A 72,089-nucleotide genomic window follows, 5' to 3' on the forward strand; every position below is an offset into this window, starting at 1 on the left:
ACAACCAGATATTCCGGTACATGCCTTCTTCTACATCATTCCTAAAGCCTAGAAAGACCTGCCCCTGCACACCAGAGTCTCCTCCTCTGTTTTTGAATTCCGCAAGAAATGAAAGACTTTGCTCCTCACCTGGGCCCAACTTTGGCATGGCATATACAGCTCTTGTTTAAGCACCAGGATGCCGTCAGCGCCTCCAGACCCCACGGGTGTGTAGTACGCTTTACAAACGCCTGATCGATTGATTGACAAGTGAGTTGGGCGCTATACAATACACGTAACACAACATAGCATAAAACATAACATAACTGTTGGAAATCAGGACCTGTTTGCAGTGTCCCCCCCACATTTTCCCCCATCTGAGACCCCTGGATGCTGGTTTTCCTGACTCTGAGAGTGCCCTGGTCTCAGTTCTGGGCATGCCCAGGGTCAATGTTATGATGAAAACACCCACTGCTATATTGAACACTCAGTGAAAACACACACATGCATTAGAGAACACTATATGTTAAGGTACACCTATAATTGTGATGACATACCCTATAAATCCATAGTAGATATTAGGGCAGGGGGATAAAACTGCCTTTAAGTCAATAGTATATAATAGGGCATGGCAGTTTAGAGGCCAGCAGCCTTTGTTACACCTGCATGTGTGCACTGGTAAGAGCCTGAGGTCCTTTTAAAAGCAGCCCTGTGTTGCAGCACTGCTTTTAAATGTAAATTGTGCCCAAACTCGACTTTGATGGTAGAGGCACTTAAAAAAAGTAGTAATCTATAATATTCTTGCTTGTGCAATAACCCCAGGGTCCTCCCTTGTTGTCCTGGGGTGGGGGATTTATGTGATTATGAGGAGGGTCCTTATAAAAGATGTTTTATATGCCCTGGGGGATAGATAAATCACACATTTCACTTCCCTCATTGTAGTAAAGTACTTCCCAAAATAGACTTTGGTGCTAGGAGCTCTGTGAAGTGAGGATCTATACTATTTAGGCATATTCAGGACCCCTAAAGTCTCCCCTTGGTGGGGGTGTCTATAACTATAAGCAGGGCCTGTATAAAAAATGTTTTATATGTCCTGGTGATGGACAATTTGTACATTTCATGTTCCCCATTGTAGATACCAAGCCCCATTAGATAACATTGCAATAGTTTATAAATGCAGAATTATCACAAGGATTTAGGAGAATGGTATTGATAAATCCAGAAATCTGCTATCGCTGAATGTATCCATAATTGTACAGAAAAAAAGTTATAGGACTTTCTTGTCTGTAGGCCAAAATTCAGCCTTCCCTCAGTCCACCCTGATTGGTCAAAGTTGTCGGGATTAGCCAGGCTGCTTTCATGAAGTGATAAGTAGCTCACCCAGGGAGAGGCTATCATTTGCAGAAAGCTCTGCCACACAAGAATGTCAGAGCAGATGGGAGGGGTCGCAAAGCATGAAGCTGCACAGGAGGAATAGGACTTACAGGAAATGGTAGGTCCATCGTCCCACCATCCCTTCTGGTCCAGTCAGATGGTAGGCTTAAGGCAGGAATTTGCAGATGGTAGGCAAGTGCGGAGTGCATTAGGTCGTGCCGGCTGCTCACACTGATTTTTAGCGCTGGGTGTTTCTCCCGCATTGGAAAATCAGTGAGAACAGCACCATGCGCAGCACAAGAGGGCACAGCTTCTTTCTGCCGTTCGAGTAGATGTTCTACTTGAGCAGCAGCTTCCTTAACACAAACGGAAGGTTTCTCAACACGATAGGTAGCGGCTATCCACGACTGCCCGCTTTGAGAAATTTTGCCAAGAGGTGGTCTGGACTAAGATTTTCCAGAACTCCGCACGCTACACAGAGCGTGAAGGGTGAAAAATTCTGCAACCTCTGAGAGCGGAGCAAAATTTCTCACCCAGGCCTAATCTTCACACTGTCCCACACACAAAGAGCTTGTTGCGTCAATTAAAATAAACGCATTGCCCATTTCACTAGTTAGTCGCCAGTAAAAACATGCTTTAGTTGGAAAGGTGACGATTCATTCGGAATGGTGACGCTCAAGTAGGAAAGGTGACATTTCAGGAAATGAGGCGCTTGAGTAGTAAAGGTGATGCTTGAGTAGGAAAGGTGACACTCAGTAGGAAAGGTGAGCCCTTAGGAAACAAGACACTTGAGTAGTAAAGGTGATTCTTGTGAAGAAAAAGTAAAGTTTAGGCGGACAAATGGCACGCAAGTAGGAAAGGTGACCCTTTAGGAAATAGAATGCTTGAGTAGCAAAATGAGACGCTTGAGTAGGAATGGTGAAGCTTTATTAGGAAAGATGATGCTCAAGTAGGAAAAGTGACCCTTTAGGAAATGAGACACTTGAGTAGTAAAGGTGACACTTGAGTAGGAAAGGTGACGCTTTAGTCAGAAAGGTGACACTCAAGTAGGAGAGGTAACCCTTTAGGAAACAAGACGGTAGAGTAGTAAAGGTAACGCTTGGTTAGGAAAGGTGGAGCTTTGGTAAGAAATCACTGCTTTAGTAGGAAATGTGCCACTTTAGTTGCAAAAGTACACTCTAGCTGGAAACTTGCAACTTTAGTAGGGAAAGTGACTCTCTAATCAGAAGACTTGATGCATCCATGCAGGTTGACTTTATGTGGCATTGTAAATATGGACAAGCCCATTGGACCACCAGTGCATCATAAAACGTGACAACCCATCGAAGCAATGGGTGTGTAACTAAGCCCCAGTATGTTTTCCAAAGTCCAAATCTGCCTTGGACACATGTTTGGTTGGAGTGTAACACAAATCCCATACAATTCTACCAATTGTCAACAGCACATCTAATGTTGACATGTGCACAGTGAACAGCTATCCAAATATATTTGTCCTCCTGTTGTGTGGTCACATCATACCATGCACATGCCTGTAGAGTAAGTTCCTCCACCCTACCAAAATTTGTACTGTATAAATATTTGAAGGCATGTCAGATATCAATGCCAATCAAACAGCAAATTGTTCTGGGATCCGTACATGTATCTGTCGTTCAGCATGTATCCAAAGTTTGGACTCCAATGAAGGAACACATGCTGTTGTTGTATTTGCATTAGGTGAACTATGTCAAAGTGTTCCAGGTATATCCATTTGTCATTCTTGGAGAATTATTCAATAGGTCTGTTGAATCAGAGGTAGCTAGCCACACTCTGTCTATTTTTCAACTAACAGACACAGAGTCAATCTATGCTGCTATGTGTGGGGCCTTATGTATATGCCTTTACAATGAAGAATTGCTGAGGCACATCCTCGACTCCTCCCTCTGCATGAACCGCCAGATCAACGCCGACGCCTCCACCAATTTCAACTACAACGCATCCTCTACAAGATTTTCAAATGGATCCCCCCGACTACAGAAGAACCGTCACCCACGCACTCATAACCAGCAGATTGGACTACGGCAACGCCCTATACGCCGGTATCAACGGAACCCTTCTACACAAACTCCAAACCATCCAGAACGCCACAGCCAGACTCATCCTTGGGACACCGCATCACAAACACATGACCCAACACCTACGAGATCTCCACTGGCTCCCCGTCGAGAAGAGGGTCACTTTCAAACTCCTTACCCAGGACTAGAAATCACTCAACAACATCAGACCCAAATACCTCAAAGATAGATTATCCTTCCACGCACCGAAGAGGAACCGCCGATTCACCGACCTCGCCCTGGCAGAGATCCCCCGCATCCGCAGAAACAGAACAGGCGGGAGAGCCTTCTCACACATTGCAGCCAAGACCTGGAACAAGCTCCCTGTCAACACCAGATGCTCCCTGCACACATTCAGGAAGGACCTTAAGACCTGGCTCTTCAACTGATCCGGAGCTTCCACCCCCCCCCAGCACCTTGCGACCCTCACGGGTGAGTAGCGCGCTATATAAAACCCTGATTGATTGATTGACTGATTGACAATATGTGCACTTGCTACACATCACTCATTTCACATAGGTGATTGGCCATAGAATTTACAATCTTGCATGTTGTGTGACAATCCCCAGGGAATACTTAGATGGACCATTTTTACCATTCCATGTGCACACAACATGATTATTTCCTCTACCTACGAGGACAAGACCTCAGTAACTTAGCTTTGTAATTTTAGGGGAGGTACATGCTTCCCATGATGGTTGGTCATCATTCATTCCATAGTTGTAATTTTCAGGCTGGACATGCCACTTGTACTGCTAATAGTAATTCATGCATGTACTTCTTGTTAATTTGGCCGATCCAGCTTGGTCTAATACATATGTCTTTCCTCTCCAACAGACAATATGACCCCATATCAGGGAAAAGCCTATTGGATCTGCCTGGAGAGGCCTTAAGGTACATGGGGCACATGTTTGAGAAATCAATGGCAACAGGGACCTGAAAGTCACCACCTCGGGACAGAAAGCAATGGACAGAGCAAGCACCAGGCGACAAGTGGCAGATTCCCATGGTGGTGGTCTGGGGCCAGTTTCGGGACCCTCCACAGACTCACCAGCAGAGGCACCACTTGAGGTCACTAGTAACACTCATCAGCCAACAGAGGCTGAGAAGCAGTTGCTTAAGGCACAGCAAGAGACACATTGTAAGCTGGCAACACTGCAACTGCAGGTGGCAACCCTAATGCAAATGGTGCACAGTTTACAGCAGACTGTGGACTGTATTGACCATCAGATTTAGGTCCTCCCTCAAAGGTTCTGGCTCTCCTCATATAATAGTTGTTGGTGTAATTGTTTAAACTTTAGCATAGGTTAGGATAGGTTTTAGCAAAATTATAAGTTATGTTAGTTTTAGTGCTTTTAATATGTGTCTGTTTTTAGGTGGGGACATGGGTGGGTAGGTTGTTGAGTAGGTGGGAGGTTAATGTTTAATATGTGTTATAAAATAAAAAAAATTAAAAATTAAAAAAATGCAAATAAATATATATTTGTTTAGGTTAAATGTTCAGTTAGTGTGTGTGTGTGTATGTAAGTGTAGTTCATGTTAGTCTCATGTGCAAATGTGATTTAAAGGGGTTGGGGTTGACGTTTAACCTGCCTGTTGTGTTATATGTGTAGAGTATGGTAAGTGAAGGTTAGGTAGGTAAGGTTAGTTTTAAGTATGAATAGTGTAGGTAAGTTAGTATAGGTTAGTTTAGTCAACGTTTAGATAGATATAGTTAGTGTAGGTTATAGATTTGTAGTTTTTCAGATTTTGATGGTGTGTTAAATATATAATCTTTGCACTTTCACAACTGCCTACTTGTTTACTGCATCACAGTTGTCACATCTGCGTAGGTTGGGTTAAGCACATGCTGTAGGCCTTCCTGCCAGTGTTTGTATATATGTGCTAGCAGGTGTAGATCATCTCAAATTTGCAATGGAGTCACTTAAGTGTCTTCAAATGCTGTGAATGGACACACATCCCAAAACTGGTATTAACCTACTATTTCACTGTGTGTGTACATGATGCTGCATGTTTTTTATGGATGAATAAGTCAACCCACTGTGACTAATCTAGGATGTCTTTGGTGTCACACCGATGACAGCAATTTACACCCTCTCCCTAGCACCATTTTATTGTCACATCACTGCTGATTGCTGCCTAGTCTGCATGGAAGTATCACCCACCTCGGCAGAAATGCCATTCAGTCTTACCAATGACTAATTGGCCAATGGCAATAGGCTCACCAGGAAGATCTATACAAACGCTGGATCAAAACAAGGGTGTGTCTTGGCCCCACACCTGTTTAATCTTTTCATCACCGATCTCTCCCCAAAGCTAGATGAGGTGAATTCACATCCACCACGTCTAGGCATTCTGCCCATCACCCATCTATCTTATGCAGATGATATAGTGCTACTAAGCCACACAGGTATAGTCCACCAAAGGGCAATCAATGAACTGGGGCAGTTTGCCAAGGAAAACCTGATGGAAATCAATATTTCAAAAACAAAAGCCATGATTATAAGTCGTTGTGCTCAGAAACATCTGGCTTTCAAAATCAGCAATACAGACTTGGAAGAGTTTAGCACCTACAAGTATCTGGGAGTGCTCATGGATAATCGACTTGCTTTTCGAAAACATAATGAGACCCAAACCAAAAAAGGAAACGGGCTAATATTTGCCATCTGCTCAATGGCAAGCAACCTGAAAGGTCCATCGTTCACCCCACTGTTAGCAGTTATTAAGGCTAAACTCCTGCCCACAGTGGCATACGCAAGTGAAATACAGCATTGGTAAGACGCGGCAACTCTGGACGCCTTACAAACAAAAGCGTACAAGATAGTATTCTCTCTACCCGCAATTCCTCACCGGCTCAGGTGAGGTTAGAATTTGGGTTGCAGCAGCAGCACATGCAAAGATGATACATAACAATAAAAACATGGTACAAAATTTGGTCCAATCGGCAAAATTCAATCAATAATGTGCTATGGAGATGATGATCCCTAGTCTGCCACAACTAAGTACCTACGATCATCCTCAAAACTCACAAATACTACAGGTCTTTGGCAAATGAATCTTCCATTTTCTTCCTTTCAACTAATGCTAAAGAAAGCGGCCATAAAGCACTCACTAATGGAGGACAAATCAAGTGAAAGTAAGCGATCCCACACATGGATGGTCCTGGAATCATATGCCAAACTGCAATCAGCAATGTATTTAGGTCAGAAGTATGCCCCACATTTAAAGAAAGTTCTTAGCACTCATTTGCATCTGCCCTATCTTAAAACCATATTGCCTTCTGTTATTGAAAAAACATTTTAATATAAGAGGTATTTCCACTTGTAGAGCAGCAATATTAAAAAGTATTGACCCAAATGATCCACAGCTTATTTGTAACTTGGTGAAATTTTTAACTTTGTATGAAAAATTAGTAAAGTCCAGTCTGAGGGGAGTTACAGAATAGCAATTTAGAGGGCACATGTTTCACAATGGTGCTCTTCCAGGCCTGATTAGTTTTTATGGTTTTACATCAATATGCTAAAAAGCCCAATGAATTGAGGCAGTAACCTTATTAGTCCCCTTTGAGACTGTGCTTCACAAACCAGACTATTTTGTTCCATATTCTGATTTTATTGTATTTTTTTACGTTTAAATGAGCCTTGTAACCAATGCACTATGAATCAATCGATGTTTTAAAATGTGTATACGATTCTTTTAAATTTAGTATAACTATCTACAGCGTAATGTTATGGTTTTAACTAACTAAAACAATAAAGAAGTTTTGATTTGTGTTGTATTGAAATAATTGCTAATTGTAGTACTTCATGCATATGGCCTTGGGTAACTACTTGCTATTTCAGATGCACATAGGTATCACATAGACTATTTCGCATAGCCTGTGCAAATTTATCCTTGGGTCGATAAAACACAATTTCCTTTGCATGTTAGGTAGGGTCAGCACAACTAGCAGAGCCTACTTAGTCCAATAATGACCAGAAATACTTTTTCCAGTACGTGGTTTTATTCACATGTGAACCTAGGAGCATGGAGCAAGTGGCAGGCCTTGGGGCAGCAATCCCAACATAGTTTGTGAACCATAGGATGTCCAGACATTGCCATTAGGGAAGATAGGACACATAGACAGTCCCCAAATGGGTGAGATCAATAAGGTGGGAAAGCAAAGGGAGTACAGTACAAGTTGTGAAGTACACTAACATTGTCATACGCTCAGCTCAATAGGGAAACTGGCCATGTGGCACAGAGAAATGCTACTGGCCAGTTTTTCAGTGGAAAGAGGGGAAGTACTCATCTTCATCTTGTGATGTGTGTGCTACCTCCCATGAGGGGCGTGTTGTTGGTGCTGGAGGCGATGAAGGCATACACACATCAGGGGCAGAAGATTTGGATCTCCTGTCCCCAGGAAAATTTTGATGCACTAATAAGTAATGCAGTACAGCACTAAGAAGGTCTTGCTGGTTTGCCAGCAAGGCCACAATGTCTCAGTGTAAGGTACCCATTTTTGCTATGTAGGATGCCTGATTTATCTCCATAGACTTGAGGATGCTACAAATGGCCCCCAGCTGGTTGGCAACTTCACTGGGGCCACTTCAGCAGGGCAGTTGTTCAGGCCACCGCCTGATGACAACAGCGATGTCAGCCAGGGACTCTTCCAAGCCATGTAGCAAAGGGTAGGTGCCTCTTATGACCTCCGAGATGTCCTTATTGGGACTGAGGCACCTATGGACTCCCTCTAGGGTACCTGCCAAAGTCTCAATCTCCCCCCACATGCCACACCCAGCTTCTGCTGGATTGCTACCGCACAACATTGGAATTCAACTTGGAGGTCCAAGGAGTCCAGAACTGGGGAGGGCTGGCTGGTGGGTGTTTGTTGGGTGATAGGCGGATACTCTGGAAATGGCACAACACTATTGGCCCTTCTTGTGACTGGAGATGGTATATGAATGAAGTACAAGATTTCCTGGAGGGTGCCTTGGTCGAGGGTTGGCAGGCTATCATCATCAGCAGGATCCTCATCCGGGACATGCAGATGGTCAGGAGTTGTTGGTATATCCCCTGCAAAGAAACAGAAATTTGTTGTGGTTACTCTATGAGTAATCTGGTTGACATTCAAACTTCCTCGCAATTGCATGTCAGATCAACATTGATGTTTAGGACATCTATTCCTCATTGGTTTAGAGGGCAAATTGATGTGTAGTTGCCTTTCAGCTGGTAGTATCTCTGTATGGTTTAACAATCACTGTGTGGCAGAGCTGACCTGTTGTGTCATGCCATATGTTGCGAAACAGTGACACAGATCGCTGGCGCTGCCATTCCTGCACGTGTGATATGAGGTACAGCCCACCTCTGCCTCGTTGATAAGTTTTCCTTTAAATGATGCCTACACTGATTGTGTGTTGATGTGTTACACTACTACGGTGAACATTGCACCTAGGCCCCAGGGTGCCTGCATTCCCGGTGACCAATACTCAGCCCACAGCTCCTATGAATGTGAAGTGAGATTGCTCAAGAATTAGTTATCATCTTGCAGTCTGCCTTTCCCACAGTACACTACAGCACTCTGCATTGTTGTGCTGTCTTGCATGTAAATTGTGCTTTCATGTGGCCACAGTTTCAGTTTTTCACACATCTCCTTCTCTCCTCTTCCCAGCTTTCAACCGTCCTACAATGCAGGAATGTGTGAGGACATGTACTTACCTTGTGTTTTCTATTTGTTTATACTCATGTGATTTCCTAGCACACACAGTTGGTTCCATATTTGTGGACAGTGGGCAATGTGTAGCAACTCTGAGGGGCTATGCCCAGTCAAAACTAGGTAGATTACTAACACTAACACTCAGCCCATTTAATCATTGACAGAGTAGGTCATCTGCAGAGCTTTAGACACGTTTTTACTCAGACCCCCTAACTTGTACATGGATATGACTCCTCTGGCAATCCTGATTTTGGGCCAGGCACTTAACATACTGTCGTACACAGATGGAACCGAGATAATACATTGACTTACATGTGCCTACTGCACCAACAATATGCGTGACCATATCCAATGGACTGACAGCCCATACGGGATGGGCTGTAGTCCACATGGTAGTAGTGCTGGACTTGGTGACATGTACATAGCTAGGTTTGGCACACAACTAGGTCCATCCACCTCAGTCTCCAAACATCCTTGACTCCTGTCATTTGTGGTGGCAGACTAGTTCATCCTATACCTTGACAGATCCATGTTTCACATCCCCGACTTTGACATATGTGGCAAGGTGAGACATTTTACCTTCAGACCCACTCCTGAGACATGCAACATCTTCACCCAGGGCCACATCACATGTAGGATGTGGGTCCACATTGGTCTCTTTTCTATCATCCCTTCCCAGCTGTGACACAAGTGTGAGACTGTCAGAAACAGCAGTGCATGTGTCTTGCTCAGGCTATCTTGTAGTACACATATCCCTTCTCACCTCATTGCTATTTTATGTCTCACCATTCAAACACAGTGGCAGTTCAACAAGGTCAGGCATCGCCTACAATGTACTGCACTACCAGTGGCTCACCAGAGCCACACACCATCTTTTGTTTCAATACAGATGGTCCTCTGGTTTTCATAACTTGCATTCACCCCCACACCCGGTCTGATTTAGTTAATGACAGGAGTTTGGCAGGTCCTTACTATGGGAGCAGACACCTATGTGTTCTCGCCTAGAATGTTGGGACAAGCAGCGTGAGATGTAGTTTCATGCAGTTTACTATAAATATGACTCTTGGCATGTTCCTATGTTTAAATCCTTCACATGCCACATGTATGACCCCCCGTCAGGTGTGCAGTTTCTACTCTGACAAGCCCATTCCATTCCATTTCTTTAGAGTTTAGAGTTGTGAGCGACCCTTGACCCCACCAGGTAGGTTTTTCCTCCTCCGCACAGCACCGCCTGTGTGTCCCTGCCCCATCTGCCGCTGCTGCTGAGGAAGTTCGAGTCCCTCCACCACCCGCAGGCTACCACCTGCACCTCATCCCTGGTGGCCAGTGGTAGGCCATAGGTTTGTTCATCTTGCGCTTTATTGTTTTATTGTATTGCCTGTATTTCAGTGTTGTGTCTGTGACTGATGTTGTTCTGTCTTCCCCCGCTGCCTGTTCGTGGTCCGTGCCCATTTTCCTCCCTCTGTTTCCCCCGCTGTCCCCATGTCTCTGCCTGTTTTTTCTTCTGTACCCCTCTCTGCCCCCGTGTCTCTGCCCGTTTTTTTCTTCTGTACCCCTCACTGCACCCGTGTCTCTGCCCGGTTTTTTCTTCTGTACCCCTCGCTGCCCACGTGCCTCTCCGCCCATTTTTGCCTTCTGTTTCTCAGTTGCCCCTGTATTTCTCTGCCCTTTTTGCCTTCTGTGCCAATCGTTTTTCCTGTATTTCTCTGCCCTTTTTGCCTTCTGTGCCACTCGTTTTTCCTGTATTTCTCTGCCCTTTTTGCCTTCTGTGCCACTCGTTTTTCCTGTATTTCTGTGCCCTCTTGCCCTCTGTGACACTCGTTTTCTCTCGTTTTTTGTGCCCTTTTGCCTTCTGTTCCCTTCATTGTCCCTCACCGCCCCTGCTGCTGCGTCCCCTGCGGCCCCACCCCCTGACTGCCCACTGCCCATTCGCTGCTCCCGCCTCCCAGGTGCTCCTCCCTCCCATCTCCCCATATATGCTGGGCACTGCGTGGCCGCGCCGCTGGCGTGCCAGCGGCACGCCTAAGGCAAGCCCATCTCTGCCCGTCCGCCCCTGGACCGCTCCTAGGGCCAGAACCCCTGGCCCCCGCACCCGACACGACGACCGCCACCACTACAACGCCAGCACTCTGCACGCTCTCAACTCCGGACGGACCCATACCTGCTACAAGGCCGCCTCGAAACGCACACATGGTCCCTTCATCTGCCGGAACTGCAGCTACACCAGCCTCAGAGCCAACGAACCACCCACCAAGAAAGACCCCAACCACCTCCGATGCATACTACTGAACACCCTCTCGGCATGCAAACATGCCGTCGAGCTCTGGGATCTGCTCAACACAACATCCCCAGACGTCGCCTTTCTGACAGAGACCTGGCTGAACGACTCCTCGGCACCCGACATCACCATAGCCATCCCAGACGGCTAAAAGATCACCCGCAGAGACCGCACCAACTGAGCCAGAGGAGTAATCGCCATCGTCCACAAGAACAGCATCAGGGTCTCGACTAGCACCGACGACGAGCTCAGCACCGCCGAACACATACACTTCCAGATCCACAAAGACCCTAACTCCACCCTCAGAGGCACCCTCGTCTACCTACCACCCAGACCCCGTCCCCAGTTCAGCTACTCCATCGCTGACTTCATCAGCACGCATGCCCTGACCTCCACCGATTACATCCTTCTTGGAGACCTGAACTTTCACCTTGAGAACAACAACGACAACAACTCCACAACCCTGAGCGATAACCTCACCAACCTCGGACTGAAGCAACTCGTCACAACGCCCAACCATTCCGCCAGCCACACGTCTTCTCCTCAAGCCCGCACGTCTCCGTCAGCCACACCACCGAACTCCTCTGGACCGACCAACGCTGCATCCACTTCGCCCTCCAGAAACCCACCACACACCACGCACCCAACATATCCCCCGCCACTGCTGGAGCAAAATCACCGAAGACCAACTACATGCAAACCTCACTCTCAGCCCACCCACCGAACCCTCCAACGCCGACGAAGCTACCCACAGCCTCAGATGCTGGATCGAGGACTGTGCCATCACCCTTGCCCCACTGAAGAAACCCCCCCACAGAGACACCAGCAAGAGGGCCAGCTGGTTCACCCCAGAACTTTTTGCCTCCAAGCAAGCCTGCCGAAAACAAGAAAAGGAATGGCACAGTGAACAAACTCCGGACAGCCACGGAGCACACAAGGACGCCATCCGCAACCACCACCACCTCATCAGGGCAGTCAAGAGGACCTCCTTCAAAGACCGCCTCGACAACAACACACACAATAGCAAGGAGCTCTTCAACATTGTGAAGGAACTCTCCAACCCCAGCTCCAACACCAACGACATCCCGCCGTCGCAAGCCCTGTGCGACTTCCTCGCCACCTTCTTCCACCGCAAGATAGCAGACATCCACGACAGCTTCAACTCCCTCTCTGAAACTTCTTTCTGAATCGCTTTTATGCTTTCTACTGTATTCTCATACATTCCTCTCTCTCTGACCCAATTTGCAGGACCTGCCACATACATTCGACTTGTAAAATCTCTTGCTGTCTTTTTCGCTGTTTCATCTGCAAATGCATTTCCTCGACCAACGTCATCTGTAATCTTTTTGTGTGCACTACACTTTACGATCGCTATTTGAATGGGTAAGGCAAGTGATTCGAGGAGATCAGTCACTAACTGACCATGTTGTATTTTGGTGCCATGTGAGGTGAGGAAACCCCTTTCCTTCCAGAGACGCCCAAAGTTGAACGCTACACCAAAAGCATATTGGCTGTCAGTGTACACGTTCACTCTCTTCCCTTTTGACAATACACAGGCTCTTGTTAAAGCTATCAATTCCGCTGCTTGTGCTGAATTATGTCTAATACGTGCAGTTTCCACAATTGTATGTAAAGTAGTCACAGCATAGGCTGAAACTGTATCTCCATTAGGCATTTTAAAACAAGAACCGTCTACCCATAGAGTTCCATCCAGATTCTCTAGCGGTGTGTCTCTCAGGTCAATTCTTCCTTTTGTCTCTTCCTCAGTACGGAAGAAACAATCATGCTGGTCCTCAACACTTTCCTCATTTGAAAGGGGCAATTAAGTAGCTGGGTTTAGGGTATTACATTGTTTGATGTGTATGTGACTAGCCAACAGCGTCAGCTAGTATCCAGTTAGACGTGCACTCGTAAGATGCTGCGTTTTTGTTCTGTTTAGTAAGGTATCCACTGCATGTGGCACCATGACAATGAGAGTGTTATCCAACACTACTCCAGCAGACTGTCGGATTGAAATTGCGGCTGCTGCTGTCGCTTTGAGACAACTGGGCAATGCTTTAGCTACAGGATCTAACGTAGCCGAAAAATAGGCACATGGCCGCTGTTTGTCTCCAAATTGCGGTGTTAAAACTGACAATGCACAACCTTCTCTCTCATGAACATAGAGCGAAAAAGGCTTAGTGTAATCTGAGGTGCCTAGTACAGGAGCAGAACACAGAGCGGTACGCAAGTCAGTGAAACTCTTTTGGCACTCATCAGTCCATGGAAGGGGGTGAGGCGTATCTTTTAAAGTGAGTGCCAACAAAGGTTTGGCAATTATTGAGAAGTTAGGGATCCACTGTCTACAATAAGGAGTAATACCCAGAAAGGCACGTACTTCCCTTTATGTGGATGGTACAGACATTCGCGTAATCGCCTGAATTCGTTCTGGCGTTAGTCGCCGTCCCTCCTTTGCTAGGAGATGACCCAAATAGGTAACCTCTCGACAAACATACTGTAGTTTGGAAGGTGAAACCTTGTGATTCAGTTTAAACAAGTGGTGTAACAGTGCAACAGTGACATCTTTGCAAATATCTTCTGAATCAGCGGCGACTAATAAGTCATCCATATATTGGATAAGAGCAACACCAGACGGCAAATGAAAAGTATCAAGATGACATTTTAAAGCTTGGCTGTAAATAGAGGGACTTTCACAATAGCCTTCGGGTGCGCGCTTAAACCGGAAGCTTCGGCCTCCAAGAGAGAAGCCAAAAATATCCCTACTCTCTTCTGCAATGGGAATACTAAAGAAGGCGTTCTTTAGATCGATAACAGAAAACCAAGTCGCTGTGGAAGGTATCATTGTCAACAAAGCAGTGATATCTGGAACAACAGGAAATTGTGGAATCACAATTTTGTTTACTTCTCGCAGATCAATTACAAAACGGTACACAGGAGGCTGAGAAGGATCAGTGCGTTTAAGAACAGGAAGAATAGGACTATTGCATGTATTACCTCTTGTTTCTTCAACCACACCCTTCCGAATCAAGTCATGAATGATTTCCAAAAGCGCTTTCTCACCTTCAGCAGAAATTCTATATTGTGGGATGCGAGGTAATTCAACATTGGGCTTGAGAGTGACAACATAAGGCGAAATCTCAAGACAACCCACATCGTTCAGACCCGTGGCCCAAAGTGCTGTTGGAAGAGAGAGTAATTCAGGTGGAAACTGATCTTTGCACAAATACATTGGGGAGACCAATTTCTGTCCTAAAGTAAGATGTACACCAGAAGGAGAACAATATATCGTAGCATGCATTCTTTTCAATAGGTCTAGACCCAACAGATTCTCACTGCAACCATTCGTTAACAGAAGTGGAGCTTCCAAATCATAGGGACCAACTGAAATAGGCAAAGGGCAAGAAACTGGATTGCGAACAGGGGCGCCAGAAAATCCTACGGAAACATTCGTTAAGCCAGACAAAAGTGCCCCAGGGAGTTTAGAATGAATGATAGAACTTCTCATTGCTCCAGTATCCAGAAGAAATGGCTCTGAAACACCCATTGTGGTGACGTTAACATAAGGTCCATTTTGATCCACTGGGATTGGCACAACTCCCTTACTTTGTCCATGGCTGTCCTAGTTAGCATGAAGACTCTCATTTCCGTTTTCAACATAATAATCTTCATTATAATATTGCGTAGACCTAACATTTTGCTGATCAAAACAGTTCACAGAATTGGGAGAAGGAAGGGCACGCTGTTCTTGAGTCAACATACCCCAACCTCTACCTCTGTTTGCTGACTGGAGGCCAGCACGACCTTGTGGAGCAGATAACGCTCCATTGCGCTGCAATAAAAACGGAAAACTATTCTTAAAATGACCTTCCTCTCTACAATAGGCACATTGATTAGGACCTAACAAAGATCGCAGATTGTATGGCTCAGGTTTTTGATACAACCTCTGAAACTGCAGGGGCTGCTGAATTTGAGGCTGAGCATAACGTGGCGGATAGGCTTGTTGCAAGAGAACCTTCGTTTTTAATTATTTCGTCTTTTTCTCTTGCTTTTCTTTTTCTTCCTTATCTCTATTCTCATAATATTGCGCAGTAGTCAATATCTGGGCCGAAGAAGAAACAGCCCATGAACTTTCTGAATCTTTTAATTTGTGTGACAGCTCGGGAAGCAAATTGAATACGAATTTGTCCACAAATAATCGCTGTCCACCCTCTGTAGCCATGTCTTGACCACTGTGGTCGATAAATGTCTCCTCGAAACGAGTAAAGAAGTCAGAAACACTTTCATTTTTCTTTTGTTTGCATGCTGCTAGTTTATCCCAATTAACTCTCAATGCAGGCATCATAGTTTTCATTAACGTAATGATCCTACCAGGGAGTTCCGAAATCAGAGCGTCAGGCTTTGCGCCACCCACTTGGTCTCTATCTGTATTAGTTATAACATCCCAAGTAGCACCTAGTTCCTGCGCATGATCCTCTCTACGAATTTGAGCCCATATTGTCTGTGGGACTACATTTCCCAATAGCATGTCAATATCTGCTAGGTTCATGATGCAGGCGTCAACTGTCTGCAATCATTCTTTATAATAACCTGCAGGGTTCTTACGAGGATCTGGTAGAGTCTGCTTAAGGGCCAAAACTTCAGATCTCTTCCAAGGGACATGTACCCATATACGTTGGAAATGAGCAGGGATAGGTGCATTACCACCTACTCCCGCGACCTCTTCTTTCCATATTGGAGGAACCTCTCTCATAGGATAATTTTTCGACGTCAGTCTAACCGACGGATCGGAATCAAGGAAAATCTGAGGAAACAGTAAGGATCTATAAGAGATAAGCATCCTTACAGCTTCCTCAACCTTAGAACCCACAATAAGACCTTTTTCAAAATCAGTCTGAACATTTAACAGATCTTGTGAGATCGGACTCAAACTCACATTTTCCCATTCTTTAATGAGAGTGTCGCACATTACATTGAAAGCATATCTTTGCGTAGGCGCATTCCATTGCAAAAAGGTAGGCATAATATCAAGCACACTGTATTGTGGACCCTTCTTGATCCATTTTCGTGCCAGAGAGTCTAACTTCTCTCGTTCCTCAAAATCTGGGAACTGACTACGAGATTGTCTTCGAACAAAAGCCGGAGACACATTTAAAGCTCCAAAGAAAGGAGATAGAATACTAGTGACAGAGTCTGTGAGACGCTTACGTACAGACGGAGAATTAGACATAAGAATTGGAGACAGAGTATTAGGGGAACTGACAGGAGAAGAATCGATAATTGCAGGAGGAGCAGAAGGCAAAGGAGATCTAGGATCAGGAGATGAGGGTTTAAGAAGTTGAGACTAACGGTAAAACCGGCAAAGGCGGTAATACTGGAGGAGGCAAATGCGGAAGAGCCGGAACAGGCGGAGGTCCCGCTGGCGGCTGGACAGGCTGTAACGGCTGAGGTATATTGGCACTTTGCGCATAGGGCGGAGGCAACCTTAATAAATGGGACATTATATCTTTCTTTTTATCAGAAGGAGAAACAGGTAACATCGGATAGCATTTATCTATCGCCATACGATGCTGTCTTTCTGAAATTTCAGTTACTTTATCAATTTCATCGTCTTTAAATTGTTGGGCAGCCTGTATAATTGTCATACCCTTTGTTTTCCTATCTCGTTTTGCTTGTTTAATTTCTTTCTGTTTGGCTTCTTTTCACCAAAGGCGAAGAGAGTCAAACATTGCCGACCGGGCTTTTCTCTTAAATAAAACTGCTTCTAAATTATCTAACACATCAGGATCTTCTTCCACCAGCAGAGGCCCATCTATCATCTCGCCTTACCATACATCATCAAAGGAAGGGCCAAAGCAGGGCGGCAGTCAGGACAGCGGTCGTCAGTAGCCGTCAGGAAGGAGTAACCACGCTGCAAAAGACCTTCGGACCACTTTCGACATACAGGGGTCGCTTAATGTGGCTCGCGAACCCTCCGGAATTTTCTTGCGGGGTTCCTCAGGACCTTCAGGCAGAACCGGTTCCACTGAAGCCGCCCCACGTTGGGTGCCAGTTGAAGAACCAGAACCTTTTGGGTCTGGCGGCACAGGGTACGCCCAAGTCTCCGGAGTTCTCCTGCTCAGCTACACAGAGACACGGGACACTCTGTCGGCGTTAGAAGTTCAGATTTATTTAGCTGCAGCTGGTACAGTTATCCTAGAAGTACACAAAGTAGGTTCTCAGGAGACTGCCACTTCACTCTGTGGCGCATCGGGTTAAATACCATACAATGTTCATAATCATTAATAAAATGCACTCCCAGAGCATACAAGAAGGAGCCAATGAGGAAAGTTGGAAAACAAGGTGGAACCAATAAGAAAGGTTTGAAAACAGAAGTGTCAGATGACTCGAAAGGACCTCTCCTCCAACTATGTTTGTCACCCCTCCCTCAAGCTAATTTATTAACAGATTCATAACTAACTTGCAGGTGGCGAGATACGTTTGTGTGTGTTGGAGGACAGTTGTGAAATGAGAGAATGCATGCAGGAGACAGTGAAGGCCAGTCGATAAGATAAAGTCAGGAAAGAATAGTGTGAGCCAACAGATAGTTGAGACGCAGATTAGAAAAGCCAGACAGGGATTAGTGTACTCGGCTAGTTCTAACACCAGCTTTGCAAATAGAGGCCGAAGGCGTATTTCGACACCAGGCTACAGAAAACGCAGAATAGACTTTGTTCGCCGTGCTGCCTGAGTAATGGCAACACAAAATGGCGGCGGGCCACAAAATGGTGAGTCGATTCGATCGTGATCGAAAATCGAAGTTTCTCAGAACCCCACAAGCCCCACAGACCACCAGCAAGGAACCTCGGGGTCGGGGAAGGCCAAGGAGAAGAGGAAGAGGAAGATAGGGTACAGTCCGCATGACAACCGGATCGTCGTAACGGAGGTGACAGAACACTAACAACAAGTGTCCGTCACCTCCACCGTGTCATTGGCAACACAGACGGAAAAATGGCATTCCATCGTGAATGCAGAGTGTCGAGGAGGGCAAGATGCGCTGGCATGATGTGAAAAGCCAAACTAAGCAGAAATCCGCTGCCAACTGGAAGGCAGCAACAGCAACTGGAGGTGGGAGTCCTGCGCCACAGGAGGAGCCGGAGCAGATGGCAGCCACAGTCATCAGTGTGAAGACTGTGCAAGGAGTCGGGAGTCCGGACACAGCTCGACATGACCTGACACAACATCAACAGAGTGGATAACGACCAGGAACTGGGTGACGGGGGGAGACGGGCACAATGGCACACATGCACAATGATGTGTATCACACCGCACACCCATAATGATGCTGGATCATGTCCCTGATCCCCGTGGCACACTGCAGCACACATACAAACATCGAGTAGGCCCCTGTCCACCATGTGCCCAAAGGGGTCCCACCCCACACATCACCAATTCCACAACACACACATGCACCCGTGCAGAATACAGCAACGATGTGTATTTGTGAGCCACACTGACAATGCAAGTGACACTACATGATGATCAGCATGGCTGGAGTACAATCACCATGACATTGTGCACGCCACGAGACTGAGGTGGCTGAGTGTGGACCACATCTGTAAAGGAGCAGGTCACACTCTGACACATCCATGTGCACAAACAACCACTGACGTCAACAATACATCTGCAGACAAATAATGCACAAGAGTGCAAAACCGTCCAAGAGCAGAAATGACCCAAGTCGCTAACATCACAGCACCTTAAAAGCACAAAAGTCAAAGGCACACCGCCTCCAAGGGATAAGGGGCAGCAAAATCACAGCTGCAGGGGTGACTCTCCCACAATGCAGCACACACACATAGCAATAACAGCACATCCACATTGACAACAATGTGGTACACAGTGCAACACTTATACTGCAGAACAGAGGACACAACTGGTTCCGCTTGTGCGTAGAAACTGGTCAATCACATCTGGCATAACAGGAATATGTGAGATGAGAGTGTAAGTGTACAACCTCACATCCCTGATGTAGTTCAAATGTCCACAGTCCAGCTTGAAATAGTCAGCTCTTCCCAAACTATCAAAATGTACATTGTCATGCAGTCTGTATGTAAACATGTACAATGCATCAACATACATGTAACACACTGTCAACCAGCATCTCCCCTTTACATTGCAGAGGGACAATCAATACCTCCAGCATAGCAGACCAGACAACTCTACAGTGATGCTGAAGAGGACCTCCACACTTTCGACACCGATGCCCTGCAACAGTTCATGGACATCTCAGGCAATCGACCTCCAGGAGCAGGGCAGCCCAGCTGCATTGAGGATACCCCACCGCCTGCACAGACCACACAGCTGGACGCACTCACCACCACGGCTAGCTACCAGCAGCCCACCGAAGCACACATCGCATTCCAAGGCCAGGTGTCAGACTGCCAGACGGGGGTGGCTGAACAGGTGCGGGTGGGGTTCTACCTCATGGAAACTGAACTAGACCACATACGTGGGTGTCTAAGTCCCATCAGGGACCACTTACACTCCCCAACGGAGACCCACAGTGTGACAGAGACATGTTGTATATATGTGCTTACTTTGTTATGGCTACTTCGGGTCTGTAGTCCATTCTTTGTGTTTATATCTTCTCAACCTCCCTTACTACCTATGAGTGTTCTATCTGGGATGTGAGTGTTCCAGTCTTGGCAGTTGATGGTCTGGTCAGCTAGCGAAGTGCTTTATCTCTGCTGTGCTATCTTAATAAATCTATCTTATAACCTGAAGACGTGTCCTGATGCCTATCTAATCTACTTACAACATTTTGGCGACGTTTTGGCTGACCAGACCAAGGCAGAAGCACAGCGCAGCACGAGAAACACTTCGCATCAAGAACCCAAGACACCTTGTCATCCATCTGCGGCTGAAAGCAACTGTAAAAGTAAACAAGATACCTCTGGTATGCCGCAAAACTTAAAGAAACCTGCTGAAGCTTTCAACCAAAATAAGAAGTAACTGACAGAATCACCAAGAAAAGAAGAAATCTGCCGCAAGTTATTTAGAGAAAAAAAAAGTTTAAACAAACTGGTAACCTGAGTAATGCGAGGAAAACTGGGAAAAGGAACTTGGCACTTGTGTTATGCTGGTAAACTTAAGGAAACCTTAAAAATAGGAAAAAATCCAGTCGGAAGTACTCCAACTCTCAGTGAACTAAGGGAGCGAAATCACCGTTTCCCGATCCCTCATCTCCTGCCACTGCAACCTGAACAAAAGAAGTACTTGACCTGACATACCGGTGAGATCAAAGTGACGTACTTTTAATGTTTTCTGCCTCACTTACACCACAAGGAGAGAATCACAAGCAAATACGGAGAAAGGAAGAGAAGAAACCTGCATCAAGTTCTCCTACTGTGTGTTGGTTGTGGAGAGAAATTCCCGTTTTGCCTGTGGGTGCCAGTCCTTTGGATTCTCCTTGCACGTTTGACTGCCAGTTACTGCGGGGGAGTTTCAAGTGTCTCAGTTCCGATCTGCACTACCACAGGGCTTAACTCCTTCTGATGACGTCGTGGAATCTCCGGGGGTGTCGGCGGAGAGGCAGCGCATTCCATGTGGGCGTCATCCGTCCACCGTCACGGTTAAGTAATCCTGAAGAATTCTTTCCGTGTTGCCAGCGTGTGAACGTCATCGCGCAACACGCAACGTCAGGAAGCCATCTTTGCAATGTTGTTTGGTGGTTCCCATGGTAATGGGATCTACGGGACACTACACGGCAGGCAGTCCATCGTTATCTCGCAGAGGATCAAGGAAGGCACCCTAATGTTGTAAAGTTAAAGGTGAAGAGAACGCAAGCAATGTTTTTAATTTTTAGGATTCTCGGAACATGTGTGTGTCCGTTTTTGGTCGCATGCGTCTTACTCAAAAAAAATTACGAGTCTTAGGGTGGTCATTCACACGCTTCAGCAAATTTATGCCACATTACTTTTTGGATTGCTCTTCCGGCACAAAGGCAAGCCATAAGTTAAAACGTCATATGGAAGCACAGATGAGTCGATCTTAAGGATATTAATCCAGTTACGAGGCTGCCACCTGGTGGATTTTCGTGGGACTTTTTTTTTTAATATAGATTGTTATTTTATTTGGCTGAAGGAGTGTAACATGGAAATAATCTTTGGAAATAGTAAAACCTATGGCTGAGTAAGAGTAAAAGTGAAAACAGCGTTAGAGATCTAAAACCTTGTATGTTAAGAACTGGAACAGTAAATAGTGTTGATGGTGACGTTCAACGGCACATATATTTAGTTTTGTATTGAAGAAGCGGGAAAAGGAGTACCTTCATCAACCACCATCAACTAGTGGAGAGTGTAATTCATGTAATTCCAGCATTACCAGTGAGTTGCTTAAAAGCAAGTGTGGCAGGTATATTTAAGAAAGTAAACAAAATGTTGCCACCGTTTAAGATTTTTCAAAGAGTGTAATTTCATGAGACGAAATGCATATGGAAAATGGCAAAGTAAACGAAAAGCTGGCACTGTTTAATTTTGTTTGAAAGTCTGTAATTTCATTAGGTGAAATGCAAACGGAAAATTTGCAAAGTTGAAATTCTTATTTCAAAATGTGTTTAGGGAAGATATTGCAACCCTAACCCCATTTCAGGGGAAAACTATAGATTGAAGAAGAGAATTTTGAACCAAAGGTTCCAACCTATCTAGCGGGAGACAATGGATGTACCAGTATCAGCACCGGGATAGGAAAGAGGAAAAAATGTGTGTCCTTTGACCATGAGAGTTCACGACCGAGATTCGTGACGACAAGAGTTCCAGTACCACGATACAATATTGTTGCAAGGGGGTTCTTTCTACCGGGACAAACGTTCCGCGACTAGAGCCGGGCCTTTTAGCCCATAGTACTGAGACTGTTTGTCAACTAAGAAATTAAATGTAATGGTACTTAGAGGCCCAAACCACATCTAGAGGCCCATAACCCAAGAAAAGAACCAAAACTTCATCTTGGTCTGCGAGAAAACTGGTTCAAAACTTTTCTTAGGGAGCATTCTTCCAGAACTGTAGAGCATTGGAGGCACGTGTTGAACTCTTATTTTTCAACTACGAGCGGTAAGCCGTGATGGACAAAAAACAGTTTGGAGAACGTAAGCTGTCTCTTCTCGTTTTTGATGGCCACAAGGACGGATTGTAGAGAGTAGACTGTCTCTTCTTGTTTTTCGTCAATCGAAGGAGAGAAGGTGGTCATGTCATCGTGATATTCATCATGATTCTCATTGTGATCCTCTTCTTATCCTGCCCTTTGCTTTCGTCATCTGGAAGTCCAAGAGGTCGTTGACCTCCTACATGTTTTATGTTTTCTTGCTTTTCCTTTTCATGCTTTAAGCTCTTGTTGTGTGTTTGAAGCGTTTATTGTGTTTTCTGTAAAGGAAGAAGATATGTTGTATATATGTGCTTACTTTGTTATGGCTACTTCGGGTCTGTAGTCCATTGTTTGCGTTTATATCTTCTCAACCTCCCTTACTACCTATGAGTGTTCTATCTGGGATGTGAGTGTTCCAGTCTTGGCAGTTGATGGTCTAGTCAGCTAGCGAAGTGCTTTATCTCTGCTGTGCTATCTTAATAAATCTATCTTATAACCTGAAGACGTGTCCTGATGCCTATCTAATCTACTTACAACAAGACACATGCCTTTGCACATTTCCAGTACTGAACCATGCCCAGAGCCATGAGATAATCATCCATACCCCCACTCTGGACCTGCGTACGCCGGCCCAGTTCACTCCTCTTATGTATTGAGTGGGTGACAACAAAGTTACATGTGCAAGGTCTCAACTGCTGCCTGCGGTGACATGGCTGCATCCGCTGTACACGGGACAATGTAATGTTGTAGGGCCCGGGGCCCTAATGCGTACATCATGAGCACACGGACACACTCAGATTGTTTTTTGAACTGGCTACGGGCACGTGCACTCGACACCTTTATTGCCAGGGTCACATGTACAGTGATGCCTGTGCTGGATGTGTGTGGGGTGAGTGTAAGCCAAACCTCATGGAGTTGTTGGTGCTGGCAACAACTTGAACAGTGATCACAATTAAAGCGGAAACAGAAAACATCAGCATAACAGAAACAACTGTGAAGCATCATGGTGGTAGCCGGAGAAAGTACAGTGTTCACCCAATATGCAACCAGAAGGGTACATGAGTTGTGGTGCACTGAGTTAGTGGCACCTGAACAGCTGAGCATGGTATCAAGCTGATGATGGCACCCACGACAGGTGTGAGCAACTCTGATAGTCTGGCAGTAATGCACTTTCGACTCTTGCACCTGTTGTTTGGAGTTGGTCCTGGCTGTGGTGGCGTGTGCATCCTGAGGTGATGCGACGTCTGGGCAGGTCAGGACGCGATTTGATGTGTGAGCCCAGGTGGATCGCAGTTGAGGCCGGAGGCAGTGGACAGCACAGGGCCACAGACACATGGCCTGATGACCCCCAGACCATCGACCCAGAGGCCATCCAATATTCTATCAGACAGGGTCCATGACTTGAGCTGCACAGAGTTAGTGGCCCCGTATGCACTGTGGCCGGCACAGACACACCGCCATGGGATGGTGACTTGCGGTGCACTGAGGTAGGGCCACGCGAGCTGAGGGGGTCCTTGTCGTTGTTGAAGGTGAATGTAGCGGAGGGTTGCGGGGGACAGTGGAAGGTGTCCTCCAGGACATGATGCAGAGGGCAGAAGCTGGCCGGAAGCGGCATATGGAGGAGTGGAATGCTACAGCCTCGTGTTTGCCACAAAGTCAGTATCACTGACATCATGATGAAGACAACCCCCAGTCCATAGACTCAGCCGCCACCAAAGTTCAACCAGAAAGTATCCATGGATGTCGGGGAACAGACTTAGTGGCACCGGAGCTGAAAGGGGATGCAGTCTGCGATGAGGCCTGTACAAGGATATAAAATCTGCCATTAACAAATCAAGACTGAGTTCCAAATGTGTGGCCTACTCAATCGCAGTGTAGGCCTGAGGCAGTGGTCAACATTGGTCCACAGCCACGTGCCCTTGGCTCGTGAGGAACAGAATCAGTGACACCAGAGCAGTTGCCGGTAGTGTTCGGACACCTCCGTAGCGAATCTTGACCCTACCAGGTAGGTCGCTCCCCCTCCGCACAGCACCGCCTGTGTGTCCCTGCCCCAGCGCCGCTGCTGAGGAAGTTCGAGGCCTTCCTCCACCCGCAGGCTACCACCTGTGCCTCATCCCTGTTGGCCAGTGGTAGGCCGTAGGTTTGCTCATCTTCCATTGTATTGCCTGTATTTTTCATTGCCCTCATTGTAGTCCCTGCATTTTCATTGTTGTGTCTGTGACTGCTGTTGTCTGTCTCCCCCGCTGCCTGTACCTGGTCTGCGCCCGTTCTCTCCCTCTGTTCCCCTCACTGCTCCAGTGTCTCTCTGCCCGGTTTTTCCTTCTGTTCCCCTCGCTGCCCCAGTGTCTCTCTGCCCGTTTTTGCCTTCTGTTGCTTAGCTGCCCCTGCATTTCTGTGACCTTTTTGCTTTCTGTGCCACTTGTTTCCCCCCGATTTTTGTGACCTCTTTGCCCTTTTTTGTGACCTTTTGACTTCTGTGCCACTCATTTCCCCCGATTTTTGTGACCTCTTTGCCCTTTCTTGTGACCTTTTGCCTTCTATGCCACTCGTTTCCCCCCAATTTTTGTGACCTTTTTGCCCCTTCTTGTGACCTTTTGCCTTCTGTGCCACTCGTTTCCCTCCGTTTTTTGTGACCTTTTTGCCTTCTGTGCCACTCGTTTCCCCCCGATTTTTGTGACCTTTTTGCCCTTTCTTGTGACCTATTGCCTTCTGTGCCACTCGTTTCCCCCGTTTTTTGTGACCTTTTTGCCTTTTCTTGTGACCTTTTGCCTTCTGAGCCACTCGTTTCACCCCGTTTTGTGACCTTTTTGACTTCTGTGCCACTCGTTTCCCCCCGATTTTTGTGACCTTTTTGCCCTTTCTTGTGACCTTTTTTGCCTTCTGTGCCACTCATTTTCCCCTGATTTTTGCCCTTTCTCGTGACCTTTTGCCTTCTGTGCCACTCGCTTCACCCCGTTTTTGTGACCTTTTTGACTTCTGTGCAACTCGTTTCCCCCCGATTTTTGTGACCTTTTTGCCCTTTCTTGTGACCTATTGCCTTCTGTGCCACTCGTTTCCCCCCGTTTTTTGTGACCTTTTTGCCTTTTCTTGTGACCTTTTGCCTTCTGAGCCACTCGTTTCACCCCGTTTTTGTGATCTTTTTGACTTCTGTGCCACTCGTTTCCCCCCGATTTTTGTGACCTTTTTGCCCTTTCTTGTGACCTTTTGCCTTCTGTGCCACTCGTTTCCCCCCGTTTTTTGTTACCTTGTTGCCTTCTGTGCCACTCGTTTCCTCCCGATTTTTGTGATCTTTTTGCCCTTTCTTGTGGCCTTTTAGCCTTCTGTGCCACTCGTTTCCCCCCGTTTTTTTGTGACCTTTTTTGCCTTCTGTGCCACTCATTTCCCCCTATTTTTGTGACCTTTTTGCCCTTTCTTGTGACCTTTTTTGCCTTCTGTGCCACTCATTTTCCCCTGATTTTTGTGACCTTTTTGCCCTTTCTTGTGACCTTTTTGCCTTCTGTGCAACACGTTTCCCCCTGTTTTTGTTACCATTTTGCCCTTTTTCGTGACCTTTTTGCCTTCTGTGCCACTCATTTCCCCCCGTTTTTTGTGACCTTTTTGCCTTCTGTGCCACTCCTTTCCCCTGTTTTTTGTGACCTTTTGCCTTCTGTGCCACTCATTTCCCCCCGATTTTTGTGACCTTTTTGCTCTTTCTTGTGACCTTTTTGCCTTCTGTGCCACTCGTTTCCCCCCGTTTTTTTGGTGACCTTTTTGCCTTCTGTGCCACTCATTTCCCCCCAATTTCTGTGACCTTTTTGTCCTTTCTTGTGACCCTTTTGCCTTCTGTGCCACTCGTTTCCCCCCATTTTTTGTGACCTTTTTGCCTTCTGTGGCGCTCATTTCCCCCTGATTTCTGTTACCTTTTTGCCGTTTCTTGTGACCTTTTTGCCTTCTGTGCACTCGTTTCCCCCTCAATTGTTGCGCCCTTTTGCCTTCTGTTTCCTTCGTCACCCCTCACCGCCCCGCCACTGCATCTGCTGCGGCCCCGCCCCCTGACTGCCCATTCGCTGCCCCGCCTTCCGCCTCCCAGCTGCTCCTCCCTCCCACCTCCCCATATATGCCGACCGCTGCGCGGCCGCGCCGCTGGCGCGCCGCTGGCGCACCTAAGGCAAGCCCGTCAGCGCCCGTCAGTGCCCGTCAGCGCCCGTCCGTGACTGGACCATGCCCAGCACCAGAACCCCTGGCCTCCGCACCCGCCACTACGACGCCAGCACTCTGCACACTCTCAACCCCGGACAGACCCACACCTGCTTCAAGGCCACCCCGAAACACACACACGGTACCTTCACCTGCCGGAACTGCAGCTACACCAGCCACAGAGCCGACAAACCACCCACCAAGAAAGACCTCAACCACCTCCGATGCATACTACTGAACACCCGCTCTGCACGCAAACACGCCGTCGAGCTCTGGGACCTGCTCAACACAACCTCCCCGGACGTCGCCTTCCTGACAGAGACCTGGTTGAACAACTCCTCCGCACCCGACATCACCATAGCCATCCCAGACTGATACAAGATCACCCGCAGAGACCGCACCAACGGAGTCAGAGGAGGAATTACCATCGTCCACAAGAACAGCATCAGGGTCTCGACCAGCACCGACGACGCGCTCAGTACCGCCGAACACATGCATTTCCAGATCCACACAGACCCCAACTCCACCCTCAGAGGCACCCTCATCTTCTGACCCCCTGGACCCTGCCCCCAGTTCAGCGACTCCATCGCCGCCTTCATCAGCACGCACGCCCTGACCTCCACCGACTACATCCTCCTTTGAGACCTGAACTTTCACCTTGAGAACAACAATGACAACAACTCCACAACCCTGATCGATTACCTCGCCAACCTCGGACAGAGACAACTCGTCACAATGTCCACCCACTCTCCGCCAGCCACACACTCAAACCCGTCTTCTCCTCAAGCCTGCACGTCTCCGTCAGCCACACCACCGAACTCCTCTGGACTGACCACAGCTGCATCCACTTCACCTTCCAAAAACCCACCACACACCACCGCACCCAACAGATCCCACGCCGCCGCTGGAGCAAAATCACCGAAGACCAACTACATGAAAACCTCGCTCTCAGCCCACCCACCGAACCCTCCAACACCGACAACGCTGCCCACAACCTCAGACGCTGGATCAAGGACTGCGCCAACACCCTCGCCCCGCTGCAGAAACCCTCCCACAAAGACACCAGCAAGAGGGCCAGCTGGTTCAACCCAGAACTCCTAGCCTCCAAGCAAGCCTGCCGGAAATTAGAGAAGAAATGGCACAGTGAACAAACTCCGGACAGCCACGCAGCACACAAGGACGCTGTCCGCAACCACCACCACCTCATCAGGGCTGCCAAGAAGACCTCTTTCAAAGACCGCTTCGACAACAACGCACACGACAGCAAGGAGCTCTTCAACATCATGAAGGGACTCTCCAACCCCAGCTCCAACACCAACGACAACCCGCCATCGCAAGCCCTGTGCAACTCCCTTGCCACCTTCTTCCACGCAAGATAGCAGACATCCATGACAGCTTCAACACCCAGACAGCCCCAACAGACAGCAACACAACCGACCCTCCACACACCATAGACCACATTCCCTTGCTAGCCTGGACCAGCATGAGCATCGATGACACCATCAAAACCATGAGCACAATCCACTCCGGCTCTCCGTCAGACCCATTCCTGCACCACGTCTTCAACAAAGCAAGCAGCTCCATCGCACCCCACCTGCGCAACGTCATCAATCTCTCCCTTGGGACCGCGACCTTCCCAGAGAGCAGGAAACACGCCGAGATCAACTCCCTACTCAAAAAACCCAAGGCAGATCTAAGAGACCTCAAGAACTTCCAGCCCATCTCTCTGCTCCCCTTCCCGGCAAAGGTCATCGAGAAAATCGTCAACAGACAGCTAACCCGATACCTCGAAGAGAACAGAATCCTGGACCATTCCCAGTCTGGGTTCCGCAGCAACCACAGCACTGAGACCGCCCTCATCTCCGCCACCGATGACATCAGGACCCTGCTAGGCAACGGGGAGACCGCAGCACTCATCCTCCTAGACCTCAACGCCTCCTTCGACACCATCTGCCACTGCACACTATGCGCACGCCTCCATGCCGCAAGGATCCGAGACAAGGCTCTGGAATGCACCACCTCCTTCCTCTCCGGCAGAACCCAGAGCATCCGCCTCCCCCCGTTCCGTTCCAAAGCCTCCAAGATCATCTGCGGCATACCCCAGGGATCCTCCCTCAGCCCGACACTGTTCAACATTTACATGGCCCCGCTCACACACGTCGCCCGACAGCACAACCTCAACATAATCTCCTACACCGACAACACTCAACTGATCCTCTCCATCAAAAAGGACCCCATCACCGCCAAAGCCAACCTCCACGAAGGAATGAAGGCCGTCACTGACTGGATGAAGATCAGCCGTCTGAAGCTGAACTCGGACAAAACGGAGGTCCTCATCCTCGGCTCCAACCCGTCAGCCTGGGACGACTCCTGGTGGCCAACGGCACTAGGGGCAGCCCCGACCCCCACTGACCATGCACGCAACCTGGAAATCATCCTCGACTCAACGCTCTCAATGACCACGCAAGTCAATGCCGTCTCCTCCTCCTGCTTCAACACCCTCCGCATGCTCCGCAAGATCTACAGATGGATCCCGACAGATACAAGACAGACAGTCACCCAGGCCCTCGTCAGCAGCAGACTCGACTACGGAAACACCCTTTACGCGGAAGCCCCAACCAAGCTCATCAACCGACTACAACGCATCCAAAATGCCTCGGCACGACTGATCCTCGAAGTACCATGACACAGCCACATCACCCCCCACCTAAGAAACCTGCACTGGCTCCCCGTCAACAAGAGGATATCCTTCAAGCTCCTCATCCACGCACACAAGGCACTCCACAAGACCGGCCCAGCCTACCTCAACAGACGGCACTCCTTCTACACCCTGAACCGCCAGCTATGCTCCGCCGACCTCTCACTCGCCACCATCCCACGCATCCAAAAAACAACCACTGGCAGGGGATCCTTCTCCCACCTCGCCGCCAAGACATGGAATACCCTCTCACTGAGCCTACAACAGACCCAAGACCTGCTGACCTTCAGGAGGATACTGAAGACCTGGCTGTTCGATCAGTAGCGGCCCCACCTCCCCCCCAGCGCCTTGAAACCCTCGCGGGTATGTAGTGCGCTTAACAAATGACTGGTTGATTGATTGATTGATGATCCTTTTTTGCTCTGGACTGAACCGCGTCTTCCTCTTACTTCTCTTCTGGCGTACAATGATATTGACTATGCCATTGAGCAATCAAGACTCAGTTAAGAATGTGTGACCTACTGGCCCACAGTGGGGGCCGACGGCGGTAGTCAGCGAGGGACCACAGACACGTATGGTTGGAATGCTATGCACAGACTTGGGGGCAGCACATCGAAGGGAGTACAGTGACATCAGACGTCCCATGAACAAATGAACATGGCCATCAGGATATCAAGACTCAGTTCAAAATGTGTGACCTACTTGTCCGTAGTGTAGGCCGGAGGCAGTGGTAGAGTACGTCAATGAGAAAGGAGTACTGCCGGCCTGTGTCGCGGAGGCTGTGATGGTCTGAGGAGGCTGCCAAGGTCGAGGGCCTCAGGCTTGGAGCTTGCGCCTGCACGTGGTGGGCCCTCTTTGACACACGCTGGTGTCGGCAGGTGAGCAGTGAGGCCTGGGTTTGCAGGGGCTGGCAAAACGGGTTCGGGGACCAGTCGCCCAAGGTGCAGCAGGCGCACAGGATCGCAGGACACACCGCTCACGGCGACAGAGTCATCCTCATGGCGGGGTGGGAGGAGCCGCCCTGGCAGACATGTTGGGCATTCCAGAAGAGAACCACAACCAGAGATATGTGCTTTTTATTCACACCCCTACACTGGCCTGGCGTACTCCGGGCCAACCCACTCTGCACACACCTACAGGGCGGGACGTCACAAGCTACATTTCCACGATCTTCCCAACTGGCTGGAGTGACATGGTTGCGTCCACTGTCCACTACACTGCAAACACCAGCAGTGCATGTAGACATGGATATGTCTGTGGTATGCATACTGCAGTCTGTGCAGTACATCTCCGCCACACTTGGCATTGTGTACATTCTCATTCATGGGTCACTTGCCTCCTGCACACATGCCTGGTTTCCACCTCTCCATACATTCCGCTATTGTGTGGCTGAGGTGCCATGCTGTTGATGGCTCATGTACAAGGCTAGCCCAGGTTGTCACAGTAAGTTGTGCTGTCGTGTCTGGTGGGTGGGCATGTTGTTTGGCATGTTGTATGTGAGTCTGTGACATGTGCATTGCCAGAGTTGTAAGTTGCATGATTGTGGAGTTGGGGGGTGTGGTGTGTTCAGTTGGTACTTACCATTGAGCAGGGCATTTCCGTATGTGCCATCCTGGAAGCACCGGTTGATGATGGACTGTCGGAAGATGTATGAATCACGCACACTGCCTGGGTAATTGGTGACGACATTGGTGAAGATTCCCCGGTGGTCCACTATTGCCTGCACATAGATGGAATGGTTGTGCTTTCTGTTGCGGTAATTGGGTGCATTGTCGGCAGGGGGCACAAGTAGGACATTTGTGCAGACGATTGCCCCCAACACGTGCGGGAATACAGCAATGCAATAAAAGCCTTGCTTGGTCTCCAGCTGTTCCTGCACAGTGTGGGGGACGTATAGGTACTGGGGTACCAAGCTGATGATGGCATCCAGGACAGGTGTGAGGAACTTGGATAGGGCTGGCTGTGAGACTCCTCGACTCTGGCGGTTGTTGGTTGGGAGGTACCAGAGGCCAACAGGTGCAGCACAACTAGCAGCTTTGGAGAAGGTGGGATGTTGGTTGTCTGCTGTGTTGGTACCGTCAGCCTGTGGGCAATGATGGTCAGGATGCGGAGGATGGTTTTCCTTTTGAGCCTGTAGTGGGCAATGACATTGTCTGGTGCTAGGTCAGTGAGGCTGGTGCGTTTCCTGAAGGTCTACTGTCTTTGTCTGCGCTGCCTCTGTGGTAGTCTGGGGGGGTGGGTGGCAGGCCTGGGGGTGGTGGTGGTGGGTGTTGTAGCTCTCTTGGGTGTCTGAGCTGCATGATCGTTGGCTCCATGGCATCTGTTTGTCTTCAGGTGTGGCTCAGGGCTGGGCTCCCTTTTCTGGTGCAGGTTGTCGTCCGACTGTGCACCAGGTCAGAGCAGGTGTTAGTTTCCTGCTGCTAATGCGCCTTATCGCCTGTTTTGTGGTCTTATCGCCGATCTGGCTGGTCGTTGAGAATGTGGAGGTGTGGTGTTGTCGCGGCTTTTTGCTCGGAAACGCCTACTCTGCATCTCATTAGAGATTGTTGCCGGGGTCATCTGTGGCGATGTTTTTTGCGGATGCTATCGCAGGTAAACTGGTGATATGGGCTGTTAGCACCAGCTTGTGAATGGGGTGATAAATTTATCGCAACTTTGGCTGGGATAAAGTGCCGATAACTCGGTGATAACTCCTTGAGAATATGCCCCTAGATTTACTAGTGCAAACTTTTCAAAGGGCAAATGTGGTTGCTTCTGAAAGAAATAAAGTGAATTAATATTCCATTAAAAATCCTGCAGTTCAGGCAAAGCATTTTTTTTCACAAGAATCTTGCTGACCTCCAGTCATCCGCCTGCAATACACATTGCAGGCAATCAATGACATCTTTCTCTGGTTATGTTTTAGTGTCATTGAGAACATTAACTTATGAACGCTGAAGGGGCTGACATTTGTCATGCTGTTGGATTGTGAAGAGAATGCTTTTGAAACGAGATAGCGCCGAATGAAAAAAATGTAGAATAATTAACTGAAGGATAGCTGCAGTCTGAGTTTCTGACGAAAAATGTCCCTACATTTCAAATTCGCTCAAGAAAAAGCAATTAATAGTCAACTATTCTCAATAATCATGTAAATACCATATCACCTGCTCTATAATGTTACTGTTCAATAAAAACGTTCTTTTTTCTCATTCTTTATGCTGAAGTCTATATGAAGATGTTAATTAGCATTCTGCAACAAATTGCAATGAAGATTTACGGGCTCCTTTGTAGTAAAGACAGCACATTCCTATCATACAATACACTATGTATAAATAAGGAGAGCTGCATGTATAGTTTCATGCAAAGCCTTCCATATGATCAAACATTGGAAAAAAAGCGATGCCCTATGCAACCAGGACATACAAAGACAGCCAGACACACACAAAGTACACAGATGTTGTATTGTAATAAATATGTTTATTTACAAACTTGATACGAAAAAGCTCTTACAAATAAAAACCTCATCTGTCATCTATAATATTGTATCCATTCATTGCCAAATTATGCTCTGAATGTGGAGCGCATCTGCCACCTAAGGGCAATCATAAGAAGCTTCAAAATGTGAGATTTTCAAATTATTGGGAACATTCGTCTTTTTTAATATTAATATTTTAGTGCTTGTGACACGTCGATTTTGTGACTCGATCATTCATCTAAAAAGCAGTTTCCCTCTATGCTTCAGCATGTTCTACCTTTCTTCTAGAAGATTGTGTTTCCTTTTTATTTTCGTAAAAATGCTTTAATGACAGACAAATGAGAGAAAATCTTTTGTAGGTTATAATTCACAAAGGGATTCCTGGCCGGGGTAAATGGTTTAAATATTGAAGATTTATCCGCCCAGAGTGCAGAGAAATCCCACTCAAGGTTTTGTCAGAGTGCATTTCAATTGTAGCTTCACCTGGAAGCTTGGGAAAACGCACAAGCATATATCTTTGGGCGTTTTCAAACTTTGATATGAAATCTTTCCTCAGTGGAATCAGTCAAACTTTTAGTTTGAATCCTAGCAGGCAGCCACAAGCGATTGACACAGGGTAAGCAGAACTGTGCCTTGAGAAGATAGGATATCAGAATCTAGGGACTGTGTCTCCCTTCCCCTTCAGTACCAGCCAACCCAAATCCTAGCTACCTCAGTGCCGCACCTGAACTCCTACCCCTCCCAGAGTAGAAGGTGATTTTGTCAAACCACGAACATGACCCGCTGGTCCCCAAGGGAACCGTGGATTTAGATCATCACTTTTCGTCTCTCACTCATGCACGCCCTTAGTGAACAAATGAAATACACAATAAAAGTTTACATTATGTTTATTGAAACTATTATAGTCTATTATGCGCTGTGATAAGTAGGCAAATACAACTAAGCAACATAATCAGCATTACTAGCAGACTGTATACAATGCACAACCCCACCATGGTGAATTACCAATCTGTCTATGTCTATCCTTACTGTGTAGGCAAAGAGATATAGGAGTGAGCTCTAGGATTAGCAATGCACCCCATACCTGGTGGGATTGTTAGGTGTTCTGCATCATGACTGTAAACTCAGTTTACACATGGCTGCATACCAGGCTCTGTGTGCATTCGTCAGTACAGGTCTCTCCTCAGGAATTCTCCTCTATGCCCCTCAGGGCACAAAACACAGTTTATATGATAAAAATACTGTGTTGGAAAGCTGCAGCTGTGCTACCATGTTTAGTCTAAAATGTTGTGAGCTGTTGCTGACAAAGCAGAAAAGAAAACAGAACATTATGTTGTTATGTATTCCAAGTAGCCTTGTACAAAATGTGCTGACCGACTCTCGAGAAGAATCACTGAATAACAAAACATGTTCAGTGTATTCTTAAAATAATTGCACAAAAGCAAATGTGTTATGTGTTATGGTGCAAAGCAAAGCAGCAATAAACATCTAAAATGCTAAACTAAGAGAGAACCAAAGTGGGGATGTGGCCAAACGGCTAGGGCGGTCGATCTCTAATCTGGGAAACCAGGTTTGAGTCTTGGAAATGATGCGCAACATCCTGTGATTCTGGGCAAATCACTTAATCTCCTTCTGCCTACAAAAAATAAATGTGTCCTTATGTAACGCAACTGGTGCTCAGGTAAAGCACTCTGATACCCGATACCTTCGGGTCAAGTTCGTGCTATATAAAACTATGAAAAAAGTAGGCCCAGAAGGGACATCATTACACCCCCTCCTTGGTCGGGAAAGTAACTTAGCGACTAACAAAATAATAAATTTCACAAGCTTTTTTTTTTTAAACGTGCGCTATCCATCAGTGATAGAAGCATTCAAAACTCAAAAGACAAGCTCGCCGAAATGCAGTAGGAGGTTAGTGGTTAAAGTGACTTCACTGGATGTCCTCGATACTTGCAGTTCAAGGCAAAAAGGTTTTTGTGCAGATGTAATTTGAAACGATAAGGCTCTGAGTTGGAATATCTGGTTGAAATTTGCCTTCAAAGTTGAAATAACAACAAACAAACTATCAAAAACCTCACGCGTTGGAAGAAAACGTACATCAGTGCAGCTGGTCACTCTATGAGAAACAGAAAGGACATAAAGGATTCTGGCCTTCATTCCACAACTGTCTTGGTTGCTTAACATTAAATAGCATCCAATGGAAAGAACAGTGATGACGGTGAGAATTGAAGGGTCTGGTATTCCTTTTAGAATACAGGACAAATGTGCTATCGAAGTATTACATGCTCAATGGAGGGTAACGTGTTTGCAAACAAGTGAGTGGCTGACAGAAGAGTTGTATTCACTTCCAGTAAGGAATACCTCTCTGTCTGCCCCTTCACATTGGAAATCGAAGTGGAGAGGATGTAGCGATATGGTTAGATCGGTCGACCTCAAAGCTGGGGAACCGGGTTCGAGTCTCAGCAACGACACTCAACATCCTGTGATTCTGGGCAAATCACTTATTCTCCCTGTGCCTAGCAAAAATGAATGTGTTCAGGTGAGGGCCTTGTTAGAAATCATGGCAGCCTGCAATCTTATATCCTTTTTCTCAGGTCCCACCCACAACACATTAGACCAAATGTTTTGTGACTTACATATAATGGTGGTTCCTTCATTACAGCTAATCTGGTCAAATCACTTCCTAGTTAATTTTCAGATTCCAGTCACAGGGAAGCCTAACCCTTCTGTGGAATCTAAGGTAGAGCTCACTTATAGAGTTCTCCACAAAATAGATATTCCATCCATTAAGTGTGCACTTGACTCCTCTGCCCCCTCTTGATAGGCAACCCTGAAACTGAGGCCTACCTGATAGAAGAGTGGATGAAGACCAACATTGAGGCAGCTGCTTTTTTGGCCAAATGCATATCTAAGCAAACTGGCCATTCGGGACAGTGGTTCAATGAATCACTGAGAACCAGCAAAAGTAATTGTAAAAGATTAGAGAGGGAATGGCGCAGGCAGTATCTTGCAGAGAACATAAATATCTAAAAGGTAGTGCTAAAAGCACACCGAAAACTAGAAAGGAGGGGACAAAATGAGTTATTTTGAAGATAGAATTGCTGATACTAACAACAGAGGCAAGGACATTTTTTAAATTGTTAAATCTTACACAAACCCTAAAGCAGAGATCAAAGTAGCACCGCCATCAGCCGATTGGGCAAGGCAGGTGGCCTGCTCCCTTCATGATAAAATAAAGGCGATCCAACAATCATTCTCCTCAGAGATGGAATAAATCACCCCGCCCCCACTACTCACCGGAGGAAGGTGTCTTTCCGCTCTCTTCCCCGAAGGGACTCTCACAAAGGCCGTCACTGTCACAATTCCCCATCATCAAACTGGAAGACTCACTCACTTATCTCTTGGGTCTCAAGTTGGGATCACCTACTGAAGCATGTCCTGCTAAACGAATACCAGCACTAGCAGCCATCTTAAACGCGCCAGTCAATGAGGTTCTCAACTCCTCATTGGTAACGGGCGTCATGCCTTCAGTCTGGAAGCAGGCGAAAATCTTGCCTCTCCTGAAGAAACCTAACACAGAACCCAGCAATCCAAGTAACTATAGACCAATTTCCCTTCTCCCTGCTTTTGCCAAGGTAGTAGAGAAACTTGTTAACAGCGTACTTACGGAGTACATGGAGGAACATAATCTCCTACACCCCATGCAATCGGGGTTTAGGGCTAACTACAGCACTGAATCTGCCCTGCTGAACGTAACTGAACACCTACAAAATCAGCTGAATGATGGGGGAAGAGCAATTCTGATCCTGTTAGATCTGTCGGCGGCATTCGATATGATGCCCCATGGGATGCTCTTAAACAGACTAAAGAACATGGCCATAGGAGGGAATGCATTGGCATGGATTACATCCTTCTTGGAACATAGGGAACAGATCATCTGGACTCCTCCTTTGTCAGCCACAATGCCAAACATAAAGGTGGGAGTCCTGCAGGGCTCCGCTTTAAGTCCCACTCTATTTAATTTGTACATGTCACAACTAGCATCGTTAACAGAGGCACATGGCGCAAAAATTGTCTCTTATGCTGATGATAAGCAGCTAATTTTTTCATGCAAGAAAGGGGAGGATTTTAATGGGGATGCAATTAGATGCTGCCTCATCAATGTTTTAAATGGCTGAAGCAGAATCAGCTTAAGTGCAATCCCGACAAAACCGAGATTTTATTCTTCGGTTAACCTGTGGAGAACAATTGGGTTCAGGGGTGACCTTCAGATCTCTCCTAGCACTGCTCAATCGATAGTGAAAAACCTAGGCGTCAACATTGACAATGAGCTCTTGATGCGGAACCAAGGTCAAGCCCTAGCAGGAACCTGTTTTGGAGAACTTCGGATGCTTAAGAAAATTCTACCCCTCCTCCCCCTGGATTCCAGGAGGACAGTGGTTCAGGCTCTGATCACGTCCAGGCTTGGCTATGCAAATGCCCTCTATCTGGTTTTGCCGGACTACCTGTTACAGCGTCTCCAGGTAGTGCAAAATGCAGCAGAAAGAGCAATTCTTAAACTTAAACCCAGATCACATATGACCCCCCATCTGAAGTCCTTTCATTGGATCCCAGTTATGGAAAGAATAACATTTAAGGCTCTAGTTATTTTTTTAAAGCCTATCTTAGAAAATGAGTCAGCCGATATGTGCCCACCAGGACATTTAGATCATCTAACGCCGACCTGGCTTGCATCCCCAAAGCTCATCTGGCACGCAGAGGTGGTAGATCTTTTGGTTTTTTAGGAGCCAACATCTGGAATAAACTGCCGGCACCTCTGAGATCTTTAACAGTGCTCTCCCGCTTCAAACAAACAGCTGAAAACTTGGCTAATTAAAAACTAAGCCGCTTAAGGTATGCACTTGTTAAATGCCAACTCTGGGACACTCTGGAAGGAGTAGCTGTGCACTATACAAATATGGGTCATTCATTCATTCATTCCATCTGTAATGAAATTGGTGCTCATGTAAAGCACTTTGATACCTGATATCTTTCGGGTTAGTTCGCACTATAGAAAACTCTTAAAAGAAAGAGGAAGGGAATTGACCAACATTTTTTAATAAAGCTCCTTTCCAGGGCTTCATATCTCCCTGCCGGGAAATGTTTCATGCAAGATGTGAACTGTGATATTGAAATTGGCAGAGATATTACGCCATGTATTAACCATACAGCGGAGGGTGTTTCAGCTACAGTAAAGAGCAATTGTTCTAACTTCCTGATATGTAACATTGTGCTAGTGTCATCTTTTTTGGCCATTGGTCACTGTTTACGTTGAAAGGCAGGAATATGTGCGTAGAATTTAGGTAACGTCATGGCATGCAGCCATTTTTGAAGACCTAAAGTGTCCAACAAAACTGCATAATAGATGTAAGCTAACTGCCCATTGTATAATGAAAACGTTGTTTTCCTCAATATCAATAACGGACAACACAATGTTATTCAAATTGTATATGCAAGAAGATCACATATTAATGCTATTATCAACAACAGCAAATACTTTATCTAAATTATCTTGTTCAATTTGTCTTAAACATGTGGCTGCTTCCATTTGTGACAATTTCTAAATTTCATTGCACCAGTGGATTTGAATATTGTCTTTTACCATGATGTATTGTTTTATTGAATATGTCGCTTTAAGGCTGTATGAACTCTTCCAATAAAAGTATCTGCATTTTATTATAAGTGGCATAAATTAATCTTTTAGAATGCGAAGAAATGGGACCCATCAAGAAATCAAATAGGTCCATCTCTTCTAAGAGGAGGGAATGATGTTGTTTTATTGCAGACAGGGTGTAGTGTTCCAACCATTGTTGGCAAATTTCCCTACCAAATCGATGGTGACTATCCCTAAGTGTTGAGAATAGGAATAACAAGAGCTGGATTTGCTTGCCTTAATCCTCAGTGTGGAATTCAAAAAACGAGCATAACAATCATTTGTGTCCACTGACCACAATAACCACTTGTTTGGAACTGAAAGTTTGGAATAAAATGTCCCATTCTGCACCATAATATTGAGCTGTTCTTCACTATAATTTGTAACATGTTGCTAATTATCAAATTGGGCATTTGAAGGAATGTTAGGTGAATTCATGTCTTTAATTTTGGCAAGTCCTAGACAATGAATCTGTTAAACTGTGTGATTTAAAAAAAATCTTTTGTGTTGAAATTAACCAGGCTCCACATAAGGAGCCTGCTCCTTGAAACTGCCAAAGTTTGGCAACCCAAATGTATTTAATTTCAATGGCATCCTTCCATTACTCATAGCCTTTTAAGGATAACTGTTTGACAAACAATTATGAATATATTAGTTTGCTTTCTGTGAGCATTTATTTCTTTGCAGGTAGAGGGACAAGTTTTAAATAAAATGATTTTGGGCCCAATGAATCATGTCCAGAAAAATATATCAATTTATACCTGAATGTTTTTGAGCTCCCTCATGGGGGAGTCGGATAATGATCCCTTTTGTGTAATTAAAAATTGTGCATTGAACACTAGCTGGATATAAATAGAGATGTCCATAATGATGATAACAGAACATTTCACCATATTTAGCAGAATTTAGGTACAGTTCTTCAATTTCAAATACAGTATAATATTCCAGCTCGGAGAGCAAGGAGTTTACAGTGTTCACCTAACAATCATCAGAATTTAACACACGTACAATAACATCACCCATAGACACCTTGAAAATATAAGGAATCTGCAGTATTTCTGTAGGGCCGAAGATATCATAAGGGACCTTATCCTAAACAATCCATCAGTTATTGGGACTGCACAAATGTTAACAAGGGACAGGTCTTTTTTCAGTTTGTGATGAGGAGTGAAGTGTTAACACCTCGTTTCCCATTTCTGCAATGTGTCAATGATTATTCTTATATTTAAAAAGGGATATGAAAGCTTTCCTTCATGTTATCGGCCGCCCAAGTGTTCTGGAAACTAATGGCCATGGATTAGCAAGAAGAAAGCAGTCACAAATCCAATCCAATCCAAAGAAATAGAAAAATCAAGGAAAGAGTTATCCAAACATATATCGTAGGTCAGGCTTGTGTAGGTATAGTGTCTAGAATGGTGGAACTGTCAAAATAGTTGGATAAAAAAATTATGTGTCGCCATGTAATAGCCAGGCAGTTTGTTGAAAAATAGGAGTCATAGGTGCAGTAGAGAAGTGGTAGATTCTACGAGGGGTGGATCAGTATAAACAACATCATCTGCAGGAGACGCAGTACTAAGTACAGTACTCACATCTCTTATATTGCTGTATTTGTAGTGATGTTAGGAATTAACTGAAGTTTATTCTTGAACACCCCTTTCCCCCAAATGGGGAGAAACAGGTTTGAAGCTGTTCACTAGGAATTTCCTGTATGGTAGCAAGAGGATTTAGGGAACTACCAAAAACTCCTTGTGGCCTACTGTTTAGAATTGCCCACATGACGTAACTTGATGTGATCAATGGAGACAAAACAATTATCTTTAGAAATAGCAAGTGGCAATGCTACAGTACTTTTACATTTAATGCCAAGGACTGGCACTGAAAACAACACTAAAAGCAATATTTTACCTTCGATATTCTTGTCCACAATATTTTTGATGTCTCAATATTCTAGACACAATATTGGTGTGTCACAATATTATTTTTCAGATATTTTGTCCAAACACAACTTTGGAATGTTTCAGATACTTGTGACCCACAACAATCTGTCTTTTCTGGCATGGCTCAACAGTTTACTCAATTACATCGAAGTAAAAAAACATTAAGCCATGAATAGATTTCTATAGAAGAATTATAGATTGGTAACAATCAATAATGGGGTTGTTTACTATAGAAGGGTTACAGATGATATTAATTAGACAACAAGAAGAAAGCTTGAATTGCCTATGATGTCACTTAGAACCGCATGAAAAACGTTGCTTTATTGACAGCTTCATATCTGCAATTTTATGTTTACGTAGTCCCCACAAATCTTTTGACACCCTGAAGGAAAGGAATTAAAGAGAAGCCATGTACAGCGTGGCCTCACCTCCTTCATTCTCCTCTACGACTAAATGTACTTTATTCAATAATATAAACTGGTGTTCTGCGATCTCCCAACAACCCATGGTTGTACCTTTGATCTGACATAATATTTTGCCCCCAATATCACTTACAAAAAAAAGAAAGCATTACATTTTTAAAACAAAAATCAGGGAATGTATTCTCCCATTGACTTTTATGGGAGTGGAGGTAATTGTAGGGGAGGGGCAGCTAAGCAATGTTTTGGTTAAAAACAAATTCAAGATTTTTACCACTGATTCAATGTGGTGGCATATAAGAGTAGATTTTCTTATCATAAACTAGAGGGTCTATAATTTAGTAAACAATATGTAGGACATATTTTTGTTAGACACTATTTCAGCCACTGTACCATACAGCACCAGAGTATTCCCTGCATACATTATAAAGCCAGGTTCCTGCTTTCTCTTATAGACAATGCAAGACACGGTGAATGTACCTCATGTTCACAAAAACCTTCTGTGCAGCCTTGGAAAAACTGTGTGTTGTAGTCTTCAGGAACCATGCATTACACAATGTTGATTTCACAAGTGACTACGCTAAATCAGTTAAATGTTCAATATGTACATCTTCTAAATTCTGCTAAGCCTCTTCACCATTTATCATTTTGTCAAAACGTCAGTTAGAGGGTGCAGTTGACGGTGTGGAAGTGAAGTAAATTTTCTTTTAGGAAGACCAAAAAAGTGAAACATGAAACTCAATGACTGCAATGTATTGCATGGGACCTTCTATGATCTACAATACAGGCATGCTAACAAGTGTCTCATTTGGTGAATTCTTGCACTGAAGGAGATGCAGACTTTACTTACTGACGGCATGGGCTTTTCCTTGGATTTACTTCAGGGGATGTGATGAATAAGAGCAGCTCTTGCTTCTCTTTCTGATTCCTGTTATTGTAGCTACATTAGGGTTTTGTTATATGTGTTCCTACCTACAGTCTCAGCACCCTTAAGAGGTATGGGGAAAGCAGTGGCACACACTCTTGTCCTATGATATGAAGAGTCACATGAAGAAATTAAATTAACATGGTGTCAGAAAAAGAATTACATTATATCATACTTTCTTAGTACTGGTACCTTTATAACCAAGGTAGAATTTTTCTCTGCAATGAGGGTGGGTTTGCTAGATAGATTCACCAGGATTTTCAACTTTTTTGTTTGTTTTTTTTTTTGGCCTTTTCTTTCGCAAATCATTATTATTTCTTCAAGGTTACAGTGTATGCCCGTTTTAGTGACTGGAGTCATTTACTTAATGCAGCATAGTTGAAAACAAGAGGGGCAGAAGCCACACCTCTTTAAAGAATACTACCTCACAATGCAAAAAGTTCACTTTTCCCTCTTAGAACCTACCTACCCCTCCAAATACTTGCTGACTTATTTTTTGCTTCTGGCCCTGTACAGCTACCCTTTGCCTTTCAACTAGGATTGAAGTATACAACCATCACATAGATGTGCAAATACCTGTACACATATACATGCAAACTACATGACAAATGAATATTTCAATGTATAAAACATCATTCCCTTCAACATTTGGTTAAGAAAACACACAATGGTAGTCATCAAGAATCACATTTAGTCATAAGAGCCATTCTTAGGAGGATTTAGCTGGAAGTTCATGTTGTATATGGTGGTACTTAAATCAGGCTGATATTCATTGTCTCACATTCTGCAATAAGCTGCTAATGAAACAAACATAAAACAACATTTGTTGAAGGCACAGATAGGTCTCCTAATGTGGACACTTGAAGTATCCCGCTAATTTGGGGATACCTTGCCCCCCAGGGCTGAGTAGCAAATACAGGAAAGGGGAGCATGTGTCACCACTTCCAAGGTCCCTACACTGGTTGGGAACCACTTAGGGCATCTTGACTTACTAGACAGAGACCCAGTACAGGCTTCAGGGACTCTGGACCTTGCTATGTCCCTATAGCTCACACAGGAGGCCAGCCAACTAGCCTTTGAAGTCACTGGTTATCCTCAATCAATCAGGGAATTGTAAGCGCGTTTCGTACCCATGGTGGTCTCAAGGCGCTGGGGGGGTCTGCCTTGGTCCAGGAGGGTGCGGATGTCATCTGTGGCAGTGAGCAGGGAGGTCTCTGTGCTGTGGTTGCTTCAGAATCCAGATAAGGACGGGTCGAGGATGGCGTTCTCTTCAATGAATCATGTCAGTTTCCTGTTGACTGTTTTCTTTGCAACTTTGGCTGCGAAGGTGAGGAGCGAGATGGGCCGATAGTTCTTGAGGTCGGTGGGGTCAGTTGTGGGCTTCTTGAGCAGGGGTCTGACTTCTGTGCACTTCCAGTAATCTGGGAAGGTGCCTGGTTTAAAGGTGGTGTTGATGGTGCATTGTAGTTAGGGTGCGATGGCGGCCGTAGCTCTGTGGTAGATGTTAGGGGGCAAGGGTCAGTGGGGGCCCCCGAGAGGATGCTTTTCATGGTCGAGGCAGTGTCTTCGGCCATGATCAGTGTTCAGTTGGAGATGGTGAGCTGGCTGGTGTTTCTGTGGGGGTGGGGGGCAGTCTGTGGCGCCTGGTGGATGGTCGATGAAGTTGTCGTAGAGGTTTTTGATCTTGAGGTGGAAATTGGTTCCAAGCTTGTCGCAGAGGTCATGGGATGGGGTGATGTCTGTGGCTTCGCTGCGTGGGTTGGTGAGTTCATGAATGACACTGAAAAGTTCCTTGGAGCTGGTGGAGTTGACCAGGGTTTTGTTATGGATGAAATTCCTCTTGGTGGCTTTGATCTGGTTGTGGTAGTCTGTCATGGCGTCCTTGTATGTGGTGTGTTTTCGGTTGTCTTGGTGTTTCTCCAGCTCTTCTCTATGCATCTGCAGGTGCATCTGGCTTCTTGGAGAGCAGTGGTGAACCAGGAGACTTTCCTGGGGCGTTGTCTGTCGGGTTGCGTAGCAGAGCGAGCTCGTCTGCGCAGTTGGAGATCCAGGTGTGGTGTTCTCTGGCTGCGTCGTTTGCGTCGGGTGCCCAGGTGTGGTTGTCACGTTTGAGGGTGGGGTTCAGTTGCTCTTCGGTAACCTTGCCCCAGTTCCTTCATGGTGGGTGTGGTGCTGGTTTGGGTACCTTGGGTTTCTTGATGGCGAAGTGTACGCAGTGGTGGTCGGTCCATGGCGGCTGCGTTGTGTGGCTGAATTAGACGCTGTTTCCTGCCTCGACAATGGTTTCGAGGGTGTGTCCTGCTCTGTGGGTCAGCGTGTTGACAATTTGTTTAAGTCCGATGCTGGCGAGGTTGTCACAAAGAATAGTGGAGTTGGGGTCGCTGAGGTTGTCGAGGTGGAAGTTTAGGCCTCCAATGAGTATGTAATTTGTTGAGGCCATGGCATGGGGTGTGATGAAGTCAGTGATGGTGGTGGCAAAGGGTGTTCAGGGACTGGGGGTCTGTAGACGAGGGACCCTCGGAGTGTGGCTTTGGGGGTGTTCTGGATCTGGAAGTGCAGGTGTTCGGCAGAGGGTAAGGTTTCGCTGGAGGTGGTGAGGCGGAGGGTGCTCTTGTGGGCGATGGCGAGGCCCCCTCCTGGGTGGTTGGGGCAGTCTTTCCTGTGGATCTTGTATCCGTCTGGGATGGCGGTGCTGATGTCGGGGGCAGAGGATGCATTGGTCCAGGTCTCTGTGAAGACGGCAATGTCAGGCAAGAGATAGTTGAGTAGGTTCCAGATTTCCATGGCGTGTTTGTGTATGGAGCGTACGTTGAGGAGGGTGCATTTTACGGTGTCGCCAGAGCTGGAATCGGCGGTGTTGGAGGCCGCGGTGAGGGTCTGGCTGCAGTGAAGGCAGGAGAACTGGCCGTGGGCTGTGTTCGGCGAGGCCTGTTGGCATTCTCTAAGTCTTCCAGGGTTGAGTGCGAGGAGGGTGGTGGTGTCGTAGCGATGGGTAGTGGGAGGTCAAGGGTTGCTGGCGCTGGCCGCAGTCGGGTCCCGGATGGGCGTAGATGGGCTTGACTTTGGCACTCCATCAGCGTGCCGGCGGCGTGACCGCACAGCGGCCGCCATTAAGTAGGGGAGGTGGGAGGGAGGAGAGGCTGGGAGCAGGGGAATTTTGGGGGGAATTCAGGGGCGGAATTCCGGAGGGGAGGGGCCACAGGGGCAGCAGCAACGAAAGGCGAAAGGAACAGGCAGGCACAAGAAAATAAAAACAGTGGTGGAATTAGAGAAAGACACAGATGGGCACAATAACAGTGGCACAACAGGGAAAACTTAAGAAGAAAAAACAGCTGAGAAAGGTTATGGTGGTTGCAGGCAGTCTGGTCCCAGTTGAAGCGGGCAGCAGGTGCAGGAGCGGCAGCAGCCTCGAACCTCCCAAGGAGGAGGTTGGGGTCTGGAGGCAAGAGATGGCACAGCGGAGCTGCGGGGAGAGAGTGGACCTAGACCGAGGTCTAGGGCCACTCTGGATTACGCAAACTCTCTCTATCTGGACCTCCCGAAATCCCTCTTGGGCAAGCTTCAGTTAATTCAAAACCAGGCTGCTAGGCTGATAGTTCAGCTTCCAAGAGGTGGTTCTATCACGTGGGTGACTAGGGACCTCCATTGGCTGCCGGTGGCACAGAGATGCAGATTTAAGACATGCTGCACGGTGTTCAAGGCGCTGCATTTGAGATTCCCGGGCATTGTGAAAGCGTGCATTGTCCGACGAGAGAACTGTGATCAAGTCACCTTCACTACTTGGTCACCCCCACCTACAAGAAACTCAGGATTGGAGGTTGTAGGTTCTCAATCTCAGTCCCTCGCCTCTGGAATACACTTCTATTGGAAATGAGGTAGGCATCTGTCTGCACCAAATTTAGGCAACTTCTAAAGATGTGGTTGTTTACACAGGCTTATAAATAGTAGGGATCCTTGACTTTTCATTACCTAGCGCCAAGAGACCTACCCGGTGATCGTGCGCTCTAAAAATAACCAATAACATAACGTAACATAACTCTGGCAGCCCTTGGGTCATGAAGTAAGTCAGGCCATAAGCAGCAGGGCAGTCCTCTGAGGGTACATGGCAAGCTTCGAGCAACAGGGCAGTCTTCTGGTAGCAGAAGGGCGGTCCTCTGAGGTATAAAGCATAATACAACAGCAGGGCAGTTCACTAAAGTACAAGGTGGTCCTTCTGGGGGTCCTCCACAGGTCGAGTAATGTCCTGAAATGGTGGTATGATGGTCCAATATGTATACCTGTTGCCAGCCTTTGAAGTGGAAGGAATGTTTAGACCACCCCTGCATCTGTTTCTTGAAATATCCTTCCTTCTTCTGCCCAAGCTGTAAGTGGTCTAGGGTGACAATAGGATTCTGTGTAATTCCTTTGTGAGTGTGCTGGAGACAGCCCTTTAAAATTTAAGTGGGGCAGAGAACAGCTCCACACCACCCATTCTGGCAGGGTGGGCCATCATGCCAACACGTATGCCCTTTATGTCTCACAGTCTGGGAGGATTGCACAAAGAGCAACTGTCAAATATCCCCAGCCAAGTGACCCAGAAAATACGCTGCACATGCCAAATGATTGAGGCAAGAAGATGCCAACTTTCTAAAAGTGCAATTTTCCAACTTAAAATCCGACTTTACCATTAAAGAGGATTTTAAATTACAATTCTTTTGAGTCCAAACATGACCTTTTCTCCTGTTACCAATCACAAGCTAGAACTTATTCATTATATTAAGGTAACCCAATGCTATCCTATGGGATAGGTAGGTCTTACAGTAGTGAAACACACATTTGGGAGTTTTTCACTACCAGGACATGTAAAACTAAAAACCACATGCTCTTCCGTTTAAATACAATTCACCCTGCACTATCCGCTGTTTAGGGCCTAACATAGGGGTGTCTTATATGTATCAAAAAGGGCGGTGTAGACCTGGCTAAAGCTTTATTTTGCCAGGTCGAATTCGGTAGTATAATATTGAACACAATCTTCAATTGCAGGCTTACTTAAGATCTGTTTTAAGGGGCTACTTAAGTAAGTGGCACAATGTTTGCTGCAGGCCCAGTGATACCATTTAATCTGCATGGCCTGGGTACATGCAGTACCACTTTTCTAGGGTGTGATAGATACATTAAAAGAGACAATAAGGTTTAGGCTACGTCTGCCATTTTTAAGGAGTGAGCACATCTACATTAGCACTGATTGGCAGTGGTAAAGTGCACAAACGCCTAAAGCCAGCAAAAACTCATTTCAGGTAACAGAAGGGGAGAAGAGGAAATGTTTGGTGCTGTCAGGTCAACAGTACATGTTTGGACTGTGCCCAGAACCTGAAACCCTGCATCTCCCCCCCACAGCTACATCAGTGCCGAACTCATTGCCTTAGACTCCACACCCCGCACCAACAACTGCTGCTGCACATCCCAGCGCTCAACTTTGAGACCTTTCACATGCCGCCACTGCTTCTTCTCCTGTAACCCACTCATGCAACCACCGCCGCCATGCCAACAATGACTGTGCCTGAACAATCTCCATTGTCTCCTGCTCAATGTCTGATCACTCTGCAAACATGCCACTGAGATTTGGGACACCATCCCCTCCCTCACACCCAACTTCATGTGGCTCACCATGATCTAGCTCAACCCTGCATCTGCATCTACACCCAACATCACCACAGCCATGCCCAATGTCTACATGATAGCACACTGGGACAGCATCAACAAACACTGAGGTGGGATTGCCATCATCCACAAAGAATCCATCAACTGCACCACCACCCTGATCATGGAGCACCTCAACTTCCAACTCAGAAAAGAGGGAAAAAACACTATCAGTGGCACCCTCAACTACAGAACTTCAGGAGCACACCCTCCCTGAATTCATTATTCCCCATGCAATCAACAACGAACACTACATCGTCCTCTAAGAAATCAACTTTCACCTCGACAACCCCAACAATGCCAACACAGCCAACTTCTCGAAAGCATGACCAACATCAGCCTCACCCAGCTAGTCACCAACCCCACACACATCTCAGGGCACATGCTGGATCCTATATCACAGCCAGCAACAGAATCAAGTACAGCCATGCCACCAAGCTCACGTAGATGGACCACACAAACATCCACTTCACCTTTACATCCGCCCCCAGATCAGCCAACAAACGGCCCAGCACCTCACACCACAGCTGCAGGAAAGTATCCGAAAGCCTTGTGCAGGTTTTCAAGAACTATACAGCTTGGATCTCTGACTGTGCTGACAGAGTCACCCCATAGAACCCACCAAAATCAAAAGATCCACCAAAAATGCCTGTTGGTACACCCCGGAACTGAGATCTAAGAAACACAAATGTAAGCAACTGGCAAGAAATTGGTGCACCAGCAAGGAGCCCGCCAACTGGAGCTCCTTCAAGACATTGCTCAACCTGTACCACCAACTCCTGAAAGGGATGAGAAAGAACCCTTAGCCGGCAGCATCAAGCTCAGCTCCAAACACAGCAAAGGACTCTTCAACATCGTCAAGGAGTTGTCCAAGCCCTCAGTGATTGAAAACACCATCACCCCCCAGAACTCTGCAACACTCTTGCAGACTTCTTCCATGACAAGATCTCCACCATCTACAAAAACTTTGAAACCTAGCCCACCGCTGCCGACATCCTCAGCCTTCTCACTCCCACAGTTACCACATCCGACCACCAGATCGCCGCTTGGGACCAGCTCACTGCACAGAGTACCACGGACATCATGCACTCTGTCCATTCAGGAGTACCCACGGACTCCTGTTGCCACCAAATGTTCAACAAGACCATCAATAACAAGCTTACAGACATCTTCAGCAGACCCATAGCTATGGACACCTTTCCAGATGAGCAGAAACACACTGGAGTCAAATCCTTCCTCAACAAAACTGTCTGCTGACCCCAACAAGCTCAAAACTACTGGCCCATCTCCGTGCTCCCTTTCCCACCAAGGTCCTAGAAAAAGCCATTAATCTCCAACTCACGGAACACCCCAAGAACAGCAATCTTCTGGGTGTAACCAAAACCAGATTTTGCTCAGAACAGCATCGAAACTTCCCTGATTGCAGCCACTGACAACATCAGAGCCCTCCTAGACTAGGGAGATTAGCCACCCTGACTGTCATCAGACTCTCAGCATCCTTCAACATTGTGCCCCATCACACCTTAATCAAGAGGCTCCATCAGATCGGTATCCAAGAGGATGTCCGCTAGTGGGTCCCATCCTTCTTCACAGGAAGAATGCAGAGAATCCTCCTTCCACCATTCATTGGGGAGCCCAAGAACATTCAACCCCTACATGACCCACCTGGCCAACATCGTCAGAAACCATAGACTGAATATCATCTCCTATGCAGAGGACATACAGCTCATCTTCTCACTTTCCAACGACCCTTCCACCACGAGGGCCAACTTCCACCTGTGCATGACCAGCATTTCCGACTGGATGCAAAACAACTGCCTCAAGCTCAAGACAAAAGGCAAACAATTAAATGTTTGATTTACTCTGCATTCCATCCATCGTCTGTGTGTCTTTTGCTTTCTCACCCTAAGTGCGCCGGGTATGCCGAGACGTGTGTCCCGTGCTCACAGTACCACTGTATTCAAACTAGCCTGGCTGACGAGGGGTAATGGCCCAAAACCAGTCCCAGGATGCTTGTTTCCAGTCCAGGGAGGACCTGGCTTGGCAGTTCGGTCTGGACTGTTCCCCTGAGGAATAGGGTCAAGACTGATTTGCATATGGCTGGGTATAAACTGCTATGGGGTTTTAAAGGACAGGACTATGCAATTCCCATGCAGAGTTTTTTTTTACCTTGCCCCACCTATTTAGCCCTCCTCACCATTTTAATGTCATTAAAGAGCTGGTCAATTAAGCTTGTCTTACACCCAGCAAATTAGGGGACTTATTTCTTAGTGCGAACCAATTCTCAGTCCTATTTGTGGGTAGAGGGGGTGTTTGCCAAGACTATCACATATGGAGTGACAGCAGGTGGAAGATCAAGGCGATCAGCCCGCCTCCAGAGTCACGGTCAAATTGCACTTTCCCCTGGTGATCAGTGATCCAACAAGATCCAATAATCGAGTTCCCTCTTCTGCAGAATAACTGTTCCTGTCTCCGTTGTAACAAGATCAAGAGCAAATCCCAGTTATATGACCCTAAAGTACACATGCAGAGAGTATTCAGCAAATGCAGAGAGTATTTTTTATAAAAAGTCACAAACAAGAAGGTAGGGAGAGTAGGTATGCAGGAAGCATAGAAAGTACCTTGTGCTGCAGTCCACGTCTGTGATGGTTAGACTTGACTTCCCTCCGGATCAGAGCAAACAAATGCAGGCTGATATAGCTGTCCTTGCGACAAATGACCAGATGTAGCATTAAAGATTGCCACCCTCAACTCAAACCTATTGATAAACTGTCCAGTCGAGAGCAGTTCAGAAGTAGTAGAATAGCCTCAAGGTGTAGTAGAAATCTTTACAAACAAGGAGGGTGGCACCGCCCCGCATCCTCCTGTCGCCATCTATGAGAAGCTGGCCTGATATATGATGTCCACTAATGTAAGTGGGCACCTTGCACCAGTCCAGACAACTCTTATGGTGATTTAAGAGGTCTTAGACAATCTTAGAATGCTCTTTAAGTGGTAACTGCGGAGAGCAGCCTTCAGGCTTAGTCCAGAAGGAGTGTAAAGCAGCTTGTTTTACCAGAATGGAATTTTATAGTATTGATTAAGTGAAAAAGAACCACACAAGGTATTTATAAAAATATGTATTTCTTATAACATACTCTAACAAGTTTAGATATCTCCTACCCAGAGATAATCACAATGCCCACAACACTTTGCAAAGAAACACAGTAAATAGCACGGAATGCACAGTGGACCCCAGGTAGGGCACAAACCATATACTAAGAAAAAGGTATAAGAACCAAGACTTGGGTCAAGACAAGGTTGAGAGGATGTAGAAGTGCTGGGGACCCAAGGAACCACCCAAGGTGAGTAGATAGGGACCCCACAGTGAGCATGTGCAGTGTGGGAACACGACTGCGTGCTCCGTACGACTCTATGTGCAAGTCACGGTTGGATTTTTAAAGATTAAGGACCCTCCCCAGTGGACCCTGAAGAAACCCCAAGGAAGACAGAAGGTTGGAGAGCCACCCCAACTGTGGATACCCTAGTTCCCATGTTACCTACACCAGGGAAGCTGGGTGCATACGTGTGAAGTGGTGTCGGAAACCGCAGTCAAACCCAATGGAGGACTGCAGGAAAGTGCCGCTGCTGATGAAGGAGAAAGTGTCCAGTGGAATCCAACGTTGGATTCTAGATGAGAGGTACCTGCAAGCTGAGGGGACAGAGTCCATATCACTCAGGAGTGACAAGGAGACTTGGATGACGAATGCGGTCTGAAGTCGGGTGTTGCAGGATAGGTGACGATGACCTTGACTCTGCAGCTGTGAGGTCCAGGCAATGCTGAGGTAGATCAGGAGCCATGCGTGAGCTGTCCCATGTAGGATGACGAATGCTGAGGGATCCATGTCATACCCCCACACCGTTTACGGTGTGGGGGTATGATACCAAACATGATAGGATTCATTGCAGCCAGTTTTGAGATGGTCATTGCGTAATAATGTGGTGCCCATCTATATTGTATATGGCTGCTTCACTTACAACCCGGGAGACTGGACTCCCGTAGGCTGTAGGGCTGTCCTGCTCATACAGGGGCACCCTCACCCTCATACAGGGGCACCCTCACACTTAGAACTAAACACCCTGCCTTCAGGATTGGTAAGGCCTTCTATAGGGGTGACATATAGGTTTTAAGTGCAGTGATCCTAGATATAGGAAACATATATTTTTAGTAAGTGGTGCTGGCCAACATACACAGGCTGCAATGGCAGGCCTGTAGTTCCATTTTGAATGGTCTTCCATGGGTGGCATAATGCACACTTCAGCCCATGGGAGACCTCTGGGGTACCTATAAGCTGGGTCCCTTAGTACCATAGACTAGGGACTGATCAGGATACCCCAGTATCCAAATTGGGATGTACCTAGGTACTGAATATACCAAATTAAGGGAGATAGCAGATAGTCTGGGGTCCTGATTAGCAGGATCCCAGTCTGACTAGTCAGTGACAGCTTCGCACAAGGCAAAAAGTGATGGTAACCATAAAAGCAGATCCTAATTTCCTACACCGACGGCTGCAGGACGGGCCTGCCATTGGCCCGGACATGGCTCAGGTGCGGCCAATACATGTCCTGTGTCGCAGGAGATATTGTGCTCTTTTGGGCGCGGCGCCGGAGTTAGCCCCCTCCTCCTGGGCACAGCAGAAGACAGTTTACTGGGAGTAGGAGTCCCAAACACTCTCTCACCGGTGGCAGCAGCAGTCCACAACCAAACAGAGCATTCTATCCTATTCTATTATATTATAAAGTAATAATGTATTGTATTGCTTTTTATAACCACGGTAACATGATCACCTCATGCATTCGTTAAAATACACACTGATGAAATGCAAAAACCGTGAAAGCAGGCTCCTGAAATGTAACTGAAACTATCATAAGGGAGAAAAACTGTCAAAATCAGTTTTATAACACTTTACTAAATATTTATAGCTTACTGAAAGCAAATCTAGGTTAATCGGCAAAAGGTGACACCTCATTATAATCCAGTTAGAAGCCTCCACCACCCACTTCACCCCTGAATAGTGCTGAATTTAAGCAGGAGGTTGCAGGCTGAGGGACCTTGTACTCCTTTTTAGGGACCGGGACTTATTTTTCATAATCAGACTTCATTCAAGAGGAAAAGAAGGTAGAAGAGAATGCAAGAAGAATGACCAGAGAGATCAGAAAACATTTACAAAGGGAGAAAGCAGGGATAAAAAACACAACCTGGGATAAGGAGTAAGGTAATGGAAGAAAAAGACATGATATCGAATAAAAACAAGGCAGCCTCAGTACTCAGCAACCCTGGCAGGTTGCAGCTTGGTTCCTGGGAAAAATGCTGGGCTCTGACATCTAGCACATATATATTTTTTTCACAAATTAAGGGGAAGATATATGTACCGTAGCAAGCCATCGTTCTGCACTGTTCTCCACTGCATAAAAGGGAAAGGGCAAAAATGTGCCGTATTTCCCATTATATGGTGCATCTCTGTCCTTTCCTAGTGCTGGTGCTCTATTGACTGCCTAGTGCTAATGCAGGCATCCTTGCGCCATGTTACAGGGGTGCCTCTGTTGTAGGTAGGTTTGTTTTGTGCAAGAAGAGATACAGTTCCTGCACAAAAGCTATTCTGATAGGCATCTCCCTCTTTTTATGTGCGCTGCAGAATGCAGCACACACATTAGGAGAAAAAAAACCTAGTAGAAATAAAGATATTTCACTTCATTGCACCTCACCTGGAGAGGTGTAGCATTTCGACTGATTCCCAGGTCTACCACTAATAGTAAATCTGGGAATGCCCCAAAATCCCTGGGGGTATACATGGGAACCCACACACTTTACCTATGGATAGTCTCCCTGCAGCAAAGTAACACAAGGCTAAGATTTGCGCTGCCTTGCGTTAATCTAGATTTATCAAGCCATGCAGGTCCACGCAAAGCTGGCCTTTCATGGCTTAATAAATCTCACTTAGGTTTTGTGTCTCCCTTGCGCCCCCTTGCGTGGCACAAGGGTGACACAAACCTTGATAAATCTGGTCCTAAGCTCTGCCAGTAGACAGGAACAACCAGGAAGCAGGAAGAGCTTGGAAGATTGGTCAAGTGGACTTCATTGACTTAAACACTTGAACGTTCTGGACACAGCTGGGTCAGCCAAGGACCCAATGTCTGGAATGCTCTGGACATTTCAACGAGAACTACAAACAACCTGCTTTTTAGAGGACTTCAGAATACAGTTTGGACCTGAGCTTGTCACACCATAGTTTGACCTAGGGCTGTGCCCCACAAACAGCAATCAAAGAATGTGGAAGAGGACATTTGACCCCATTCTTTTACTTTTGATCCCTTTAAACCCATATTTGTATGAATATGATGGGTCTGAAGCAGGCTAAAGCATGTATGAGGTATTGTAAAACCCTACACAAATAAATGCATTTATTATGATTGTGTGTATTATTTGTACGTGGACACCTCCATAACAAAGTTCGAATGTATTTTTTTATGGAACAAACTTTTCGTATTTGATGTTTTAAATTGCTGTAAACAAAGAGGAATGGTTCTGCGGAGTCCAACTGATAAGCCTAGTCTCACTCCTGCAGTTACCGCGTCACCACTGAAGCAACCCTATAAATCACACAGATAAAAGAAAGAGCACGGCCCCAAATGATACTATCTGTATCTCTGCTGATTAGGTCCTAGATGCAGCTCATTTTGGGTTAAGTGCAAAAAAAAGAGCGAACAAAACAACTTTGAGAGACAAGTTTGAATTCAGCAGTATTGCTCGGCACTCCGTGTAATGCAATATTGCTCGTATGTCATACATCAAGTCAACGAGAATTGATTCGCTAGTGCGGATTTACTGGCAGAAATACATAGCCTGCCTTGGATTCTAGCTGTGGCGATTAATAAATACATTACTTTTGAAGTGAGGAGACTGGTTCGTTATTCCTCCATGGTTACTTAGACAACTGCCCCTGTAAGAAGCAGAAATTAGGATCTATTTTGCTTTTAAATGCTGTGCCATTTGTATTAATTCCAAGTACATGGAAAAAGAAAATATGTCTGCTAGAAAAACTTTGGAGTTAGCCACCTGTTATTGTAGTGCATTTAACAGAGAACCTTCTGTGGACCTCAAGTGCCAATTTATCCCACAGCCGTGCTGATCATTTACTCCTACTGCACCCTACCTCCCCCTCCATTGAAGGTCAACTGTAGCTCGTTTTGTTCTGTCTCTATGGGCAGAGCATAGTATATGTGACTACAGTTTATTAATCTTTACCTTTTAAAATAGCGCAGCGTGATAAAAAAGTATGGGAACTGTGATACTGCGCGCAAATGGGGGCTGGGAGGGGGTGGGATTGAGTATGGGGGCGGGATCAAAGGCACGGCTAAAAAAACAAAGGGGCAGATTTATGAGCCCCTTGCGCCACTTTTGCGTCACTTTTCCCATGTTAAAAGTGACGCAAAAGTGGCGCAAGGGGCTCATAAATCTGCCCCAAAGTATTCTGTAACTTTTTTGCATCTTTCACCTTCAAGTGAATGCATATAAATGAACGAACAGCTTAAATGAATAATAAATGCAAGTTCAGTTGATCAGTGGCAAATGCACTATCACACATTACACACAGTAGAAAATAGGCTGCTATAAAATGCACAAAAAGGTAAATGTGAGTTTCCAAAATATAGATTGTGGTAATACCCAGATTGTACATAATGTATTGTTTTTTATGACTGTTTCTTAAAAGCACACATTTCACAGCTCAGCTGGTAACTCCCTTAGAATACCACTCAAAAATAAATAAATCTGAGTTATCAAGAAGCTTCAAGCGATTCCATCAATTCCTGAGCAGCCTTTACAATTTCAAATTAACTAGTTGTGCGCATTTACATTTCTTTCAGGCCAGCAGACACCCTGGCAAGAAGGCTTGTTGAGCTGTGTGTCCTTCCTCATTTCACAGCACAGGAAACTCCCAGCCTTACGCTCCAGTTGAAGCATTTCGTCTGTTGGAATTAACCATCCCGGGACGGTCGCCTTTTCATAAAAAGTAGGGGAACTGACTTTCATTAATTAAATTTTTTTTAAATAATATGGGCATGTTGTGCCTCCACACACTCTCACCCCTGTTTTTTATATATAGAAAGATAAACAGGACCAAACTCTTTATGCCCAGAAACTGTACCTGGGTATACCATTGAACAAAGATAAATCGTTCCATGGGTCTATTGCTTAAGCTCCCATGAAGTTAAGATACATGGGTTTGTTCACCCATTTGATGTCAGCAATAATCTTAGGGGCAGATTTATGTTTCCTGGCACATTCCTGCAAATCAGCAGGGATGCGCCAGGAAAGATGCGTCACGCAAGTTTACCCTTGCGCCACCACAGATGCGCTGCATTTACAATGCAGCGCATCGTGGCGCAAGGATAAACAGATGCGTGACGCATCTGATGGCGTAAGGGCGGCGCAGTGCTGGAGTCGCGTCCCAAGCACGACGCAACTCCAGCAATGTTCAGGGGCTGCCCATACCTAACATGCTGCGTCATGCCTTACGCCTGCTTCAAGCAGGCGCAAGGTTTTGACGCAGTAGCAACGGAAAAGTGACTCAGTGACATCTTGTAGATTTCACTGCGTCACTTTTCCGTTTTTTTTTTCCGATGGAACGCCCACCCTGCATACATTAAACCTGACGCAGGTTTAATGTAGCGCAGGGCTTTACAACGTGACGCATCTCCCTAGATGCGTCACGTTGTAAATAAGGCGCAACATGGCGCATGGTTTACGCTGCCGCTGCGTCACAAAAGTGACGCAACGGCGGTGCAAAAGTAGCGCAAGTCTAACATAAATCTGCCCCTTAATATTTACTCTTCCAGTAGCTTAAACCTGTCTGTCCGCCTGACTCAAAAAAGGGTGCATGGACTTAGAGTTTGCTGAACAGGGCACTCCATCACTGTTGCACTAAGTCGGAAGTTAAAATTGCTGAACGGGACAATCTGCTTGCTGCATCAAACATCAGCTTAATTGTGGTCAGCCTGAAATCATGCCTAGGTCCCAATGAACTACAGTGATTGACGTTTATTTTTTCTTAGAGGTTTATTTCTCTTAAAACTCAAAAAATTTATATTTTTGGTTACCCACATTAGATTTAGTAATTTTTGGTATGATGTTCCTATTAAATAATTCTCTATTTTTAGAAACTAGAAGTGTGATTTTCATTCTGTTGTGTCTTGACTTTTGAATTGTTTGATACTGCTCAATCCTTTACATTCTTTTCCTTAAGTTGAACCTGTCTGTTCTGTGCTGTAACTACTAGGGGCGAGTCTAGGATTATTTACTAAACTTATGGGTTGGACCTGCAATGATTTTTGTTAGAACTGTCAGTCTTATGGTGGTCATCCCTCAAATGTTTTGCCATCAACCTCCTATTTTTCTGAATTTGTTTCAGCTGGCATTGCGGCACTCTGCAGCTGATCTCTGTGGATTCAGAGAGGAACAGAGCTAGCCTGACTCTCTGTGTTTGGTATAGCAACTACCCTGCAAGTGGTTTTAGAGGACTTACCTTAATGCCCAGGATGGGTCTGGCTAGACTACCATTTGATGTCAAGCCCAGAAACCAGAGGATGCAATGGGCCTCTGGCAAGTGATTCCTTGTGGTGACCAGATAAAGAAGGTGTTTGAAAGGTTCGCCCCTGCAGGTGTGAATGAAAACACAGAAGCGCATGCCTTGGTTTAGAGCTTAATCCTTTTATTGGCTTGTATTACAATGCTGCAACATGACATCATCACGTCCAAAGAGTACATGTGTGCCACACTACTTCAGTCAGTCAGTCAGTCAGTTACTTTTATTCGATCATTGAAGATCAAAAAAAAGAGACAATACAAACAGATAGTCACATAACATAAGATACAGGGCAAAAATTCATCAATTACAATAATAGTTATAAATAAGATTATCAAAGTTTAAAAAGTTTGAAGAGAACATATTTCATAAGTTCAATTCTAAGTTAAAAAGAATAAATAAGATACAGAAGTATAGTTTCAATTTAAAAAATCTAACAGGAATAGAAAACTCCATGGCAAAAGACCACCATCCATCACACCACGTCAGTCATGTTAAGACTGGGCCGTGCTCTAACACGCTTCTTACTGATGCGAACAGCTGCAACAAAAAAATTTGCTACATAAAAAGCAATAGTAGTGTTAGGCAAAAGTTGCAAGAACAGAAGCGCTGGCCGAACCTGGGCGAAAACAGCCCCTTTAAGTAAGGGTAACAAGTATTTTGTCCTGATCTGTGCGTAATGTTCACAGAACAAAGTAAAATGTAGTGTGTCCTGACAGGAAAAATTATCACAATCACATGGGGTAGCATTATCAGGGGTGGCCCATGTGGGATAAAAACCTAGCACAAAATGTATCAGGTTTAAACGGAATTTGATTAGGAGAGACCTATGAAGTGGGATGGTTACAAATGCCAGGTAGGGTTCAAGACCAGGAACAGTTATTAACCCATAGTTCCTTCTCACTATTGGCTTTTTTAGTTCCAAGTCCTCCCTCTCGGCCATGAATCATGTCAATAGTGCGGTCTTAATCCCCATGATGTCCTTCTTGTTAATACAGTCAGGGGAGTTAAATAGCTCTGGTCTGCCTACTATTGCCAACATCTTGCTGGCATTGCGGCACTCTGCAGCTGATCTCTGTGGGTTCAGAGAGGAACAGAGCTAGCCTGACTCTCTGTGTTTGGTATAGCAACTACCCTGCAAGTGGTTTTGGAGGACTTACCTTAATGCCCGGGATGGGTCTGGCTGGACTACCATTTGATGTCAAGCCCAGAAACCAGAGGCTGCAAAGGGCCTCTGGCAAGTGATTACTTGTGGTGACCAGATAAAGAAGGTGTTTGAAAGGTTCGCCCCTGCAGGTGTGAATGAAAACACAGAAGCGCATGCCTTGGTTTAGAGCTTAATCCTTTTATTGGCTTGTATTACAATGCTGCAACATGACATCATCACGTCCAAAGAGTACATGTGTGCCACACTACTTAATCCACAGTACAAAAAAATACTGCCTTGTTTAATTCCGTCTTCTGAAGGAAAAGTTTCAAAATACAAGATGTGAATTGTCAAGGAAGGTTGAGACCCAGAAAAACATCAGCTGGAACTTAGAGTCCCACCCAGCAGCTCTGGGGTGCCACCTTCAGATTCTAGAGATGGTAGTCTTGTCGCAGAGCAGCCAACAACACCATTGACCAGAAAACTGACAACAACAGCAACAGGAAGACCTCACCAAACTTTTATATCATATTGATATCAATCTGGAGGGTATACGTCCCGTGCAGAGGTCATGGCAAAAGAGGTTGAGCAAGAGGCAGCAACAATTGCCATCCAGAGGATGTTCCAGGAGTAGCTGGGTGATCAAAAAGAGGTCTATGTGGATCAAAACCCATTGATGTATTGTATTAGAAGATGCATCAATGTCCAGAGCTCAGCAGGCTGACAATAAAGAATCATGCTTGTCCTGTAGTCAAAGTTTCTGCTAAGTATGTGTTCAGTTCTGCTAATACAGTTGTTACAGTGAGGACCAGTCTCTCACCTCAAAACGTGGAGAGATTGAATATGATCAAAATGAATCACCATCTCATACCACTCAATTACACCGTTCCCGAAACAGCACAGGCAGAAGAGGAGGATGGTTGGTCGGCATCCAGTGTATTCGCTGATGAGGGTGAATTCTACTTTCCAGACTGAGTATGCCATTGCCACCATAGAAATTTTAATGTATTTCTCATTGAACTTCTTATATTTTCTAGTGCTGCTCCACCATTTTCTAGTCAATGCCTACCTCCCTCCCATGCTTATTCTTTTTCTGCCTCACTTAGCAGGGCTGCCCCAGAAGATCGTTGAGTTCCAAGAGTGGCAATACCAAGTTCCAATGTGTTACCTGCATCAGAGATGCAATTGTGTTGCTACTACCTATCCTACCCTTGCTTCCATTGGAAGAGGCAACTACAACTATTGCAACATTGAGTGAGTGATTGTGAGAGATGAATGATAATTCATGTGGTGGCAGACGTTGAAGGAGGGTGATCAAATGTAAATGTAACCTAGATTAAAATGATTTGCAATGTTTGGGGCCTGAAGGATGGGTGTTAACTTTTCCTGGAGGTGATTGGCCTTTACAAACGTAACAACATTTACCTGTATGGTCCACTCCTATGATCCCTCTATTTTTCATCACTAAGGGCCCAATTACAATGGCAGTCAATGCGGTCTGACAAGCACATCATAATGCAGTAGTTGGACCGGTCTTCTGGATGTTAGTCGGACCCCCACCAACAGCCTGACGATTGCTGTCTGACCAACATCCTAATGAGGCCCCTAGAAAGGCTGCCCCAGAAGATAATTTAATTTGCAAGACTGCCAAATTCCAATCTGTTACTTGCAGAGGATATACAATTGTGTGCCTTCCACCGTGCTTGGATAGACACAAATAACTATTGCACCAATGAGTGATATATTAGTGAATAATTGTGAGTGATGGTTGATAATTTATGTGGTGGCAGACAGTAAGGGAGGGTGTTCAACTGAAATTTGGTAATTTGATTTAGATGATTTGGGAAATGTTTGGGGCCTGAATGATAGTTGAATTTTTTACTGCAGGTGATAGGCCCATGCGCACATTTTGCCAGATTTACTTGTGGAGTCCACTCCATTTTTATAGCTCTTTAAAACCTATACAAAATATTGCAGTTCTGTTTCTCTACTTGTTCTTCAACAGCATTGAAAAACACTTGCTTGGGTCATAACTGAGACGGAGTTTCTCAGAGTCAGGAGCAGGATGGAAGTAAGTAAAAGTCTTATAAAGTAAGTAAAAGTCTTATAAAGCACACGAATACCGAGACGTCTTGGTGCTGAGAGGGCAAGAAAGTACAGAAGGTCAGGAAGTTCTCGGTCACTGTTTGCGAGGGAATAACCAAGTTTTAATCTCTCTTCTGAATTGAGACCTGGAAGACAGTAACCTGATAGTTAGTGGAAGTCCATTCCAGAGCTTTGATGCCAGAAATGAGAGGCATCTGCCTCCCCATCTGGTCCTTCTAACTCTGGGCATGGAGAGCATTTATTTATTAGCTGGTTTTAACATCCGGCAGGGGGCACGCCATTGGAAACATTTGTGAAAGTCGTTGCCTGCCCCTCCATGCATGGTTTTATGAACAAGGCCCAAAGCCTTGAACTTAATTCGCTTCTCAACTGGGAGCAAATGTAAATTTCAGATGGCATCTGAGATGTGACTGTATTTTGGAATATTGAGAAGGGTACTTCTGCAAGGATTGGACAACTGACGTTTATTTACAACCAGGTACAGAGCGTTACAGTAGTCCAGATGGGAAAGAACGAGGGCTACCACAACTGTTTTTCTCAACTCCATGGGTAAAAAGGGCAGGATTTTTTGGAGTGTTTTTAGGAGAAGACAGCAGGCAGAGGTCAGTTGGTTTATTTGACCTGAGAAGTTAAGTTGGGCATCACACACGATTCCCAGGTTCCTGACTTTGGTGGCTGGAACAGGGAATGCTCCTGCCTCTGTTGGGCACCATGGCTGGGTCTAAATGAAAGGTCCATTGCCAAATTCAGTGACCTCTGTCTTATTGGCATTCAGTTTTAGGTAGTTCTCGTACATCATGGTCATAATATGGCAAAGACAGCTATGGAATCTGTCTGCAATTGGATCTGCTATTGATGAGACAGAGATGATAATTTGAGTATCATCTGCATATGATACAATTGAGAAGCTATGGTCCCTCATCAATTTGGCTAGAGGGGAGGCATAAATGTTAAACAACGTTGGGGAGATGGCTGACCCCTGTGGTACTCCACCTGGCAGGTAAAAGTTTCCAGATTTCAAATTGTCCCAACAAACTCTTTGCTCTCTGTTGGAGAGGAAAGAGGAGAGAAGGGCAATGGCGATTTGTCCAATACCTACTGCCTTCAGCCGTTGCATGAGAACAGTATGGTTAACTGTGTCAAATGCGGCTGATAGGTCCAGTAGGATCAGAATGGCCCTCCCGCCCCTATCAATCTGCCATCATATTTCTTCAGTGGCCACAATAAGTGCAAATTCTGTGGAGTGGCCTGACTGGAAACCATGTTGGGTTGGATCTAAGAGCTTGTTGTTTTCTAAGTATTCCATGAGCTCCAAGTTAACAGCTTTTTCCAATACCTTAGCTGCAAGGGGCAGACAGGAAATTGGGTGATAGTTGGTCACCTCAAGAGGATCCAGGGAAGGTTTCTTTAGGATAGGCCTTACACATGTCTTCTTCCAGGAGATCGGGAAAATCCCAGTGCCAATGGTGGTGTTCAGAAGAGGGGTAAGCAACGTACTAACTGTATTTGAAACACCATGGATAATATCTGGTGGGCAGGGGTCCGTGGGGGAGCCAGATTTAATCGAGGTTAGAAGGTTGTTTACCTTGTTAATGGTTAGGGGGAATACCTAGTCAGGATACATGATGCAGAAGATACTTCCTCCGCAGGCTGAGTCTGCAGGGGGTAGGGCCCTAAACTCAGGCTCTCTAATTCTTGGTAAATTGTTTGGACCTTTGACTGAAAGAACATAGCCATTTATGGCACAGCTCTTGATCCGGAGGGAAAGTATCTCCCTGTTGGAGTTTGGATCGTGCCTTAACCGCCTTGAAGATTTCTCTAGTGGAGTTTTCAGCCCCCTTAATTTTATTGGTGTAGAAGTTATTTTTGCCGCTAATGATAGCTATTTTGTAACTAGTAAGTGCTAGATTATAACTATTTTTGGCTAGCATACTGTAGTCCACCCTCCATGTTTGTTTGAGGTGTCCGCATGTTTCTTTAAGGATTTTCAACTCAAGGTTATACCATGGGGCAGTGAGTTTACACCTGCGTGGTTTGACCATTTTTGCTGGGGCTAGTTGCTCTATGACAGACCTGAGCCTATTATCATAGCTATCAGCCGCAGAATTCGGGTCTGTCCCCAGGGTGGGCATGCTATTATCTAACAGGTCTGCTAGTTCATCGGATCTTAAATTATGCCAGGACCGTGTTTTGGTCGGCGGTGGTAGGGGTAACAGCAAAAGGATATTGTGCCTAACTGGTAGGTTAAAGAAAATAGCCACATGGTCAGTTCAGTTAAGTGGCAAAAACCTATCGATACTAATGGACAGGTTATTGGTAAAGATTGGTAAAGATCCCATCCAAAGTATGTTGAGCCTTGTGGGTAGGCTTTAGGACTATTTGAGTAAGACCAAAGGCATCAAGGGTGTCTAGCAGCACCGAGGTACAGGCATCATCACCTCGTTCTAAATGTAAGTTAGAGTCTCCTAGTATGGTAATCATGGGGGAGTCAAGACATGATTCCAGTGGGGATTGAGGACTTGGGAAAACGGAGACTTGGGTCCAGGTTGTCGGTAAATGAGCATCCCAGAAAAGGACAGTACGGTCCTGATTTTGATGTTAAAAGTCATTGCTTCCGTTCCTGGCAGTGACACAGGATCAAAAGCTACTTTGAACTCGGACCTATATATGATAGCAATCTCACCCCGTTTGGCTCATTCTGGGCAGGCTGGTGAGCGAGTAGTCAGTTGGGAGTGCAGCTACCCAGTCTGGTTCCGAGGAGTTGGTGGCCCATGTTTCAGTAAAAAACACTAAATCAGGACTGGTGGTTTGGAGTGGGCATTCTAGCTCATATCTATGTTTCATTGCTGACCTGGCATTAAGTAAGATGGCGCTAGGTACCCCATCCTTGAGTTGAGACATATGAGTGACCAATGGGGAGTACAGGAAAGGAGGGGTGTTTGTGGAAATCGAGTTCTTAACTCTACTAGTCAAGTCAGTTAGCAGACCCATGCTTTCAATGGAGCCAGTGGCCCAGAGGGCAGTTGAGAGGTTGCTGTTTGAGAGTGAAAACTTGCAGTGGGGGCACGATTTGACATTATTGTTCTCCTCATTGAGTCGGATTTGAGTGTTTCCACACACACACCATGGTTTGAGGCTAGGAGCAGTTCCCTGGTGTAAGTTATATTAGAAAAACGGACAGGGGTCCTGGCGCATGGTGCATTTTGGGTGATGACGGGCATTGATGGGTGCAGACGGACTTGCCTTTGCTGCGCCGATGGCATGCCCACAGCGCAGATGCGTCAGCATTCCCTCTTTATCCCCCTAAAAGCTTCAACCACTAGAGCGCTGACCTGAGAGGAGGCGGGCCCACTCTGACATACGGGCACCGTGGTCAGGAATAGGGCTGACCAACTTCCCCCCTGGCGCCAAGCAGCGGCGAAAGTGCAGGTGCAAAGCAGCTATGTGCAGGTAAAGCTGCAGTTAAAAATTAGACTTAGCAGATTCAAATTAAAATGACAGATATTAAAATTGGTTAAAATGCTTGTTAAAAATATATTACACATGAAGGAGTTCGCACGGCGTGGCTTATTGGCTGAGCGCACTGGATTCCTGCCTTCGATGCAATTCTATGGAATAATTTAGGATGGGACTACTTCATCAACAGCTACAAGAAAGAAGATATGAACTTCAAAGGAAAACAATGACTCTGAGGCGGGAGAGCTTTCTCCTACATCGCAGCCAGACCTGGAATGAGCTCCCTGTGAACATCAGACGCTCCCCGACCCTGCACACGTTCAGGAAGGACCTCAAGAACTGGCTTTTCAACTGACCCGGAGCTGCCCCCCCTCCCCCCAGCACCTTGAGACCCTCACGGGTGAGTAGCGCGCTATATAAACCCCTGATTGATTGATTGACTTGATTGCTTACAAGTTCCGTCAAAAATTCTTGAAAAAGCACTAAACAAGGAACTGTTGTCTTTTATAGAAACAAATGACAAACTTGATCCAGCACAACATGGATTTAGGCCGCGGCACAGTACTGAATCTGCATTGATCGCAGCTACAGAAAATCTACGTGTCCAACTAGATCAGGGAGGGAAGGCCATACTAATTTTGCTCGACTTATCAGCCGCGTTCGATACAGTGGACCTCCGTATACTTCTTCAGCAGCTGGCCTAAATAGGGATTGTTGATAAAGCCGCAGATATCCTTTGTCAAATTTAATTACCAGAGAACAATCTGTAATGCTGGACGAGCATAAATCACTCTCCTACGCTATGCCGTGTGGGGTACCTCAGGGATGATCACTTTCCCCGACCCTGTTTAACGTATATGTTACCCCATTGGCCAAACTTATACGCTCCCTCAGATTCACTGCCATTTGCTACGCTGACAACACACAAGTTGTTGTCTCCCTAGCCTCAAAACCAGAGATCGTGGCTGCACGTTTTAACCTTTGCATGAGCCATATCATCAGCTGGATGCAGGATAACTGCTTAACATTGAACACCGGGAAGACTGAAGTGGTTATGTTTGGAAGGGACACCTCCCTTTGGAATTCTGCTTGGTGGCCGGGGACGGCAGGGCCCTGCCCCCAGCCCGTAAAGAATGTAAAAAACCTTGGAGTCCTGATCGACGACCATCTCTCACTGTCAGACCAGGTCAACAGTATCACCTCTTCGTGCTTTTTCACTTTAAAAATCCTTCGGAAGATCCTTCCTTTTATTCCTATGCCCCTTGGGAAAACGGTCATTACTGCCTTGATTTTGTCAAAAATCGACTACTGTATATAAATATTCTTTATTGTCCGATTAATTAAAATCATTACAACAAAACAACACAGTTCGTAAAACAAGGCAATTTCTTACATTCCTTAAAGATAATGAGGAAGTGATAACATATCTTTATAACTGTTAGAAATACATAAAATATCATAAAAAGGTATTTTGTTCATAACCAAATATAAACATTGCATTTCATTATTATTCACCATACATATTAGTAAACCCATCCATACAGATAATCTTTGAGTCCCCTCTCTGTTTATTTTATCAGCCCCTGAAAAGAAGCAGAGCATACAGTAACACATGTTTGGCCCAGTTGTGATCTTAGTAATTAAAATATAAAGTGCATCCACGTTTCTTACAATTATAGCCAAACCTCAGAAACTTTATAAAATGTATCAAGTTACATTGCCAGTATAGGGGAAAACAATATAGTTGGAATCATAGCCGCTTTCTATTCTTATTAAATGACCAAATCATCGTCCTGAGCCAGTTTTTTCTCAGCTATAAGAATACATTTGACAAAGTTAACTGTTAAATTGATGATACGCCCTTAAAGGCCCAATATTATCGCTTGGCGACACGTTCTCACCCCTTGTTTGTTGAATATTGGTTTTAAAAGTGTTAATCTTTCTTGACACAATTTGTGGCAAATGCATACAATGTGCAATAACGTTTCATTAATATAACCACATAATCTACACTTTTGTGATTGCCAAACCAGTACCCATCTAGGTGTACCATCTTTTGTTGGGTAATGTCCAAACCTAAGCTTGAGCAATATATCCCTTACCACCGGTTTCAATCAATTCACTCTATCTTGGAGCCAAAAAGAGTGTGATACATAAGCTGCAGACTCTGCAAAATGCTGCAGCCCACCTATCACTAAAACTCCCTAAATTCAGTCCTATAACTCAAGCCATCATGGAACATCTGCATTGGATGCCCATTCCAGCGATGATCCAGTTTAAATCTATGTGTATTGTACACAAGACCCTGCATGGGGCGGGAGCTGCCCAGATCAGCCAACACATTAAGCACTATACCCCACAGAGAAGCATCTGCTCGGCATCGGCGTCTCTACTCGTTATACGGAGGGTAAAGACATTGAAGTGGGGCGGTAGAATTTTCTGACATCTAGCCCCCAGGCTATGGAATTCCCTGCCCCTGCATCTTAGAAACCAAAACAATCTACTACAGTTCAGGAAAGAACACAAAACCTTGTTATTCACTCGTACTTAACTGGCTGGTTGAATTTTCGGTTGCCCTCCATGGTAGCAAGCGCTAAAACGCCACGGCATCCATGCGCTCTATAAAAACCTACATTTCATTTCATTTCATTGATTGTTGCATTTGGCACATTCGTCACAGAGTATCCAATATGCCAACCTTGAAATCAAATCAGGCACTTACTCACACTTTACTCACTGGCCAAGCCCCCACCACGATTTATTTCCAACAAATTCATTCACTGGGCAGTAAGGAAAGGAAACTTGACTTGCTCTACTGCAGGGTGACGTAAAGGGATTAGGTGGGTGGGTAGGGCTTTTGATATAGAATAGAGGGGTGTCACTGATCATCGATTTGTCATGTGACTATTAAACTTTGGCTTATTCCGTCACTTTACTTGATAAAAATCAAAGGGGAAAAATCTGAACAGACGTAAAATAAATCTGTTAAGGGAAACCTTGAAACATATTTTGAAATCACTGCACATGGCCATAAAATGTGGCATGCTCCAAGAATATATTTTTCTATTATTTGGTAGGCTGGAACAGAAGAACTTAGGAAAAAATAAAGGAGTGAAGTACTAGGAGGTGAGTGAGTGGGTGAAGGGAAACACACCTTATGGTTTTGGTTTGCAATGCATTGAAAATTTTTCAAATGCTACATTAACTGAACCAGACACACATTGCAAAGCCAACACTGCAGTCAACAAATTGAGCCATACTGAATTTCGGTCATGAGTGGGCAAGGAAGGGGGTGTTGAATGATGATGGGTGGGATACATACTGCCTTTCTTAACAGATACAGTGAGTCAAGGGAGTATAACAAAAATAACAAAAACAAAAACCCCCACTTTGACCATAGCTTTCATTACCATGAAACAAAAAAAGGAAAGGTGAGCAGCAAGCCTCTCGCCAGAAGATCTCCCTTTCTCATTCAACCTGTCATACTTCTATATTCTATTTCCACCATGATATAAGTTTCGCTTTTTTTCATTCAGTCTTTCACAAAAATGTCCAATACATTATCCATGTATTCAGTATTCATCCTTTCTTTCACCTATCCTTTCACCCATCCATCACTTTACTCTTAGACTTACAGTGCTAAAAGATATATAGGGGAGAGGGAATGATTACCAACAAAGCAGAAGATAAGTGAACTAGAGATGAGCACTGACCGAATAAGTAAACTACCCAAAAGAAAAAGATAATGCAGGGAGAACAGGAATGAAACAAGAATTGGATAGGGGAGATAGTATTAAAAAATAAGCACAAAAAAATATCAAAATGTCATAGTTGGCAGAGGAAAAAGAGCTAATCCACTGTTATTTGCACATGTGGGTTCATATCCCGTGCTCGTCGCCTCGTGAAAGGAAGCTGGTAGGTAGTGGTGTCAGAGCAACTTTATTTCTTGCCATCAACACCAAGCTCCAGGCAGTAACTCCCATCCTGGAACCCAGCATCAACAATCCAATAACCCAGGATTCTACTAAGCCTGGGCAAAGCACTACGCTACGCTCGCGTAGTTTGCGAAGTTTGCGCTACTATGCACTAAGCGAATTGCACGTATCACAGTGCAAACACGCGGAGCGTAGCATAGTGCAGCAGTCATTTTTTGCTTGCTCGCGGTCCTCAACGTCAAGTTGGCGACTGCGAGCAAGCAAAATGACATTCCGGCGAGACTTTTTCCAAGTTGCCGATCACGAGCTTGGAAAATAAACCTCCCGGTGAGATTCTCAACGCGGGGAGGTCAGGTTTCTCATTGCGAGTGGTCGCGTATGCTCGCGACCGCTCGCGATGAGAAACTACTAGTCCGCGTTGAGAAAGCTGACGCTCGAGTAAAAATCTACTTGAGCGCCAGAAAACGACCGCTTGCACTGTGCAAGATGCAGTTTGCACTGATTGCACAGTGCGGACAAGCACCCGGCACTGTGCAATCAGTGCGAACAGCATCTTGCACAGTCCAATACGCAGTTTGCGAAGCTACGCGTAGCTCGCGTAGTGTGAAGTGCACTTCGCGTAGCTACGCATAGCGCTACTTTGCAAACTACGCCCAGGGTTAGATTCTACCCTAAGCGCACAACAATCATTAAACCCAACATAAGGGAAAAAATAATAATAAAGAATAATAAAGAATAGGATTTACTTGGATAAATCGAGCCCTTAGGAGTGGCGCGGGTGGTTGGCACCACCTTCTGAGCTCTTCCCAGACCCTCCTCTGTACTGGCCCTCTTCTTGCCCTTGGCTGCTGATGTATGAAATGAAGAAAAATTTAAAAATAGATTAGTGGCAGAGTTAATCTCCTCAAAATTATTATTGCCTTTAGCACTAGATTTGGGTCTATTGAGTGGCATTGAGTTGCCCACACACACTGTGCGCACACCCTGCGCGCACGGTGCGCTTCGCACACCGTGCGCTCGCTGTGGGCGCTCGGTGCGCGAAGCATAGTTAATATCTTCTATAAACACAGCATAGTTAATATCTTCTATAAACTTATAAACAGTTTAAAATGTAATTTTTTTTTTAAGGGTTTTTCACGGTGCGCGCACCGTGCACACACCGGCAATTTTTTTTATTAAACGCAATGGTTGTTTTTTATTTACGAGGTCCTTTAGGGACCCCTGCGAAGGTCTAGGGGGTCAGGGAGTGTCTTCCCTGCCTCCTCTTCATGTTTTAGAAATCGGGTTAAAAGTAATTCATTTCTGATGCGTGCGTGCACCGTGCGCGCATACGTGCGAGCTCCATGCGCGCACGGCAAGTCATGTGATTACGAAACAACACTTTTCATTGGTTCATAGTAGTTTCTGTTCCAGAATCTTCAAACACCACACCCACTCCCCTCACTATTTCTTCTTATTTCCTGGGACAAGGAGCTGAACAGCTATTCTAGTACAATTTTACTTGAAAATGGCAGAACAGCAGTCTACTTCAGCGAGTGAGGAGGAGACCTTTGTGGTACCACCAAGGCAGACCACACAAAAAGACTCTTTCATCTGGAAATTCTTCACCTTTGCAGAGGGCCAAAAGAAGGTCAATGCCCCGAAGGTGACATGCACTATTTGTGGAAGTGTGTTATCCAGAGGAGATCCCACCAAGAAATACTCGTTTAGTATTTATTCAATGTTGAGACACTTCAAGACAGTGCATCCTGTACCTTATGCTCGAGAATCAACTAGAGCCCTAAGAGACAACCCTCCACCTGCTCAGCCGAGCACATCATCTGCGGCCGCAGATTCTCCGTGTACCAGGTCACTGGACATCCGCCCACTTTTCCAGAAGGTGCACATACATTGTAATGTGTGCAATGCTGTTCTTTTCTACGCTGAGAGCAGTATTAATTTGATCGAAAACAAAATAGAGCAACACACATGCTCCAGCCCATAATTTTTTTCATTTATTGTTTTTGTTCCTGTTGAACAGTTTTTCATTACCAGTTTTTTTTTGGTGCTCTAAAAAAATAAAAAAAAATACAAAATTGTTAAAAAAAAAAAAAAAATACAAAACAAAAAAGACAAAAAAAACAGTCCTTTTCAGAACTCACTTCACTTCTCCAAGAAGAGCTATATTCCTAATATATTGTGTTGTAATTTTATTGAATGAATGTGTAGTGTATACATGAATGATTGAAATGATTGAAATGACTGAGTGAAGAGGAGGAAAGGACAGACAGAATGAGTGAGAAAAGGAAAGGAAAGTATGATCAGTCATGAAAGGGAAGTGGAAGACTGTCTGCAACAAAAGGACTAACGGTAGAGGATACAGGTAAGGAGAGTGAATGAGTAAGGGAATGGCAGTGAGTAATGGAGAGTGATGGAGGGGGACTGAGAAAAGGGGAGTAAGGGACGGAGATAGGAAAAGGGAGTAACAGATGAAGCGGATGAAGAACAGCAGGGTAAAGGGATTGAAAGTAAGAGAAGTGGAGTGATGGTGAGATAAGGGGTATGAGGATTAAAAAAGGGGGTAAGGAAAAGTGAGAGATGGGGAGTGAGGGGATGGAGGGATTTAGGAAACTGGAGTGAGAGAAAGGGAGTCAGGATTTCAATGAGCAAAGGAGAGTGAGGGAGAGTGAAGGAAAGAATGCGAAAAGGTGAAGGGGTGTGAGATACAGACATGAGGAAGTGAAGTAGGAGAATAGGAGTGACTATGAGTAAAGGATAGTGAAAGTTAGGGAAGGTGAGGGAAGGAGAATGACGGAGAAGGTTAACAAATTAACATAGATGGAAAATGAGTGATGGAGAGAGGAGGAGTGGTAGAAATAGAGATGTTAAGGAAATTAAGGGTAGGACAGACAAAGGGAGAGAGACAGAGACAGAGACAGAGAGCAAGGAACTGAGAAGGAGTAAGGCAGTTAGAATGACTGAGACATATGGAGACAGGGAGAGAAACATGGTTGAAAAAATAGTGATGGAGGCAGTAAACCTAGGGGAGTAGTAGAGAAGGAGTGAGGGAGTTACGAAAGAGCAGTAAAGGAAGTAGAGAGAGGGAAGGGGAATGAGAAAAGCAGAGTGAGGAGAAGTGAAGAAAAGGGAGCATGAAAGTGAAGGGGTGAGAAATACAGATGTTTTAAACTTACTTGACCAACAAAATAACTTAATTAGAAATAAATGGTTTTTTTTAATTACAAGAAAAATGGATTCAATTTCCTAAATTTTCTTTCTAGATCTGAAAAAAAAGAAAAAAAGTAGTAATATTTAACAATACATTTTAGAATACAGTACACATATTTTCATATTTAACAAAGTAATGTTTTGCCCTTTTGTTGCTGTTTTCAGAATATATTGAATTTCACTGAAAATAGTGATATCAATTGTATTCATCACTTAACAGCGGGCAAAAAAATAAACAATCTGAAAGATTGTTTAAAAAAGCCCTGCATCTATCCTCAGTAAAACATACCTTGATAGAAATGTAACATATATATTACAAATATCTTCTAAGAACAATAACTATTTTCAATAAATAACGTCTGTAAATCTTGTTGCTTAAGCACATGCTTATTCAAAATCAACAAAGCCAGTGTACATAAATCAATAAAAGGGGCACTGTTAGTCGAAAGAGCACTGGTCCACAGGTTCCAGACAAACCGGTATGTTTAAGAAAAGAAAGTAGACCTCTATGAAACAATACCCAGTTGGTATTAAAAGCCCTCACTCGCCAACCTGGTTGGTGACATGCTTCATCATCGGGCTCCACTGGGATGAACGAATGTCATCCCAGTGTGCTGCAACGCCAGGTTACTGTGGAGCGGGGTTCTTGTGTGGGGATAGTGAATTTAAAATCTCCAATTATGTCAAAAAATAAAACTTTAATAATTTTGCTAATTGGAAAAGAATAAAAGGGAGTGAGGGTCAAAAAAATAGAAGACCTGGTTCACTCCGCGGCGGTCAACATGTTTCTGCCTCTATGAGTGTTAGTCAGGCATTCTTCAGGACCAGAGTGGATGTGCGGAGCCCCGGTGGTATGAACGCGCTAAGGTTCACCCTACCGTGGACTACTTGTGTGAAAATTTATTAATTACAGTGAAAAGTCTGCCAAAATATATTTATTTGTTATGGGGAGAGGAACGAGTTTATTAGAGAGGCCAATCCGTTTACTGCCTCATGGATCCCGGGAGGAGGGTGGGAGCAAATTGGCACACCGCCCTTGCTGCTCAGCACCCGTGGTCAACCTACACAGCCTCTTGCTGCCGGGTCCGGATTTTTTGGCTT

This window comes from Triturus cristatus, chromosome 9 (assembly GCF_964204655.1).
Source record: "Triturus cristatus chromosome 9, aTriCri1.1, whole genome shotgun sequence".
In the NCBI taxonomy this organism is placed as follows: Eukaryota; Metazoa; Chordata; class Amphibia; order Caudata; family Salamandridae; genus Triturus; species Triturus cristatus.